This window comes from Choristoneura fumiferana, chromosome 16 (genome assembly GCF_025370935.1).
Source record: "Choristoneura fumiferana chromosome 16, NRCan_CFum_1, whole genome shotgun sequence".
NCBI classification, from domain to species: Eukaryota; Metazoa; Arthropoda; class Insecta; order Lepidoptera; family Tortricidae; genus Choristoneura; species Choristoneura fumiferana.
This window is the reverse complement of record NC_133487.1, coordinates 8,055,448-8,122,181: the sequence shown is the minus strand read 5'-3', so window position 1 is coordinate 8,122,181 and position 66,734 is coordinate 8,055,448. Positions and strand designations below refer to the sequence as shown.

The window sequence follows — 66,734 nt, the reverse complement described above, 5'->3', positions numbered from 1 at the left end:
GAGAGTGAGAAGGATGTTTTAGCAGACAGGTATGGCTTCAGATACATGATTGTAGTGATCACTTACAATCAGGTCACCTGCTCGTGCTCATTCACCGCTATTTTGTCATAAAAAATTCAGCCATACCTGTAAATATAAAACTTACGCTATGTCTGAATGTAGGCTATGAGCTATGAAATATAGTCTTCTATGAAAATATATATCCACCAGAGTATAAAAACAGCTTTTATCGCTTTATGGAGCAAACCCGTAAATCTTGCCGATGTTTTTTAGCACAACATTTTCTCTTATACTTAATTCTCTTTCGGCCAAGTTTGGCTCTTTTTGCGTCATTTAATGATCTATATCCTCATTCTGAAAGCTTAGTACTACTGTGTATGTTAGAAACCGGAAGGCGATATTTTCTTAAACTTTTATTTAATTACAGTTTGTGTATAATAATATGAACATAAAACTACCGTGAGACTCTCTCATATTAAATGATATTGTAAGGATAACTAAATAACTTTTAAAATCGAGTTTAGCTCGACATGTTTCAGGCTATTTCGTAGCCCTTCTTCATAGGAGAACGCGACTCGGCGGCTGCCGCAACACCCGCACCACCACTCTGCTCGCGCGACTGCTCGACGAAACTAACCCGGCGCACAACTACCCCCATTATTATCGTCATTTTTATTGTCACTGTCAAATGTAGGGTTGCACACAACACTAACAACATAGACTTATAATACACTACGTTACACAGGTTACTCTTTTTACGACTAACAAAATCGCTCCGTAAAGGCACGTTCACACCAACGACAAGTTGCAGTATGAGGAAAACAGGATGACAGGGGTCTGCTGTGGCGAGCACTCAATGGACTCGGATTCGACGCATTGTCAGATTTGATAAGGTGTTTGTACTTGCGAGGGAAAAGTTTTTCATTCCGCGGAAAGTGCGTGAAGCCATTGAGATTAGTCGTTAATCTGAATTTAACCGGGAATGGTGGTGTGACCTCCAAGATGGAAAACAGTATTAAATAATAATATACTTATGCTGCGTCATCGGAAGTCCAGAATAATAAACACGATACCTTTTATCCTGAAAACAAAAATAGCTATTCCCAAGGATAATCAAAAGTTTGGTTGTTTGCTATTAACATCTACTTTGCCGTTTTACATCAAATTTTTGCTACAGTCGATACATATCTAAACATGACGACCGTATGTTTTTCACAATGGCTCAAAAAGGATGTGTATCTGTGTGTGCTGTTGCGTTGACGTCTTTTGGTTGTTTTCTGCGCATATGACGTATCTTTACTTATAAAATAATTGTTTTCAGTCCAGCAGCAGAGAAATAGATTTCAACTAGTACAATTGATCGACTCTACATTACCTCCGTTTCAATTTCACAGAATCTCTACACAATCATTTTCACCTTTGTAGAAATAAGGGTAGAGCCCAGGCCAAAAGGCTAGACAATATGTTTCACTTAATGTAACGTTATTTTTTATCAAAGTGACAATTGAAATCTTCGCACTACATCAATGGGATTAGGTCGGGTTTCTTCACTTCCAAAATAAGACAGTTTGTTATTTATTACGGAAACTTTAGAAGCTACTCAATAAAACAGTTTTACTTACATATTGACATTTGTTTTCTTGCTTAGAATAACGAAGCATTCTGTTCATTTATGTCACCCTATTTACGTCCCATTGCTGGGCACAGGCCTCCTCTCAGAATAAGAGTTTTGGGCTGTAGTTCCCACGTGAGCCCAGCGAGGATTGGGAACTTCACACACAACATTCTTTCTTCACAGGTGTGTGCAGATTCCTTACGATGTTTTCCTTCTCATACGTGGTAAATTTCAAATATAATTTCCCACATACGAGAAATTCAAAGGTGCGAATAATATAATCCTCACCTCGTGGGAATATTTAAATAAAAAGCAGCCAATTTGAAAAATATTCCAGATAATCTCCATCTAATCGCTGATATCAGTAGGATTTACCGCCACACTTAGTTTACTTATTATTATTTTTTATTCTTTTATCCTCTGCAAGGAGCAAAACTTGTTCACCAAATAAGTTAACATGCACTTGTGTCAAAAAAATTGGTTTATAACCAAGCTGATAACTTAACGATGTCCTCAAGTATATGAGAGAGAGAGAGAGAGAGAGAGAGAGAGAGGAGAGATATTTGTAACTTAAACACCATTTTTTATCTCTTCAGTTTGAAACTCACGGCGACGTACCTATTTAAAAACGCTAACTCTATTTTAAAACTTCTAACCCGCTATCGGACTTCTGGAAGTGCTATCGGTAAGCCATTCCTGTTGAATTAAGCAAGTTGAAGCACCAGGTCTCGTATTTGCTCGTTGCAGGGTCGTATCGGATTAGAACGGACGTGACAACTCGGGCAAGGACTTCTTCGAACGTCATTGTGAATCGGTGGCACAGAATATGTAGCAGAATTGCCAATAGTGGTTTATCACGTGGTTTTATCACGTAGACATATTTTGACACTTCAAGTTACCTTCTTAAAAGCAGGGTCTTGAATATAATTAGTATTCTTTTTTACATAAATCTGAGCGTTGCCGTGTCCATGCACACGGCAATTTTCTCACCTGATAAAAAAATGCAGTTGAGGCTGAAGGCGTATCTCTCTGGTTCAGTAACAGCCTATTCATTCCCTAGCCTTTAAAATAAATGTATTTCTTCTAAAGCGTTTCTAATATTATTTTGTAATTGTACTCCTAATGTAGCTCTGACCATTAATCATCTATTCTAGCTTTTTTAATACCACGTTTGGCATAGATACGCATTGCATGTAACTTTCATTTCTACATTTTTTCTGAAACTGCTTTGAAAACGATCTCTTAGGCCCTGTCCGCATTGCGAATTTAAACCGCGCGGTTTTTTTCTCTCAATTCTGTAACACATTGAATCTTATAGTAGTATTCGCACTGGCGGTGAAAAATTCGCAAAGAAATTGTATATAAAGCACAGAATATAATTCGAGCGAATAAATATCGCGCGGTGAAAATTCGCAGTGCGGACAGGCCTTATCTTTATCGGAGAGACCGTTTTGTTCCAAAATCAAAAGCAGTTTCTTTTAACACTGCCATTCTAGTAGCGAAACGAGGAGATCCGACACAGAACTAAAGTCATCGACATAGCTCACCGGATAAGCAAACTGAAGTGGCAGTGGGCGGCCATATCAGTCGAAGAACTAATAACCGCTGGGCAAAAGAGTTCTTGAGTGGAGACCGCGAATTGGCAAGCGTGGCGCAGGACGCCCTCAAACTAGGTGGAGCGATGATCTTCGCAGGTTAGCTGGCAAGAGCTGGATGAGACTGGCCGAGGATCGTGCTCAGTGGCGTGCAACTGGAGAGGCCTATGTCCAGCAGTGGACTAAGGTAGGCCGATGATGATGATGATGATGATTCTAGTAGCGATACCACAGAGTAAATTTTCTCGAACGAACAAATAAACGATTCTAGTCTAAAACTAGGACCAGGACCACATTTAAACGTTTCATAAAAAAAAACTTTTTTTGAAGCAAACGTTTTCAATATTTTAAGAGCTACATCCATGTACAACAACGAAGTTTTCGATTTCTTTGAAATGAAAACAAGCCTTAGCGAACGAAGTGCTTTTCAAGTAACTGATTTTCCAAATGGTTAACTAGATACTTGTCGATAAGAAACGGTTCAATGAAAACGCGTAACGACCCAGCTCTAATGTCAAGCACGTTGCGTTTATGTTAGCAAGATTTATTTATACACTTATCTTTATTCGTTGCTTGCCCTGACTGGCAAGAATAACGGGTTACTTTCCATGCAAGATTCCATACAATGTCACCTTTTGCCTCAAGGTTACCGTGGAAACCTATCCGTCCGCTGTTACTATTACATTTTCAATAGGTAGACTTCTCAAAAATGTCCGTAAAAGTTGACATTATTTTTTACATATCAGAAGGTGAAGTGCATAGTTTATGGTCAGCGAAAAATTAAAAAGTTAAAAAGATTGCAGGCGCGCTAGCTCGACAATAATGAATTAGCGCGCCTGCAATCAGTCACATTTTTTTTTTAGTTAAAAAGGCCAGAGAAATGTTGGCACAAGTCGTATACAGCCAAGTCTAATGGCCGGTATCAGATATTTTGTTGGAACTCCAGACTTTTTCTATTGGGTCTGAAATAGCTTGTGGTGTTCTCGGTGCAAAAATACACCTGCAGTTTATTTTTAATGAAAAAAGGCGGGAAAGCATAAGAAAAATATTGGAATAAAAATAAATTTTATAATATATTTTGAGAAAAAGTTTATTCTATTTCAGAATTATTCACCATTTTTGAGAAAAGCTTTATATTAGTCTCGGCTGGAATAGCAATTGCTGGCTTCGTATTAGTTAAACGGACTCGCAAGCTCGTCCGTTTAATACTCATACTCAGCCAGCAATTGCCTACTTCCAGGCCACGACAATAATCAACTATTAAAGGTGAGGTCATAAGTGACGATTAAGTTGATAAAAATTTTGTGGTATTTTGTTGGAGAAAAATAAAGTGGGTACTTGGGGATTTACAGTGATAAATTTAAATGTTTTGGTTCGTTAGTCTAGTCTAGTCTAGTAACATCTGGTAGCGTAGGAACGGCTGTTTTGCCCTGAGGATGAATTCTGGTTGAGTTCGAAACGCGTCAGTGTTGTGTGGTGGTAGCGAAAGTTGGGTTTGTATGATTTGTGTGTGTTCTTACAAGGTAAAGGTGGAAGAGCTGCATGAACAAACATTTGTGCTTAGATTAATGATTCATCTAAGGATTTGTGCCAAAGTAGGTGGTGGGCAAAGTGATTTAATTGTAGTTCATTGTTAAAATATTCTGGTATCAACTTATTTTCGGGCTCTGCCTTCTTAAGTGTTATAACTGCAAGAAGCTCGTAGGAGAATTAAATACTGAGCTCGTAATAACTTTACTGTGAAATACTCGTGACCTAAAAACCTTTTAATCTTCTGACGCTTTTGCCTACAAGGTCCATCATAGGCGTTTAGCTGTTGATAGTATTTTGGTCCCTCGGGGATATTTGCATGTGGCGTAAACCGCTTTATGGAGATTCGGGACATCGGCAGTTCACACTTGGCCCATAAGAATCAACCGAAATGTAGGTAGGTACGTACAACGTTAGGTCAATCGGTTTGTTAAATTTTGACGTCTGCATTAAGTAATAAATGGAAAAATTTAATTCAAAAAATTATAAAGTCATGATTTTTTCATGTATTTTTTGCATATAGTCGATATGTGCACTGGCATAACAATTTTGATGGTCATTTTTACTTTAAAGATCTCTACCCTCTACACTGTATCATACTTATATTCTTTGTATGAGACTACGCCCACTAGCACGTTTGTTAACCAACCGTCGCCGTCGCGTGCCACGGGGAGCGTCAAAAACGGTGCCGATACGCTTCTTATGACCCTGTCTAGACGGAGCGTTTTGCGCGCGAGGGCACTCGCGCGTAGACACGTGCGTTCCCGAGGTACTAGACTCTATAGTAACTAGAGCTACATACACTCCGCCCATAGCGAGAGCATCTGGACGGGGTGTAGGTATCTAGCTCCGTCTGGACAGGGTCTATGGGTATGACACGCCGTTGACATGTTGTAGTCCGTGTCGCGTTACATTCCGTGCCTGATACTTATTTCTTATACGGTCATGGTACGATACGACAGTATATTGGGTAGGACCTTACTGAGTATGTACTTAACCATTTTTTGCGACCAATGCAAATGCGCGCTAGACAGTGAATCAGCATTTTATCAAATGATATTTAAAAATTTGTAAAGGTTTATTGTTAAATTGAGAGTTATTGTTTGTCAAAAGATAAAACACCCAGAAAATGTCACAAATTTAACCCTTTTCCAGGCATAGTGCATAAAGAGACACATAAATGCACACAAATATTCGACCTGCTAAATTTACAATATGCTACAAAATCAATTATTTTAAGTCTTTAAAAATATTATTCGTTTTTAAATTTATCCCTCAAAGGTAAACAATATAATATAATGATTAATTTTGTAGTACCGTATCTGAAGGCCGCCTTACACATGCTCGTTATTAGCATGCTAATAAGAATGTGTATAAGCATGCTAGTCCTGAAGTACCTGTATGTCACTAAATAAGCATGCTTAATAGTAGCACGTGTCCTATACACACATGCTAGTAGGTAACATTTGCTCAATAGTAGCATGCTTTCGTGCTAGTAACTAGCAAGTCTAACAGTAGCTTAAATTTGCGAAGCCTGGAAAAGGGCTAGGTTAGGTAAATAGATAGTTAAAAATAAATTTCTCTGAAGACAACATCTCGCAGATCCATTTTTTAGACTATTCAAATAAAATAATTCCCCGTTGTGGAGAAAATTAACCTAATTATTAAACTAACGAGAACTTTGGAAGTTTTTCATAATTTATTTATTAACATTTAGATCAAAGATTTTTCTGTAGGTATTCTTGCATCAATAACCAATTTGTAAAGTTTTGTTTAAGTAACCAAGAAAAAAAAAGAAACAACGTCAAGTCTTGAGCAAGCCACGAAACTAATTCAGAAGAAAAAATCCTGGAAGAACAACGTCAACGAAAAAGCCTTCGGGCGTTCACGGCCAATATTTTTAATCAAAGTTACGAAAGCAAACGGAAAATAATAAATGAGACATCAAAATCTGTCGCAGACTTTAAAATTTCTGCTCTTAAAATTTTCACTTATCTTTTGTTGATTGAATTAAAATTGAGGGATATAATTACAACGGCATCAACTTTTATTATTAACATTTAATTTAAAACAAGAAAGGTATATTATATTAATTACAACTTCTTTTATGTTCAGAAGGCGCTCAACACTTTAAATGCGATTTATTTAATTTAGGTAAGTAGTAGGCAGTCGTTACAATATGCATTATACTAAATAGTAAAAGAACACATATGAAAAAGCATTTTAAAGAATTAAGTTTTAATGTCAAAATATACACACATTGGATCTTTTGCTTTTATACCTATCTGTTTTTATTTTTTATTAAATATGATAATGTTACCTCACCATGTATCCAACTTTGAAAATTTAGAAACACCGAATACAACTGCGACATTTCATTAAAAGCCGTTGAGTTCGTTTCAGTGCAAAAATACCCGTCCATTTGCAGACATAACACCTATTCCATCATGGTTACAGCCCATCATAGTAGTTTTAGCTTTATCATTATCACCCGTGAGTATCTCACACGTATCCCCAGCTCCCTTATCTCGTTAATTCAAGTGTGTAGTTACACCAAACTTGTGCTATCATCGACTATTCAGGCAGCTAGAATCCTGTGGGGGGCCGGGGTCCTATATTGGGTATCGTCGCTAGCTGGCCGCAGGAACTTAGCTCATGTCTTAATGAATTTGGTCAGAATAACGGAATTGGGGCTGACATTAGAGCGGCTTCCGGCGGAGAACCGATATGTCCGAAACATAGGCCATATGGCCCATATGGGCGTCATTGCTCTTGTTTTGTTTTGTTTTAATATTTAATGTTTATTTGGGTACAAACGGTACAATATGGCTGATTACAAATGAAAACTTAGATAATACACCAACCAGTAAAGTTACCACAGGTTATTATTACATATTACTAACCTTAGGAATAAAGTAATAACTAATAAAGTAAAGTAATAATTTAAAAATAAATCTTAAATCTTTGCAAATAAAATGTACGAATGTTTGAATATCGGATCCATTATATTTAACATCTGATACCTATCGATATCAGACCGAATGACGTCGAAAGCACTTTTTTTTTCTACAATAAACCAGGATCGAAAATAAAAATTGAAAGATTTTTGTGACGGACTAAACAATACTTGTGGTGCACTCTGACCGCATTATAAACTCTCGTCAAATTTTTGCTCACCCAACATCATAATTTCTATCTTCCGACGCAAAAAGAGGGGTGTTAATAATTTGACGCCAATGTCTGTTTGTCTGTCTGTGGCATTGTAGCTTTAAAACAGATGGACCGATTTCAATCCAGTTTTTTCACATGAAAGCAAATTTCCTTGTGGTGGTCCTTAGCTATGTTAAATAAAAATCGGTTTTGTCATTTTTGAGATATTGAACTTTGTAACCTAACCAACAAAAAGTCGGAAAACCCTCGACTTTGTCAAAGTTTAATATCTCAAAAACAGTTAAACCGATTGTAATGAAACATATCTATGTATGCTTGAAAACTTGCTTTCAAATAAAAAACCGCATTCAAATCGGTCCACCCGTTTAAGAGCTACGGTGCCACAGACAGACACACAGCGGTCAAACTTATAACACCCCTTTTTTGCGTTGGGGACTAAAAATGACAATGTTGAGAGGTTTCAACTTTTCTACATAAGTTGATTATTTGTCATTGTTTGTATCTTTGCAATTTGTTTTGTTTGCATTTGAAATTGATAAAACTTTTTTTAATAATTTTGTAACTTTTATTAATCAGTGTGTATACTCTTGTACCCAATCAACAAGTTACGACTTAGGTATGTTACAAATTTGAAATAGAGGTTATTGCTTTCTGCTTCTCAAATACCTTTCCTTGTTACATACGGATTACAAATGCTATATTTTTAATTGCATTGTACGAATTACGCAAATTTTAAGAAACGGACCGTATTATTTTAAAAACCCCCGACTTTGTTACTTCATAATTCAATATCTCAAAAACAGTTGAACCGATTTTGATAAAACATGTCTAAGAACCATCGCTACAGAACCAGCTTTCAAATTAAAAACCGCATTCAAATCGATCCACCCGTTTAAGAGCTACGGTGCCACAGACAGAAGACAGACACACAGACATAGCGGTCAAACTTATAACACCCCTCTTTTTGCGTCGGGGGTTAAAAAAACCGAGATGAAATGAACTGATTTGTTGCTTACCATATTATTATTAGGTATTCACCACTTTCTACTACCATCTTATTTCACTTGAGAAAATTGCGCAAAAGCCATATATCGAGCTTTCCTTTCCATTAAGGAAGTTATATTTAATGAAAATTGGTTATTACAAAACCATGTAGGTAGTCAAAAGCGGCTCACATCCATTCTAAGAAGAAGGAAAACGACGTTTAAATGATGCTGCCGCATAAAACTTGTACCTGTTTACTTGTATTGCTTCAATTATAAGTCTTTTACTAACAGTAGGCAAAATATTAGGTAAAAAATCGGCAAAGTACAAGTCAAAATTTGTGCACCTACGGTTCTACGTTTAAAAAATTCAATCCCCTGCATCGATGTCGGTACGTCTGGTTGATTTTCAAACTATATATATGCTAGCGATCTTATAAATAAAAGCGAATAATGAATAAAAGGAAGTGGATAAAATAAAGAAAGTCTACAATCAGAAGTACTTATGTCTCATTTTTTACCTCCCTTTCCCCAAAACTACATCCGCACTAAGCCGGTGCGCACTAAGCTATAAGCATTAAGGTCACAGCTCATTAGATCCACCCGGCACCCGATCAGCACCGCCTCGCCGCGAGCGGTTAGTATTCGTGATATGGATTTGTATGGGCATGCGCTCAATTGCGCTCATTACATCGACTCCGTAGCGTCACCGGATTGCCTCGCTCGCGAGGTGTCCACGCGCGGACGGCGAGTAGACCACTCGGTGATAGCTCGCTGCTCGTACGCTTGCCTCGCGTGAACCGCGCGCGGTCGGCACGGCGCTCCCCACCCTCATTTCATAATAGGCTACTCGGAAAATCGTAGACCACGCGACGTCCACTCGTTGATCACGCGACGTTCACTCGTTGACTACGCGAGGTCCACTCGTTGTTAACGCGGCGTCCACCCGTGGACCACCTGTCGACAACGAGTGGACGCCGAAAGTCGAGGCGGTGCTGGTCGGGTGCTGGGTGGCTCTAATGAGCTGTGACCTTTAAATAGTTATATTTTCTTTCGAGAAAAATCATCTAACTGATAGTGAAAACCACATTACAAGTAAAATATGTTGCGTAGCTTAAAATATAGCTTATCTACATCATCATCCATCATCAACGGTGAAAAATCGATCAAAAAGAAGTTTTTCGCATTTATCTCTAAAAAGTGACAATTAGCATTTACGTCAGTATTGTATTAGTGGTGCAACATACATACAGACAAACAGACAGACAGACAGACAATGGTAAGTGACTTTATTTTATATAATATTAATTTGATATTATGATATGATTTGATAATAATTATACACAGGGAAGTTTGACGTGAATCGAAGTTTGACGTGCTTCTCCTAAGTAAACTATTTCGATTATTCACTATATTGGAACACAAAAGGTATTGACACGTGGCAAGTGACTTGAGTCAAGATTCTGTCACGACCGAGTCGTCGAGCTCTGTGCCGACGTGACCTTACAGCTTATTCAAGAGGATACCAAATTAATTATGAACAAGGTTGCTTCCACTGAATAATCTGGAACTAAGACAGTTGGAGCCAAGAAATAAAGTTTTTGGTTGGTGTATTACGAATTCTTATTCAAAACAAATTTCGTCAACACTGGTACAGGACTAATACAGAATAAAAATATGGAAACTATATTTTCTGTCACTTAAATTTAGATATGTCACTAAACTGCGATATTCTAATTATTATATCTATCCCTAAGAAATGTATTGGTCATCAAATTAATCAAATCTGTCTCTAAGTATGAGTCATCAGATTAATGTAAACCTGTATCCTAAATTATAGTTTGATCATCAAAATTCGATCACCAAAATAATAGATCTGTCACCTAATAAATACATCAGTTCCTTAATTCGATGCTTCTACCTATTCTACTAAGGCAGGTCTGGTTAGGTACGACGACGAGCGAAGCGAGGAGGAGTGTTAGGTAGAACTGCGACCCTCAGTGCGCGAGCAAAACGAGCGTGCCGAGGCAGCGGCCGGCGAAGTGCCAGAACCGAACATTTTTTTGCTAATACTTGTAGGTATGATGAATATAAATGCTTGTAGTAGGTACTTGAGTCTTGGATGTTTGTATGTATTTAAGTATATAATATGTATGTATGTCTACCCGTTGTTTAGCACCCATAGAACAAACTTTGCTTAGTTTGGGGCTGGGTCAATTAGTGTAATTTGTGAGAAGATATTATTATTATTATTTCATTCATTGTATATCATTATCGTCAAATTTCAGTTCAATTATTTGATGATCAATATTATTTTCCAGTGATTATAATTAATTTTTAGGAAGCCATTTCTATATTGTTTGGTGGTAAAGTTTTAGTGACTCATCTTTTATTTTGGAATCCAATATCAATATAATTATATTGATGATCAATATTATTTCCGAGTAATTTTTAATAGTTATTTGTGCAACAAGAGAGCAAAGTCGTTTTTTGGTGCGAGTGTTGATTTTGAATCCCGATTAAGCGAAGGATTCTACAATTGAATCACGAGCGACAGCGAGTGATTCCAGGTTTGAATCCTGAGGTCAGCGAGGGATTTAAACACACGAGATGCAAAAAAACTGGTCTCGTATGACACATACGACTTTTCACCTGAGCAGCGAGAACATTGAAATTAAAGGTTAAAATAAGGATACATAAACATAATTATATAGATAAATACATATTTAAATCCCATATTAATCATCCAGGACCCGAGAACTAACATTCGTATTATTCATATAAATATCTGCCCCGGCTGGGAATCGAACCTGGATCTCAAGCTTCGTATTCGGGTTCTCTAACCACTTGGACATATTATATACTTAGAATAGATGAAATAATAGTAATAAAAGAGATTTTTTTGATACGTTACGCTCGTTGTCAGCACGTTCAGCACTATCTCTCGTCTGGGTGAGCAGTTAGATGCGAAAGAATGTGACGTCTGTCGACGAAACATAGATGTCGCTAGTGCTGCTGCTTAAGTAGAAATAAGCAACCTGAGGTATGCATAGAAAAAAATCGTGTCTAGATTCCTGTCCAGCAGTGGTGTAGTGGTTATAGCACGCAGCACGGATTGCTGAGGACCTGGGTTCGATTCCCAGTGCTGGTTTCTTTTTCTGGTTTTTCTGTGCATCCATGTCTCAGTTTGTATTTTCGAGCAAACTATGACCTCCAGACGGCTATTAGGCATTTGTCCTCTTTGTTTACAATTCATTTTGTTCGTTCGTTGGCGATTAATTGGTTTTCTTGGATTCGTTATTGGTTTGCTAGATTATTTTAAATGTCGCTTGATTTCGTTTCATTGATTCGAATTATTAAAAAAACGCCAGTAAAAGTCTTTATGTTCTGTTGTAGACTTCATAGAAAAAGTGCAGAACCAAGTCCAAAGTATCTAAGTACCTACTTTAGCGATATAAATGATAAATTGCTCATAGATATATCCAACAATGGATGTATAGATAGGTACGACAGCATTACGGCTAAAAAAATGTACCTACTTATTTTTTTTGACATTAAGATTTTGTGAACAATTTTTAAAGGCAGAGTCAATATAATATTTGTGTCAATACAATTTATTTAAACCTCTCTTAAATCCAAGATATTCGTTAAAATTAAAAACATACTTTTGTCATAGTGAAAAAAGGTCAGTGCAGAAGAGAATCAATGAAGCGACTAAATTCCTTTCGCTGCGACATTTTTCATCATTTGTTGAATAAAATTGTTTGGTGTGAGTGTGACTAGCGTGCGGCTGCGGCTTTTTTTTAAGACTAAAAAAAATGCTACCTAAAAATTACGTTTTTTTTTTTTGAGTAGGTATCTTTATTTCTCCCTTTTTAGTGATTCGCAGCCAAATTACATCTCACAACGATTCCATTAAGCCTAAACACGGCTTAGTTACGTTGTTTTATAACAAAATTCCGTTGCCTACCTTCCGGCTTCAGCGTCAGATCAGTTCGAAAGAATCATTAACTTAAAGCTTCTTCTTAGTCGCTTATCTAGGTATATTAATCATGATCGTTTATAGACGAGCGAGCATTACTTAGCTTTGATGAGTTCCATTGGTGGTCATCTACGGTCTTCTTCATCAGGTCCAGTTAACAAATGATACTTTCTGAATGTAAATGTTTATCTTAATGCAAAAAATGCCAAAATCCCCATAGGTAAGCATAAAATTTGAGGTTTGCCCTCGATTTCCCTAGGATCCCATCATCAGATCTTGACTTGGTGACAATGGGACCACCTTTTTTTTATGGTATAGGGGGCAAACGAGCAGGCGGATCGCCTGATGGTAAGCGATTACCGTCGCCCATGGACACCTGCAACACCAGAAGAGTCACAAGTGCGTTGCCGGCCTTTAAGGTAGGAATACCACCTCAGAAGAGTTCTCTTTCGAATAAAAAAGACTGAGTAATCGGTGAACATACATAAAAAAAATACAAACATCGGAACCCTTCTTTCCTCCTCCTCCTCCTCCACCCACCCACCACCTCCTTTTTTTGAAGTCGGTTAAAAATAACAAAAGATGGAACCGACTACAAAACCCTTGAAAATATTTTTCTACGTCCCTACTAGCTCGAAGTTTGCGACTCAGCACGACCCAGCAGGAGGGATTGAAACCCATAGTACGTAGGTAAGGTTGACGACTATTGTTCCACTCCTGCTGGCTCGTGGAGAGTCACCGACTTCGAGCTAGTAAGTATCTAGAAAAATATTTTCAAGAACTTTAAGTCGGTTCCATTTTTTGTTATTTTTTTATTTTTTCGAGTCGGTTTTAATTTTTTGTTATATATTAATTTATAATGTAGTACAGTATTGTATCAGTTGCTATTTGTTCTTTTTCATCACACTTGCTTGTAAACAGTGTCATAACATGCAGGCTACCTTGGTTGCAAACCCCCAAATAAAACCTTGTCATGAAATCTGTGGTCGGTAAATGAGTCATTGCGCGTACACATTTTCTTGTCATGAAGCCCAAGGTCGGTCGCATCGCATGAGTCAGGGCTCGTACTGATGGCGCGTGCGTGCGCTCCTGCTGCAGGACTACATGGTCTACATGCACACGCACGTTGCGGCGCATGCTGCGGGAGGGGGAGGGGGAAAACGGCGCTACCAAGAGCGCAGCCTAGGTATCGCCAATATTTGGAACAATTATATTTTTTCTTTTAGAAATATAAAATTTTACTCGCAAATGTGATGAAAAACATTGTATGTCGCACGGGCGGTACTAGAATTACGAACATCGACTCATTAAAGCCCTCAGTCTTCGAGTTCGGGCTTCTAATAGACTCTCGTTCGTAATTCCTTATTTAGCGCCCTTAAGACACAATGTACTTACTATTGTATACCAATTAAAATAATAATATTAATTGGAAAATAAGAATTGTAAAATACCTGAAGAATCAAACTTCAAAGTTACTTGATGAGACAACTTTGTGTAAGGTACAATAATAAAATATGTATTTAACAGGTACGAGTAAAAGTTCAGTTTGAATATGGTACGCTACAAATTTAGGTCCGTACTGTGATCGTAGGAAGCTTGAAAGCTTTTTTACAACTCCTTTTAAAATGCCGTCTTTTTCTTAAGACATGTTCACCCAGGCGTGTTTTATCTTCGCTATTTGAAAAAGAGTTTTATATCTAGAAATCTAGATATTCAGAAAAAAATATGTTTTAACCGTGACTTAATATGTTTTTCATGTTAAAGGAAACAAAATATTAACATTTCTAAGTACTCCACCCTCTGTTTGGAATTACCTATGTTCTAACAGTATATCAATTATAGATAACACAATTTACATTTCGTTTTCATTGGTTTATTTTTTATTTTAAGTACCTAGCCATGCCCCAAATCAAATCATATCAGGCTTTTATTTAAAATATTTACAGTACTTAACAATTACAATCCTAAATCAACGTATTTTTAGGATCACTATTATGTTGCAGAAAATCGAATGTCATAATTTTGTTACACATAACAACCCTGAGCAGAATCATCATATCACCGAACTACTACTACTACTTTTTGCATATATTTTTTCGCATACTATCGTTTCACATAATATTTCTATGTCCGAATAGTTATTACGCAGAAAGATATACCTATCTCATAGTATTTAGTTTGCATACGGATTAAAAGCAGAATAACATTTTATTAAACTTTACTTGCAGTTAAATGACGGTTATTTTTAGCCTAACCTTTATTGGAAGCAGTAAGATTCTGGCGCTTCGCCGGCCGCTCCAGCGGAACGCTCGCTCCGCTCGCTCGGCTCGCACGCCGTTGTGGCCGCAGTTCTAACCTAACCCAACCTACTTATGAAGCTGCTGTTCTGTTCTGGCGCTACGCTTGCTGCTTTTACAGCACGCTTACTTTTCTGGCCTTAATTTTAACTTAGCCCATTTTTATATGGTAGCTGCTCGTTTTTTAACCATGTTTTTATGCCATGTTAAGGTCAGCACTATTTTAAATTCCGTAAAATTGTATTGTCCAAACTAGTATTTCGCTATGCCATTATGCCATATAAAAATCGGCGATACTATTGTTCTGCTATTTAATATTCTGCAGAAGTATATTCGGCGATAGCAGTGTTCTGCAATTTAATATTCTGAGAAAATGTCTATTATTCGAACTGAGTTATGATTATGTAAAAGTATCATTCGGCTAAAAAAATATGAGATATCGGTTATGCGAAGTGTATTTCGGAGAATCGATATTATGCAAGATAAAGGCAACCCGTCTTTTTAATATGCACAAAATAGTCTGTAAAATAAATATAGGTACTATAATATTATTATAATTTATAGCGTTCACTGAATTGCAATACCGAAAAACTCCATGTTTTAATTAAAATTTTGGGGGCGACCTTAGGTTAAAGCCATTCGTTTTTTAGATTTAGGTATTCTCGTTGCTGTTTACTGCTAATGAGCCTTATACGGTGATGATCTAATAAAAAAACTGGAATATCATTCGCTGAAACTTTCTGATTTTGATTAATTTTTGAAAACTGTTAAGTTGCCTTGTTCGATTGAAAATTATCAACAATATTACCGGACAAACTCTCTAAACACTGCCTTAGAAAGAAATACTATGAACTGTCCGTTGAAGAAGGCACTACTTAATGGAGGGTCCTTTTCATAGCTAATAAAATACAGAATGTTTGCACCTCCTTTACTTCTTAATGTTAAAAAGTAAGTAGGTAGATGAGGTAAAATTGGAGCAACTGCAAAAAACCGACCAAGAGCGTGTCGGACACGCCCAAAATAGGGTTCCGTAGCCATTACGAAAAAAATAAGTAATATTTTTCTAAGGATTTCGTATTTATGAGTAAAACTACTAATAATTTTCAAGCAAACTTAGCCGTTATAGTTTTCCTTAAAAGTTTGATATACTTACTACCATCTTGATTTTTTTCAATTTTTTCCACCCACCGGTGTAGATTTTAGAGGAGGTAAGGGGTCGACGGTCGATTTTAATGAAAATTTGCACTTTAAAGTTGAATATTTCACAAAAAAATCAATGAATCGAAATATCGTCTTAGCGAACCCCTAATGGTTTTATTTTTATTTTAGTGTGTGATATCTCACACTATAGGGGAAAAAAATCACCCCCACTTTACGTCTATGGGACCTCCCATGTGTGTCCGGCGGGGGGTCGGCAGCCCTGACTAAAACTCGTCGCAAATACTGCGCTCGCGCGGCTAACGTTCGGGCGGCTTCGGCCATTTCCGCCACAGCGCTCGCGCAAGGGAACTGCTGTGCTCCTGCTTTCGTCTTCGCGACGGTCGCAGCCAGAGCGTCTGAGAGAGCGTCGGAGCACCGGAGTGCTCGGGATTTTAAGCCGGAGTGTTGGGCGCTCCCCCTAAAACATTTTTTTTTTCAGTTTTTTATTATACTATTTTGTCGGCATGGTTTACATATATATCCGTGCAAAATTACAGCTTTCTAGCATTGAGAGTCCCTGAGCAAAGCCACGGACGGACGGACAGACAGACAGACATGGCGAAAGTATAAGGGTTCCGTTTTTGCCATTTTGGCTCCGGAACCCTAAAAAGGTGTATCCGTTTGTATATCACAAAGATGTGTTTGTGTGACTTTGAAATTCACATCAGAATAAACCGACTGTGGCCTACGAGTAAATAATTAAAACATAGATAGTACTCGTCAAACTGAACAACATTATTTCAGCGACTTAAAAATAATGGAGTCTTAAGATTTTTCCTTTTTCATACAGTTTAAATACAGTTATCAATGTACGACATCCTAGAACCCAACTGACGTCGCCTGTCTCGCTACAAACATCTAACATTTTGCTTTACATTGGTTCCTTGAAAAAACTTTAATGTCAAAATACCACAAACGGGACTGATCACTCTAAAGGTAAACGTCCACTTGTCGGTATCGTACGCATCGGACGCATTGCACGCAACGGATCATAGTATTCTTTGTATAGAAACTCATATAAGTGCGTCCACCTGTCCGCATCGTAAGCATCGCACATGTCTATACAAAGCAACAAATCCGATACCTCCGAAGCGTACGATGCGGATATGTGGACGCCTACCTTAAAACACACGAGTAATATTTACCTCGACGTTTCAACCACATCACAGTGGCCGTGGTCACGAGTAGACTGAAGTGTAGGGTGTCAAGTCTGTCTAGCAGCGCGAGTCCTTGGAACTACTCGCACTTGATCACAAAAAGTACCGACACTCGTATCTCGAACTACCCGCACTTGGTCATTTTTATTTGTCCCCCATCACACCGACACACAACACTAACAATGTTCGACCGTCCCTCCGAACATTCATATCCCGCGCGACGCCGACACTAAACTTATTTATAACAGGATTCCACGAAAACGAAAGCATAATATATGTCGGCGGCCGATCGAAAAATCCGCCAGATCACGAAATTCCTAGGCATATCGTGAAATGCCGCCATTTCATGAATTAGCTAAGGGACATCCGCCATATCGTTCAAAACTCACCGTTTAGCGATTTGCTTAGTGACGTTTAGGCAGATCATGAAATTCCTAGGCATATCATGAAGCGCCGCCATAATTTAAGGCAGATAATACTAAATTCCTCGGCACCTATCATGAAACGCCGCCATATAGTTTCTGGCACTATGCCGCCAACGGCCGCTGCCGCGGCGTGCGTCGATAATTTTTACTAACCACTCCTCGCTTCGCTCGCCGTACCTAAATTTTTCTTCTTATAAGAATAAGAATAGCGACGAATGCGTTGCTCTGATCGATCTGCCGTATTATTTCTCAGGCACATCGTGATATGCCTGGTCAACGTTTAGGCATATCATGAAATGCCGGCGTTTCACGATATGCCTAGGAATTTCGTGATCTGGCGGATTTTACGATCGGCCGCCGACATATACATCGTCCCGGTTGAAATTTTTGTGCTTTTTTATTTTAACCGCTTCACGCACCATTCTTGAGTAGAAATGACGTTCCGTGGAGAGGATCTGTTTGTGGTATTTTGACTATGAATGAAAATCACGAAAGTTTAAAACGTTATAGACTCTAAATGTGTGATAAAAATAAAAAACTAATTATTTTTAAAAGTCGCTAACTAAAGTTGTTCAGTTTGACTAGTACGATCTATTTTTTAATTATTTGCTCATGTTACAGGCTATACACCCGGAATATTGATGTTTTGTATTGAAGTTAATATTATGTTGGTACTTAGAAAAAACCTGATGTTTTAATGAAATTTAATTAGAATCCCAACTAATTAGTAACATGGTAGCTCCAGTCTTAAGTATTATTTTTACTGTGAACACGATATTAAACAGCATGATATTTAAATGTAATCTAGAAAATAAATATAACGCCTGCAAAAGTTTAATATCTCTGCTAATTGAGTCTCGATAGCGATCTACAACTAATTAAGAGCCGGTATCCAGCCAAGAGTATTTTTTTTTCGTTCAATTTAATTTCTTTAGAGGTTTACGTGATTAATTCTAAGAAGATTCACATGATCCCCCAATCACAAATAGGATTTCAAAAGTAGTCCCCTGATATTGTCATTAACAAATAAGCGTTAGTTTTTATGAACTTCTTGTTATTTAGGTATCCCAATTACCATAAAAAAAGTAAGATTTTTAAAACAAATTAAGGTATATAATTAGATAGGCACAATATACTTGCAAGTGTTATAATGTAACTAATACCTGTCATTAACTAAGTATTATTGATTGATACAAATTATGTACAGTCAAGTTCATAAACTTGTGAGCAAAAATTTTATCAAAAATATCTGAACACGACTCTATTGTTAACGGCGTGTTCAGATATTATTGATCAAACATTTGCTCACAAGTTTATGAACTCGACTGTACGAGTTATCTTTAGTTATAACGTATAAAGAAAAACGTTTACCATCTCATTTTATGTTAGTAGGTATCAAAAATATGATGTATGACATATCCGTCTAATATTATAAATGCAAATGCAAAAGTTGGTAAGTCTGTTTGTTTGTTACCTTATCACGTTTAAACCGCCGAAACGATTTAGATGAAATCCGGCATACAGTTAGTTTAAGTCTCAGGATCTTTCCTGAAAGCTATCCTATGTTCTTACATATGATAGTTTTTATCCCAAAAATTGCATAATTCCCGCCACACTTTAAAAAAAGTGGACGTTAAAAAGATATCTTTTAACATCCACTTTTTAGAAGTGTGATTTTGTAAGCTAGCAAAATTTTTCGATATCTTAAAATTTCTTAGAAAAATATTGAAATCCTTTTGAACACTCGTTAAAACAACTCTATTCATTTGAAACAAGCAGTTGAACAGCTTAATGTAGCGTCGCGTCGTTGCAGTACCATAAAGGAGTTTTTCTTAAGAAATGCATCTCAGCGAAAAGATAATGAATAGAGAAACTTGCAACTTGAATTGCATGTTCAAGCTGTATTTATTTAAGACTGTGAGTTAGTTTTGTTGAATTTTACTAAGCTCTCATGTGCGCGTTGGAATGTAGGCAGAGAAAATGATTTATGTTAGAAATGAAATGAAGCCGTAAAGAATTTCAAATGATAAATAGTATGAATACCTAGTACTGGTATTTATAGATCATTAATAGTTATTTGTTATGCAAGGCGTAAAGTTACTGTTTGGCACGAGTGCTTTATTTAAACCGAGCAAGCGAAGGATTGTAGGGTTGAACCACGAGCGAAGCGAGTGGTTCAAAAGAAGAATCCTGAGCCTAGTCGAGGGTTTTAAAGGCACGAGATGCTAAACAACTTTACAGCCGAGTGGAACACACAATTTTTCTCCTCACGACAGCGAGAATAATAGTAGGTAGATGGAAGAAAATAAATTGAACACTTATAAAAGCCATAGTTTAGACGAGTAAAGTCGCGGATAAAGGCTGGTTACTAAGCAATTCTGTAAATATTTTTATCAATTGAATAGTGAAGTTTAATATCTACCCCGAAAGTGTTTTCAATCTTCAGTGGTTTACGGCCTTTTTTGTCTGAAAAGAAAAACGGGAAGCTTTTTGCCACATGCAGGGAGTTAGCAAACCGTCGCCAAGCGGTCAGAGTATAGGATTTATAGCCGCCTAATGCGCCATGATTTACACAGGCCATAATTAAATGCGGCCCTCGGCACTCTCGTTGAAAATTTTGTCGACAGTTATATTATTAAGAAAAATGTAGGTGTCACAATAGATTACTGCATAATAACTGGAGTGCTGGAGAAATCTTGCACAGGATTTGACAGTACCTTTACCAAAGTTATGACGATTGTAAATCTTGTCGTGTAAGTCTTGACAAAATGGGCCCGCGTGGAAACTACCGCCCAAGTCCTCTTATTCTGGAAGGAGGCCTGTGCCCTGCAGTGGGACGTATATAGGCCGACGCGACGACGACGAAATCTTATACGTGTATAAAAAAATATTTTCATTTAAATATTTTTAATTTTCATTTGTTTCCTGAAACTGTGTAGGTAGGTAGGTACATATATTTTGACGAGTTGACCAGATTGCATAGTGGTTATAGAACCTGACAATGAAAGCTTGTGGTGCCGAGTTCGATTCCCAATCGGAGCAGATATGACTGACTTGAATGTCTGAAATAATCCGCTTGTTTTGTCGTGTTGAAAATATCTTGCCTCGACATTACATACCTAAATATGACAAATGGAGTCTACTAGCTAAAATCTAAACATTTTCTTAGAGTTATTCAGAAAATCATAGATTTCTTAAAGAAATTAAGATTTTATTCCTCCTAACAAGAAATTTATGTCTGCGAATTCATTAATTTTAATGAACAAATGATTAGCGCTAATGAGATACTTACGCATACTCAAATTAGTTTCATTAATTAATTTCAATGGAAAATCTATAAACATCTTTTTTTTAATTGCCGACTGTGTGCTGAAGAGAGTAATTTTGGTGTGACGGAGACTTTACGAAATATATTTTTTATTCACAGCTCTTTTCCACAGTCGTAGAAGTTTACAATCGGCTCATAGTCCAATGCGAGGTACTCGTAAACCATAGTGAAAAAAAAGCAATTCTATATATTTTTAAACTGTTCGTTCAAGATTAGAACGAAAGCGTTTTCAATTTGACCCAAAACAATACTGGCCACTTTCATTAGAAGGGTACGATCCAATGGCAATAAAGGTTCCATTTGAGGCTTGTGTGTGCCGTCTTACAACCTCTATATGGCTCTAACTGGCTGCACGGAACTTGGGACAAGTTTGATTGGGGTCTAAAATTAATTCTCTCCGGGGACATCCCGATGTAATTTCGTGAACAGTTATCAAGTGACTTGGAAGTGCTTGGGCGCTACCGAACGTAGACGCATTGTGGTAGAATTAGAGTATTTCCGTATTTCCGAGACCCATTACCCTAACCATAGTTTGCAAAAGGTGGTCTGTGCAAGGCTACATTGATCGTTCACGAAAATTGGTTCTGGCGAGGTTCGAATTTAAGGATACACTTCTATTGACGCAGACAGGAAAAGTGTAGAACTGAAAAATAACATTATTTGGCAATCCGTGTAAAAAAAGGCTGAATAGCCTGATAGGCAATTGGTTTCAGCTGTGCAGTCTAAAGCAGAGAATCATGTAGGTTTGACGCTGGCCTTACACCGCTGAGTTTCACGGAATTTATGTACAACCATGAGCTTTTTGTCGAAGAAAAATGTCACGAGGAAACCTTTGCAGGTTCATATTCAATGGTGTGTAAAGTTCCTGATAAAAATATAGTAAAATTAAAAAAAATAAGGAGAGCCCCGACCAACCCATTTAAAATGATCTAACACTGCGTATGTATATTTAACTTTAAAAGAAGACTGCTATCACTGGATTTCTAGATATATTTTCGTTTATAACGTATATTTTGGCACATTTACAAATTTGTACAGAATCCTTGATAGGTACGCTTATTATGACTGGCACTTAGTCTGTGTTTTAATTAATACTGATGTACACAAAGAATCACATTCAACCTAACTAGACGCTCAAGCTTGCCAGCGCACAACATTGCCAGATGCCATTATTGTCAACGCACTCTGAATAACAATTGTTTTCACCCCTCGAGAGAGAAAGAGATGGTGAATGTGATTGTGAGCGCCTGCGTGTTAGACAACCGTCATGGTCTCAGGTCCTGGCCTTAGAGGTATACTACGAAGTGCAAAATTCGAACTTCGTATCTCGCCGTCCCGCTTACGTTAATATTATTTAATACGAGAGTGAGAGTGACGGTACGAAACGAACTTGGATTTTCGAATTTCGTAGTAGCCCCCCTGAGTTCATCAACGGTTTGTTTTAATTTAATTTAATGTGACGCGGGTCCTGGTCAACAGTGGAATGGAACGCAAACTACTTAAGTACGCTTATTTAGAAGTAATTCTGTGGAAGCCAACTTGCATGGAAATAACTAAGCTTGTTGCAGGAACGGTTTAAATAAGTAAATAAATATCGTGGGATAATTTACCTACTCGCAAATTAAGCAAAGTTATACCGATCAACCCGATCGACATCTTTTGAGCTCTTGTTGAGTGGACATAAAACGTTTTTGATCAGCTAAACCAGATTTCGTGTCGATATTTGTGGGGAGACAGTCACAATGATATTAACTAAATCAACAATCACTTATTTATAGGTACCGATATTGCGTTCGTAAAGCATTATAATACAGAAAAATAAAGAAACATTAGTGACGAAAACATAAGAAAAGAACAATTAAACGCTGTAGGTACACAGAAATATAACACGACAAACATCTATTTTTTTTTGTAATGTTCACGTCGATGACAATTGGTGACAGATGCCTGCTGTAATATGAGAGGTGTATAGAAAAGCTGATCTGTACTCGAGCTAAGGCACTTGTCCCACCGCCGACGATGAGCGAGAAGCGAGTAGAGCGAGTAACTAGAAACGAGTGGGTGAGCAGCGAGAAGCGAGTGTAGTTTTGTCGCTGGCTGTAAGCGAGTGTTCGAGTGCGACGGGCGATTACTCGCTCCACTCGACTCGCTCGTGCAGGGCGGCCGCCAAGCTGACATCGCTGAGCGAGTATCTATAGCTCAGCGAGTTTTATAGCTCTTGTCGCTGCGACAAAAGATGTAAGAGCGAGTTCTCGCCGACAGTGTGAACAGCCAGCGATCAACTATTAATATATGTGTCTCTTTTACTCACACAGGATCTTATATCTTTTGTTCGTTTCTTGAGCGAGAAAATAGTCGATAACCAATCGTTTCCTCGCTGGCGGTGAGACAACTGCCTAAGAGTAAAGGATAAATTACCCGACTGACCGATGGAGGGTAATGTTTTTCTGTTTCTTTGGTCCTCTCTTCAGTATAAACGGCTGGACGGTTTTCAACATTTAAGTATCATTAGATTCGTCAAAACTGTCGCAGTGATATAAGATTTATAATATTTCAATGGCGTCCACGAAAACAAATTATGGAGGGCGATTTTTTTTTTAAATTGTAACTATGTGGGTATCAAACCAAAGCTAACAATTAGCTCATTCTAATTATATTTATGTTGTAACGCTTTAAACACTATTTTTACAGGATCATAAAAAAAGAGGGTGAAATAAAAAAATCAAAAACTAGATTGCCTTAAAAGAAAATAAGTGGTCACGATTTTGAATGGGTCCCGACTGTTGAAATTTTAGTTACTTAACAGAGTTCTAGACTACTAGACTTGTATTTTCCTTTTAGTTTTAATTTTAGCAGGTGGTAGGACCTTGTGCAAGGTCCGCCCAGATTGCTACCACCATCTTGCTCGCTAACCCTGCCGTGAAGCAGCAGTGCTTGCAGTGTTGTGTTTCGGCGTGGAGAGTAAGACAGCCGGTGAAATTACTGGCGCTTGAGGTATTCCATCTTCGGCCTCTAGGTTGGCAACGCATCTGCAATACGCCTGGTGTTGCAGATGTTTATGGGCGGTGGTTATCTCTTACCATCAGGAGACCCACTTGCTCGTTTTCCATCCAGTCGAATAAAAAAAAAAAACGTTTTTTTAAGGTAGTTCGGTTTTGATTTTGTTTTTATTATTTTTCTTTTACTCTTCTAACGTTCTTAACGGTTAATGATTTTGATGTATTTTGCTGTTGTCGTAAGCTCGTACATTTTTTTTCCGATTTAATCAGTAATTTTTAACCCCATCGTAACGTTTTCATGCGTAACTAATTTCATGTGTTTATTATACATGTAACCAATATAAAAAAAAAGTTTTTGTGTTGACTTATAACAAACCAAAAATTGAAAAAAAAAACAAAAAAAATATTTTCAAAAATTCAGCCATCTGAAAACTAAAACTAAAAAAAGAAACCCATAAAATTATGTATTTTTATTTCTGTACTGCCTCAAAGTGCAAAATTAAATAAGGGCCACACTCAGCATGATGCTGCGGCAAGCCACAGCGCAGGTTGTCACTATCAATGGTGACCCTTAAAGTCGGTTAACGTCTAAGGAATGTAAGCCTTTACAGCCATTTGTATGAAAAGCGTCGACTACGCACGCATCCTTTTGAAGCATAATATACTCGTAATAGTCGCAAACACATTGAATAATGTATTGAGAAACCAATCACTTAAACAGGGGTAGTATTTGCTTTCGGAAATTGGAAGATAACCTTGAGATTCTCCTCTTCTTCTTAGTCGTTCACTCTTGACAGAGTGGTCGTGGTCATGCTTTGGTCGATCGATTCCTGTGCCACTGCTGTTGTCGCGACGCGTCGCCAAATAGCCAGATGTCTGGCAGAGTGGGAACCTTGAGATTACACGTGGCATTTAGTATATTGTGTAATTAGTTCACATGACACTTTAACAGGAAGAAATCTTTAGTTGTATCTTGTGTCTTGTCATTGGCAATTTGTAGTGATTAAATGTTAATGAGCCGTGGTGGCCGAGTGGTTTGACCTATGGCCTCTCAAGCAGAGGATCGTGGGTTCAAACCCCGGCTTGCACCTCTGAGTTTTTCGAAATTCATGTGCGGAATTACATTTTAAATTTACCACGAGCTTTACGGTGAAGGAAAACATCGTGAGGAAACCTGCACAACAAACCTGCGAAGCAATTCAACGGCGTGGGAACTACTGCCCAAGCTCTCTCATTCCGAGAGGAGGGCTGTGCCCTACAGTGGGACGTATGTAGTCTGGGATGATGATGATGATGATGATTAATGTTAATAACGTTAGTGTTAGCGTTGCTATGTTTTGTTGCGTAGAGTTACATTGTGGTACTCTACTGCTGATCACAACCTTTCTTCTTCAACGGTTTCCACGTCGATCGCTATTGTGTTAACCGTCCGTCCGTCCGTGTTGGTGTTGCAGGTGGGCGGCGGTACTCGTTTACCATCAGGCGATCCGTTTGCTCGTTTACCCCCAATTCAGTAAAAAAAAACCCGCAGCCAATCGTACTAACCGCAGTAATCATTACCCTGTAGTCCGTCCACATTGCAGGAGGCCACCGAATTCGCTTCCTGATACGCGGTCGCGTCACTTATGATATACTGGCACCAACAACCGCCATCAGGTCTTTGAACATATTCATTATCATCATCATCATCATCAAAACATCAGTCGTAAGATGTCCATTGTTGGATATAGGCCTCCCCCATACATAGGCCATATTTGACCATAATTACCTACTATCAAACCAATTGAATAAATCCGTGATCCACTGTGGAATATTTTTGCAGAAAATGACTTCCTGACAAAGAGTTCTGCGAACGTACTGCGATGGGTCAGAGACCAAAATAGTTCTTTTGCGCATTTCCTAATTTTGCAGGAAAACCATTTGAGTAGGTAACCTTGAGCCTTTTGTGACGCTCGCTGTAAAGGATTACTTTTTGCTACCATGTTATCCTGATAATTCACAGGTACAGTCAAGTGCAAAGATATCGACACGGCCAAAGTTACAAAAATACGTATACACGACCTTAATGTTAAGTGCATAAAGTCGTGACATATTTTTGTCACTTTGGCCGTGTCGATACCTTTGCACTTGACTGTAATGTCATTAAAATTGAGACTTTAAGGGGCTGTTTCACCATCTATTGATTAGTGTTAACTGGCGGTTAGTAGTGGCGGTAGGTGTGATGCCGTCTCTATTTGTTTTGTTCCAATAGACGGAGACGGCATCACATTTAACCGTCGGTTAACGCTAATCAATGGATGGTGAAACAGCCCCTAAGTATACAATTTACTTATCTTATACCTTTAAACGAGCAATTGTTGTATATATGTATTGGGGATCTCGGAAGCGGCTCCAACGATTTCGATGAAATTTGGTACATAGGGGTTTTCGGGGATGAGACATAGATCTAGCTAGGTCTTATCTCGGGGGAAACGCTTGTTAACGAGTTTTAGCGAGGTAACACACGATCTTCTGTTTCTCTTTTTACTTGAATATAATAGATCACTGAGTTTAATATCAGGATAGTAGTGTTCACTTACTTAAGTAACTATATCGGTTATCCGTTTGCTTAAAGATTTGACTTTATTGGCACTAAGTAAAACTCAGTCAGTATACGATTGACAAAGGGCTATCGTATTTCATTCCGTCCTCTGAAGGGAGACTCATTCTATCCCAGCTAAGGATTCGATCCATTCGTCTCATACGAAGGGTCTTGATTGAGTGCCTGCCGCAAAAACACTGTCTACTAAACCTAATAGAAAACGTGACCGCGATTAATACAGTCTATCGAACGTCTCTAAATTGTTAGTTTAATTTGTATAGTCGAGAACATCTTTCAACTTGAGTGATGGATCATTATCATCGTCTCTAACTTATAGATGTCGCACTCTTGGGCGCAAGCTTCCTCTCAGGAATGCTCGGACTGTGGTTCCTATTAACAATCAATCAATTTCACACACATTCCACACGATATTTGCTTTAACAAAAGGATAGTCGTAAAATATAATTTTGCACATAAATGTCAAAAAACTAAATGACCTGGAGCTTGAACTCACAATCCTTAGTTGGAGAGCTCATTGGTGAAACTGTGTTTACTAATAGCAGACTAAAACTTTTTTTTTCTGAGAAAAGGATGGTTTTTTCCTTTATGATAAGTAGTTTACTTACTGTCACAGGAATCATCATGAACATATAATATATTATTATTACTATTATTATAAAATGACTCTACCACAGTAACTGTCATTTATTACAGTGCCTATAAATTTTACTATGTATCTGTATCTTTTGCCACTGATTTTGTAACGACCTAAACAAACAATGGCTACCCATTTGTAACGTGATCAAGCTCACTTAAAAATAGATTAGACGATTAAGATAATTTTTGTTCGGTAAAATAAAACCATATTATACGCCACTATGTTATAGTTATGTATTGCGCACACACTCTTATCATCATTTTGATCACGTTTAGTATATTTGCATAGGTTACTCCAAATGACATGGTGCTGTTTGCTATCCACTTTAACTAGAGCCAGTTTTTTCTGTCAATATGGAATTTCCTTGCTTGCTGTGTTGGTTCGTAGTTATGCAATTTGTCTTAATTTGTTATGGAACCTATCAGGCTACATTAGTAAGTATAACACAGTGTGAAAATCCTGAACCACCTTACGAAAAAAACAGAAAATTTGTCGCAAATCTTACTACTCATACTAAAGACAACGTTACAGTAATCAAAGGCAAAATAGACATAAAAGAAAATTTAATCGGATATCTATGGAGACTCAAAACTGGAGTCATAAAACATGATGTACCAAAATACAACGTTGACAGTAAAGGAATGACGTGTAACAATATTTTAGCACGCGTCGTTATCATTTCAACAAAAATTAAAGCGGATCTGAAATCATGTACGTTATACAAGGGTGTTACAGTTTTTGATAATTTTGATGTGAAGAAGATTGACAGAGCAGTGAATTTTATACCAATGAGAGAAATGGGCATGAACAGTTGGATACTGTCTTTATACGGTCCTCAAGGAACGTGCTTATGCTTTGAGGTACGAATGTTATTAAAGTACCTCAAGTAGCAAAAAGTTTCAGATTTTTTTTCACTTTTTTTATTATATATATTACTACTTTTTGGCTATGATTAAAGGATATGAAAAAATGCTTATGCGTTTATTTTCTACCTTCTGCGTCACCTTACGTTTATTAGAACTCACATAAGAATTAATTAAAAAGCAACTTCACTGCATTCGTATGAAATTAATTAAAACGCAAACCCTCCTTAGTAGGAAAGCCTAATTAGTCTAAGAATGACCTAAATAACTGTAGGAGATGAGGCGAATGAGTAAGGAAAATAATTCAAATTGCCAATTAGGAGAGAAAAATGTTCTTTAGGTCGTTAGCTCTGTTCCAGAGCAGTTTCTTACTACATTTAGTACAATTTTGGTATTATAAACTTACTAGTTTTACAATTAATTCATAATCTACTAGGATTAATTTTTTTAACGATTCACAGTTAATTCAGTTAGGCATATGTACACCCCTCAGCAAATAAATGTTTATAAATATATTTTATAGAATATAGCTGAATGATTCTTAAACAAAAAACTAAAAATTAAAGTATAAAAAAAAAATATTCAGGTATTTTAAACTACGTTATTATTTAAATATCTACCTATTTACATGGTAACTATAATATCGCAGCCTCTAAAGAGGCTTATATCTACGTATATTAAGAATTAACATCAGAAATATCTATTCTGATCCCTTTTCTGTTTTTTCCGTATTTTTGGGAGCTTCCACAAACACTTGCTTGGTGGCCCTTCTTCGTGCATGAGGTCCTAGCCGGAACTTCGTTGGTTCTTCAACGCCATCTGCTGACACCTATAATATAACAAATGTGTACTTAGAACCCTTTTACAATTCATCATCATCATCATCATAATCATCATCATCATCATAATCAACCTTAGGACGTCTACTGCTGGACATATGCTTCCTATAGAGCTCAAGTTGCTTCGGTTGGAAGAGGCCTGCATCCACCATAAACTTGAAGCTTTTACCAGGTCATCCGTCCATCTCTTTGGTAGACGTCCTACGTTGCCCTTCCGATCCGCAGTCTTCATTCGAGAACTTTTTGGCTCCAACGGCCATCTGTCTTTTACAATCAGTCTCAAATAAAATGAATAAAAGTCTATGGATGAATGGTCCAAAGATGGCAACTTAACCTCCTGTTAGCTACTAGTTATACCATAGTCTGCTAATGATCAATCTTCACATTATGGGACTAATAAACAGAGCTTAAAAATAAATTAGTTTAAGTATTTTGGTGGGCCTTAGTGTTTAAAGTTAAACACAGCTAATTACTTAAGTGAAAAATTATCAGCTTTGGTACAAAGGATACTTTTTTTAGATAAATTTAGCCTTAAAAGTCGACGCTACCATTATACAATACAATACAATGACTCTTTATTGTACACCAGAAATAGTAAGCGATACAGATAACAGGTAAACGGAGAGAAAATTAGTACAAGGTAAGCAATAGGCGCAATTTTTTTTTACTTAAAGTAAAATAAGTTAAGTTTTAGGATTCAGTAAGAATGTGTTGTTTTTAAAAACCCAGGCCTAGTAAAATGAATTAAGGAACTTGTTCGCATTTATTATCTTCGAATTAAGTATCGATTAACTAACTTACGAGTAAACCTTACCTGTACTTTTTTTCTTGCTGAAACATTGTTTTCCAAGAACTTGTTCACAGCTCCAAGCGTATTAATTGGTATCTAAAAATATTCAAATAAATCTAATATTATTATACATTTTTTGTAGTACACTTACTTTCTTTGTATAACGTTACTTGAATGAAACTTACCTGCTGTTAAAATCTTGACAATAATTAACTGATATTAAGTCAGAATAAAAAACATAGGTACATGAGACAGCATTACGACGGTTAAGAATCAATAACACCGAACTATCATGCTAAAAGATGGTGGATAGACGGTATTGGTTCTTAACCGTCGATTACAATTTCTTAAATGTAAAAAAATTATGCTTATATTTTCATACTACTTACCTACCGAACACCATTGCACCCATCCTTAGCAAAAATGCCCGCAACTATCAATACCAAATATTCCAACAAATAGGTATTTATCATAATCAAACGATCACTCGCACAAAATGATGTCCATCTTAGTTTAACTTACCCAGAACCATTAGCACCCGACCCGCATCTACTATTACTGTCACCCAATACTTCATTAGAATAACACACTGACAGAACCATCACTCTACTTACGTTTTTTAGCTTACCGAGAACCATAGTACCATTTTGCTACCTGAAATTTCCTTTATACCAGAACCTCAATACATCGGCAAATATTTATTTTTCACATACGTTCACTCATATTGATAAACCGTTTGTTATGCCTACCTACATTGTTTCTTGTAAATCCATAAAAAGCGGTTGTGTAATTGTTAGTTCAAAACAAGTTTTCATTTAGAAAATGGTTTTGAGAGCATATTCTCTGCCTCAGTAAACAAATAATACTTTTAGGTATACTATGAAGCTTTAAAATGTGTAGGAAACTAATAATATTATGTGTTAGTATATCTACAATCTTTATAGATGTTAAATATAAAAAAAAACAAGGAATCAAACTTATGACTTACAAGAACAAGCAATACAATATCATTACATACATAATTTATAAATATGTAAATATGAAACCACAATGGAAAACGTAATGAGTGAAAATATGTTTATGATGAATATTAATACGTTTTACCTACCTACTTTATGTTTTTTATAATTCTGACTAAAACGTTAATGAACTATGTGATACCAGATGAATTAGAACATTGTCTTATTAGAAATTGTTACATTATAAGCTTTTGTTGTTAATGCCAATATTCTTCATGACTGTGAATATTCGAAGTTGTTTCTTGGGCATTTCAAACGACAGACGTTTCTAGATTTATTTTCCTGCATTTTAGTAGGAATAATTTATCGGATGTTCCTGAAAGTATAAGCACAAGTTCTATGTAAAGAAAATAAGGTATTGTGATTGTCATGCCATCTTTTTTAATACTTGAAAATTCAACTTAATTACTCCATAATTGGTGTACTAATTTTCCAACACCAATCATGGTAAGCTAAAGACCGGACCTTGGATCTGACACTGGACATAAGCTTCTGCACAGACCTGTTCCCCACTACTTTGGAGGCTTTCAACCAGTTTCTTTAAAAGGTCTCAGTGGAATCGACTGCCTAGGTGTTTTTCTATGGCAAGTGCTCAAAAAATTTCAATGGGCCTGGCTTCAGGGTAGTTCGGAAAATTCATATCATTAGGTACGCTCGACTCTGTTAACTTTATACCAAGCCAACGTGGCCTTCGAGTAGTGCATACATAGATGCCAAATCTGGCCAAAATAGAACAGGTCCATCATGCTCGCGGATCATAGGCAGTAGGCGAGGACTAAAGCCCGTGATATCGGCCTTCAATGTTTGGTGACAAATGGCTTGGTTAACTTGGCACACTCGGAAAAAGCTTGCCAAACCTAATTGAATCATATTATACTGAATTTTTCCGTCAAAATTAATTGTTTGACTATCCTGGCCTTCTTGTAAGGTATAAAATTGATCACCCGGGAGCATTTTGAAATCAAACTTTATGTACGTCTCGTAGTCCATAATAATACATGCTGATTTTCGGCACAACAGTTTGTCATTCATTTTTCAAGCTCTTGGTTTAACACGTGCGGCCTGTTTATGGCTTCGGTTTAGTTTTTTTCTGTTTTTTTTTTTTATATTTTAATACCAATTCTTGCTTTGGCTCGGTGGACATTACTGGCTGGTGTTCGTAGTTTTTTGGCAACATCCCTGACAGGCAGGTCGGGTTTTCTGCTAAACGCCTGAGCGACTTTGCGGTCTAAGTTTCGGTCCGGTCTACAGGTCCCATTTTTCGGCTGCTTTTTGATGCATCATACATAAAAGGTGTATTCCTCACCATACTTGCGAATAGTTTTACATAAGGCTCCGATACTGACTCCTACCATTTTCGCCAACTCTTTTAGCTTCAAGTCAGGAATTGTACACCATTTGTGCACAATCAGTTTTCGTTTTTCTGGAGAAATGCCTCGTATTTTACATACATTGCAGAAATACAATTCAAACAATAATGAAATTTGTTGGTAAACATAAAAAGATAACGCCTACATTTATCTACTTATCTTTTTTTTTTTAATTAGCCTGTTAAAGTGTCCCAAATGCTGGGTAAAGGCCTCCCCTTCTTTCTGTCATTCTTATCATTTTCATCATTTCATCCCTGCCTATATACGTCCCACTGCTGAGCACAGGCCTCCTCTCAGAACAAGAAGGCTTGGGCCATAGATCCCACGCGAGCCCAGTGCAGATTGGAACTTTGCACGCACCATTGAATCGCTTCGCAGGTTTGTGCAGGTTTCCTCGCGATGTTTTCGTTCACCGCAAAGCTCGTGGTAAATTTCAAATGTACTTCCGCATTCTTATCATTATTATAAAAAAAATAGCAGCACTGTAAACGTGCTTATACTTTCAGGAACACCCGATGGTATAAAATTATAGTCTACGAGTATAATTATATTATACTTGTTTTCTAAGAAAATGTTGAAATACCAATTCTACACAAACTATTTCACCATTAAATTCCACAAAGCTTATGCAAACAATTATAATCATTTTTCACAAATTAGCGTAAACTCAACAAAAAAGGGGAAAGCAAAAAGCAGAAGCATAAACTAAAATACGAAAAAACAGACATGCACGTGGGGTTAGTGACAAATGAGTCATACACATAATCTAATGCAATGTTTTCTTTATTATTCCTCTTCTGATTTTAATTATCTGTATTCATTTTATTTTAAATAAATATCATTTCAAAAACGACCAAGCCCAATTCGTGATGTTTCAACGATAAGGGGACATGTACATGATTATGCGTAGACCCAAATATGATTATATAACTTTATGATAATGAACTTACAGCAAATATATCGTCAATTAATTTTGTAGCATCAGGTGTCCGTACAGAAACATGGGCTTGTGATGATGATGGTGAACCATGCTCTGGTGATAAGGAGTCCGAGTCTGAGGATTTTTATATTAATGTTAAACAATATAATGAAGAAGAAAATGTGGATATGATTTGGATAGAATTAGAACAAGAATATCATTCCAAGAGAATACTAATAATGTCAAGATTTAGTACAAGGATGAATGGAAAATGGCATCAAGTTTAAAACTACAGATACCATATTATTCCGCATAGCTACTTTTTGAATTGAGGCTGTGCAATTTATGACGATGGTTGCCACGTTTAAGTTATTGTTTTATTTTTACTACCAAAATTCTGAATCTGATCGACAACGGACGTAAAGGCTCCTTTTAAAATACAAAGGACGTATTTTTTCTCATAAAAAATAACTGCCTGCATCTGACGTAACAGCCATCACTAATATAAGAATTCTTCAGTAAGTGCAAATGTACTCTCTGATATTAAAAGAATGTCATTTATCATCTCAACAAGTCAGTTGGGCACGCCTGCTTCCGTCTTAGGACCTGCTCGTAAAAAATAAAACGCAATAAAAGCTGGAAGATAAAAATATTATCAAAATTACGAGAGTAAAAGCGCCGCCAGGCCTCGTTGCTCTGAAGCCGCTTATAGCTTTATCTCATATAAAAAATATTGCTATAAATTACTTTTCCTTTAAAATTAAAAACATTTTACTTTGCTTTTTAAAAACGTAGTCTCATCAATTTCCTTTATCTGCTGCTAACGAAACATCGTAAAGCCGTAAATTTTATGGATCCTCCAATAACATAACCATATCATTGTGTATAATTTATTATATAGAGTACTTCATTACCTTCACTTTTGTATAAAAAATTATAAAATTAATATAAAAATTGATAAAAATTAATAGAAAGCCGCCGCACCTGCTGCACCAGCCTGTACCGAGGCAGATTTTTGAACAGAAACGCTCGTGCTGCCGGCAGCGTTGCCCAGGAAACTTCCGACGGCTTTTAACGTGGAAATTGGAATCTGTAAGCGCAAACAATCATTAAAGTTTATGTTGAGTACGTACATAATATTCGATACGATAAGTTAATTACTTATACTTACGTTGAAAATATCAGCAAAGAATTGAGGATTCCTTTGGAAGTTCACTTGTTTTGTGTATGTAACCTGGCTAGCACCCCCGTTAGCGACAGCGCCCGCGTTAGCGTATGCTCCAGCGTTGGCTGAAGATTCAACTCCTACGTCTACTCTTTTTTCAATGGCAGGAGGAGGAGGTAAATCACCGGCACCGCCGATGTAGCCGTGGACGTGGAATTTATTACGATAATGGTGAGGCCTTTTGTGGTGGATGTGCTTCTCGATAACCACGGGCTGTGGATGAATAATGTGCTTCTCAATTATAACTGGTTGTGGTTCAATGAAATGTTTTTCTACTATCACGGGTGGTGGCGCTTCAGCGTATACCTGAAAACAACTCTAAATAAGATTATGACTGGATTTTTAAACGTTGTAATATGAAAGTGCCTTTTAAAAAGAGTTTTTGTGGAATTTAACTATATTTGAGACCCAACTTACTTGACTGAAAGTCAAGCGATTGCGTTAGATTTTTGTTAGCACAATAATTTGTGATGATGTTAAATTTAAGATTGTTTTTTTGGAATCTTTTTGTATTTGTTATTTCGATTCCAAATTTTTATTGTTGTTGTGTTGTATTTTCGATGTTAAATTTGTCGAAATTGAGTCCCGCCTTAAGGTTCATTGATGAAGTCAGTAATGAGTGTACACATATGATGATATTGTGCTGTAGTTACGACATAGAAAGTGTCCTGAAGCTTCTTGTGCATAATCTTTATGAATAAAAAACGAACCTTTTCTGATTGCTTAAAGACAAACGGTTGAGAAAAATGCGACTTTTTTTGTCTGATCGCTTCTGAAATCTTAAACAGAGAGCTAAGTATTCCTTCAAATATAGTAGATTTATGATTACTATGAAAGCCTTGATTCTTGGCTTTACTCACTTCTTTGACTACAACGGCTGGTTTGGTCTTGGTTTCAACAATGACTTCAGTCTGATGGTGTACATTAGTGTTGGTTAGCGGTACCGCGTTAACTTCATTTGCACCATCAAAATTAAATTCGGTATGTACTTTCTTGTGAACTGGTTTAACAGCTTCAACTGCTCCACCGGATACACCAAAAGATTTGCTGCTTGAGTATGTGAATCCTGATGATCCAGCAACACCAGCTTCACCACCCTATGAACAATAATACCTTTTGACACATAAATATATAATTAATTTCTTTGCCCTGTACTGAGTTCGTTTAGATATGACACGAACAAGAATTAGTATTCTCAATGTGATTTTTATCTAAAAATACTCTAAAAATTCAATAGTCAATAACCCCATTTAAGTTAAATCATAATATAATGTTCTCATATTTCTAGCTTTTCTTATGGCATAATTATGATTAGGTACTTATATAGATGCAGTTTAGTATTAAGCGACGCAGCGACAGATAAACCGTGTTCGGTTTTTGTTCGCTTTCTAAGCTACTCTTATTATGAACTTTTATTTTTTATTAAGGGGCTGTTTCACCGTCCATTGATAAGTGTTAACTGACGGTTAAATATGATGCCGTCTCTATTTGTTTTGTTCGAATAGACGGAGACGGCATCACATTTAACCGTCACTTAACACTAATCAATGGATGGGGAAACAGCCCCTAAATAATTTAAAAAAGTTACGGGCCATAGAAATCATTAACGTTGAAAAATTTACCACCAATCCGATAAACAATTCAACCAGGTATTACTGAGCTCAGATGTAAAACCATAACTGTAATGTTTAACAGTAGGTATTCAACATAATTGCTACACAGTGTACGGAACTTAGATATGAAGAATGATCTCTCATGCATTAAATTTTTCTTGTTATTTACCAATCCAGCAGAAGCGTGGTGGTTGCCAGCAGAAGACGCAGCATACCCGACACCAGCGGATCTTTCTGCATCTACACCACCTGCGAGGCCAGCCGCGGCGCCCACGTTTCCTCCAGCCGTAGCACCAGCGTATAGACCACCTGTTACACGACAGTCATCATAATCATCATTTCTACCTATCCTATATACTCTCTATGGGCTCCAATCCGCAACTCAGAGAGAGGCAATAGGTCAAGCCAGTAGGCTACTACTTACTGACTTACAAGTATGAACTTGAAACTTGGTTATAATTATTTATTATTAAGTACGTATTTTATCAAGAAATAAATCAAATATTTTCTTTGAAATTCCCTCATAGTTGCAGATGCGTTACCTGCCCAGAGCGAGATATTCGCTAGAACACCTTTTGTGTCCATTGTCATACATATTTAGATGAAATTGGTTTAGATGACATTCGTGTGCCAGCTACCTACTAGCACTAATACTCGTAGTTGCAGGCTATAGACAGACATGTGTAACACAACTCTATGTCTCCAATGCACGTGCAAGGGGCGTCTATTTCTGCTGTTTTATCATTTGCTAGACTTCACCCGCGGCTTTTGCACGTGTAATCATTATATGCGGCAGTTGAACTGAAATTACGGGATTTTACTAAATTTCTAAGGGAATTTTTAAAAAATTACATCTAAGCTTTCATCTACATTGCATTAAAAACAACCGTGCGAGATTTTCTGCCAATCCCGTAAGAATATTGAGATAATATTAGGTAGCCTAGCCTATGTGTTATTCCAGACGTTCGGTTATCAACATACCAAATTTCATCTAAATTCGTCCAGCCGTTTTAGCGTAAAGGAGTAACAAATATACTCTCTCTCACATCGAAAATACAAACTGAAACATAGATGCACAGAAAAATCAGAAAAATAGACCAGCACTGGGAATCGAACCCAGGTCCTCGGCATTCCGTGCCACGTGCTATACCGCTACACCACCTCTGGACAGGGGTACAGACACGAATTTCTCCCACACCCTACCTACTTACAAACTTTTGCATTTATAATATTAGAATTATGTACATAGATGTTGTATTTGTCAAGTACTCAATTTTGTATTGCTTAGAAGTAGACGTTGCGACCTCTTCACTTGCCGAGGTATCATTATCTAGTAATTGCGACTATTGTGTTGCTTAGTGTCTAGGTCGAATATATTACGACTGTTTAATTATTATTCTCATCATTCGGTGGAATATTGTCACTTAAAATGAGCATGCAGCAGGTTTAGTAAAAAAAACTTAATAGTTTGTATGACATTATTATTTACAAAACATGTCTCATTTTTAATAAAAAAATGTTGCCATTTTCTGAAAAATAAATTATAACGATTTAGTGGAAAGTTCACTTTAATAATGTCTTAGACCTATAGTCAACTAAAGACATCTCGCAGAAAAAAAAGAAGTCGTCAGATTTGGTTTAAGCTCCATAGTTCTACAGGTTTCGCGACTATTAAAATAAGCTTAATACAAAATCGAAATAATTTATTTTGCAGCAAGATAAGAAGCTAAATTAATGATTGCAATAAAGACTGACAAATTTTGTAGCAGGTTTAGGTTGAGAAATATGAATGTTCATTAATTAATCTAAGTTATTTAATCTAAACGTAGTGTCGTGTTCATTCAATTTGCAATTATTTACCTCCCGTTTTGGTAGAAATCCTGCTGTTTTCGCAAGATTACGTGATACAGGAAAAAAAACTGCAATCACAAGCCTACAAGTACAATAAATTATTATTATGTTTGTATGTGTAATAATTACATTGTGTAATAGTAGGTAAAATAATGGTAATAATATCTACCACCCATAAAGCTAAATTAAATCTAGAATTAACTTAGTCTTAACCAACTACTTAGTTTTTATTTTATTTTTAAAACAATCTTTAAGATTACTTAATGTACATTGTTGTGATTTTTTATGCGGCTCTTAAACTAGAAGAGCGTGTAATTTTCCATAATATTAATCGTTTCTGGATTGTTAACTCTACATTACGAAGCGCGGAATAAATCAGCGATGGAGACCTCAGCGTCGGAAAAGCTAGATTCTGAGTAATTTAATTGTGGGGCTACTAAGAAATTCTAAAATCGAAGTTCATATCATACCTTCCCTCTCACTCTCGTATTGAATAATATTGGCGTCAGCGGGACGGCAAGATACCTACGAAGTTTGAATTTTGCACTTCGTACTATAGGGCCTGAACTTCTATCTCTGTAGTAATTCTACGACGTTATTACATATTATTCAAATACATTTCCACAGATTGAAGCTGAAGTGTGAAGTACGAATCCAATAGCTTTTTGTAAAAAGAAAATGCAGCTTCCTTGTCATACGAAAATTAAAATGCCATCGTAGGCGACACCCTTTGGGTACGCAATGTGCAGCGAGAATCGATGTGGCAGTTCACTGGGCTGCGTATAGTGAGGGTGTATATCACCCCCATCCATCCATCCATAGCAGCCCTTAATTCGTCCGTCTTCGGACATAGGTCTCCTCTCCATTTCTCCACGCCTGGCGATCGACAGCCATATATGCATCCATCCTCCACCCGCCTGTCGGCAGATATCGTCCTTCCACCTCATCGGTGGTCTCCCTCTACTGCGAGTGTTTTCACGAGGTCTCCACTCCAGTGTTCGTCTCGTCCAACGATCGTGGTTCATCCTGGCAATAACCTGGTATCACACCTATATAGATTCCTAAAGCCTCGTCGTGATAATTTGTGTGAATATCTACATAGCGGGGCTGCGGTATTGTCTACTTATATGAGGACAGACAAATGCGGCAATGTAAAGCAACGCTGGATATTGCTCGCGTCGCGTAAATAAATAAGATGAGAAATGTGTTCACATTATTAATATAAACACTGTACAATACAAACAAGCGCATCATCTACACGACTCAAAGCAATATTAAAGTAAAAACGATCTCAGTTCAATCTTTAGGATCTTGTAAATATTAATAAACTGAACGTATCACTCAGTATCATATTTGACGTTGCGTCTGTATTCAATGAATCAAACATCAAAATGATACTGAATATTGACTACAGGTTAATAAATGCGAGCCTTAAAATCCCGATGCATTACGGCGACATGTTTTCTATGTAAATTGTTATTTTATGATAATTTTAAAGATTTTTTAATGCTATTAAAACTGCACATACGATCATTTGTAAGCGTTTCTGTTTGTGTTAGTGTTTGTTACTATTGTGTGAATAAAATTTGGTTCTAGAAGCTGGACCTTTAAAATAACACGTACACTACTGTTATCCTAATATTCCTACAAGATAGGGATAAACATACAGGGATAAATCTCAATCGTAAGCAATAGTAAATGTGTCGAATGTAGAATTCTAAAATCTTAACCGCTAAGCTTAGAGACATGAAATATTACACAGATGTTTTAAAACAATGTAAATGAACAACTGAAGGAAAAATTCTGGTAATTTTTATTATAATGTATTAAAAATCCCGGAATTTATTGTTCCTACATGCTTCAAGCACGCGTGGGAAGCTACGGATAAACGTGTAGTCAAGTGCAAAGATAGCGACACGGCCAAAGTTACAAAAATATGTATACACGACTTTATGCACTTAACATTAAGGTTGTGTATACATATTTTTGTAACTTTGGCCGTGTCGATATCTTTGCACTTGATACTTTGTACACTCCGTACGAATATTAAGGGGATGGGGAGTGGACTGACAACCATAGTGCTAAGCAAAGCAAGCTTGAGCTTCCACGCGCAGCGACCCTCGCCTTTTGTTTTTACTGTTAGGTTTAGTGTACGTTTTTAACTGTTTTTTTTTGTGACTTTTTTCTATAAATTAACTCTAGTTTTAGCCATAATTACCTGCGCTGCCGCCACCGCCGCTCGTTGCGCCTCCTAAGCCAGCTCTAGCGGCCTGACCATGCGGAGTGCCCGCCTCCGCGAATAAGCCACCTCCGGCTCCTCCGGCTCCACCTTAAAATATCAATGCAATAAAAAAATGCGGCTAAGTATGCGTCAAGCTGGCTTACCTAACAAATAAGTGTGTACTTTATACCTACTTAAATAGTAGGTATTTTTAAAAGGAAATACATAGAAGAACAAGGGTCACCGACATAGCCAAGTGAATTAGCTCGTTGAAGTGGCAATGGGGAGGCAATATAGCACTGAGAACAGATGGCCGTTGGGGCCCAAAAGGCTATCAAGTTGAGACCGTGGATCGGCAAATGCAGCGTAGGACTTCACCAACGAGATGGACGGATTTTTGGTTAAAGTGGCGCGTTCACGGTGCATGCAAGCCGCTTCCAATTCCAAACGAGGCAACTTTAGGTTTATGGGGGAGGCTATAATTTACAACAGTGGACGTCCTACGGCGCTGGTATGATGATGTTGATGATTTTCATGAAAAACGTTTAACTTTACGTACAGCCTGCGGCACGTAAGTGTGCCGTTAATTAGTAACGTCGATGTGTTATTCGGTAATGTTCTCTTCTAAATCTTCATTCAGCCACAGTCGTAACAAAATTAATAACAAATGAGGATACAAAATGATTAAGTACACCATAATTGGGTATTTGCTTATAAATTTACGCAAATATTACCGGATTTACGCACCTACTTACTGTTGTATAGCAGTGTAAATAGGTACCTACTTACTTTAGTTCATAATTGATAAAAGCCGGGCAGCCTAATGGGTTTGCCCTTCGAGCAAATAGTAGTTTGAAAATTCGAGCAAATTTAGGTTCACATCCCTGAGCTTTTCTAAATTCATGTGTGAAATTATATTTGAAATTTGCTACGATCTTTATGGTGTATAGAAGTCCCAATCCCTTGTGGTCGAAGAAAAGCAAAGACCATATTGTCTAACGTCCTCGGAATTACAATTGCTTTCATCACTACTATATCTGTCAAACAGTACAGGATGAGGGTAGTAAGAGATGATGCATATTTTCGTTAGCGCCGAAATTTTTAGACAATACGGTCTGATTTCGGCAAGTTTATTTTTAAAAATAATGAATTACTTACTCAATAGTCCTCCTAAGCCTGCTGCTGCATGGTAGCCGCCGAAGTTGACGCCCACGTTACCATCTTTTAATGATATTAATTGCGGGGCCTGAAACAACGAAAGTGTTAATTTTATAATATAAGTAAATACTGTCCACGATAAAATCTAGGCATGCATGATTTGGTGTATGTTTGTAATGGATGCTAATTTTCAAGAAACTACATAGTAAAAATATAATCATAATAAAAAGTTAGAGCGTCTGTGAGTTTTAGCTATAGGTATACATATATTAGACTGTGCCAAAAATATTTTGTACAGCGTCTTCTGACGGCCTTTACTAGGTTTTTACAATCCACTTTATAGCTTATTAGTTTATTACGTTGTCTTTCCACAACAGCTAACATTTTTCAATTATGTATGTATGTATGTAAACTCTTTATTGCACATAAAAATAAAAATACAAATACACACAGAGGAGAACAAAGGCAATTATGTAGGAATTTAAAAATTTTAATTTTTTGAATTGACTTCAGATTGAGGTAGGCAGTTTGGAAGTGTTTTAACTTTGGTGAATTTGAATTTTTGAGAGAAAAATGCCTCCCTTACGCGTAAATAATTACTAAGTACTTTTGATGCTTAGATTTTCAAAGTTTTCCCGACCCAAAGTAGAAAACAGTTAGGTACATCATGATTTTTGTTGGAAAGATGATATCCTAATGAGCGTAAAACAGCTTGTGAAAATATAAATATGAATGATATGGCTTTGAAGGTAGAAACAAGTGAAGATTATCAAAAAACGCTGTACAAAATAATTTAGGCACAGTAAAATACATAAATAAATAAACTAAAACTCACAGACACTAACTTTTCATTATGATTATATTTTTATTATGAAGTTTCATAACCACTAATTACTTTAAAAAAGTGCTGCTTGCAAGTTAGCATTCATTACAAAGATGCTCCACACACACACACACACACACACGAATTTGTGATGTTATATGGAAAAGTTACTTTTATGTTAATGTTACTAAATGACTATTTGACTGTACGAACTCACGAATATATGTCAAAACTTGCTAAGATAATACAGAACACATCAAGAGCTTATTATGATAGCGCTGTGCTGTGGGGCATTACAACCATTACATAACTTCTTGTTGGCATCATATTCAGATATATCAATAACTTCATCAATATGACAATAAACTTGATAAAACATAGGTAATTCTCACTTTTTTATCTTACCTACAGAGATAACATGTTGAAAATAAAACATTATTGCTGACAAAAAAATTGATTTTTTATTAACCTCCGACGCTAAAATAGGGGTTATGTTATATGTTTGCATGTCATAAAACAATAATACTACTAGACGTAACTGTCAACTTGAAAGTTCGACTTTAGCGACATATTCATTTGATAGGAACTTGTTTAAAAATTGATAGACTACTTATTTGGCTGATGGTACCTCCCATAGACGTAAAGTGGGGGTGATTTTTTTTTCTCGACTAACCCTATAGTGTGGGATAGCGTTGGATAGCTCTTTTAAAACCATTGGGGGTTGTCAAGACAATTTTTTGATTTAGTAACCTGTTTGTGAAATGTTCAACTTTAAAGTGATTTTTTCTATTAAAATGGAACGTCTCTCCCCCTAAGATCTAAACTGTCGGGTTTAACTTTTCTATGTTGGTTACGTTATATTGATTACTAGCTGTTGCCCGCGACTTCGTTCGCTTAGAATTCTTTTATCACTATCCCGTGGGAACTATGCAATTATCAGGGATATAAATTTTAATACAGTCTACTTATCTCCACTATTACTTATCTCACTATCACTATCTCCTTCTCCGGGACTCAAAATAGGTACCGAATTTCATCTAAATCGGTTTAGCGGCTTAGATAAGGTAACAAACAAACAAAATATAAACAAAAAGGCAAACTTTCTCATTCGTTATTAGTAGTTATTAGTAGGATACTTAAATTCTTGCCTTTAATAATCATAATCCAAAATATTCATAATCACTACATTTAACCCGCGACCCCGTATGTGTGCACGAATTGATAGTTCCAGTAAAGGATTAACTCGCTGTTAGATACGTCGATTAACATACTAATGGACTATCAAAACGTGCCATCATGAAATACGGCAGAAGTACCGTCAGCGTCACATCCGTTACTAAATCTTTGTCGCGCATATCGGTTTCGAGAAAATGATCCAAGACAATTATATTATGTTCCCGCGGAAGCTTTTTAAAACTCCGGCTTTATAAAGTATATCCTCTGTCGCCCCGGGGCATATGTCTATACCTAGGTACGTTAAATTTCATCCAAATCGATGCACCTTGCTTAAGGGCACCCACGACACAGGATCATACAATAACCGTAATAGGAACGTGCCAGGCAAAAATATATTTTTTGCATTAATAATAATAAAATAATAATAAAATTTATTTATTCAGATAACTAGGATCCATCAGTTGTTAGTATTACTTATAAATATGTTAGGTACATGGTGTTAGTTAAATGTACGATGCTTACCGTAGTGTTAGTGAAACAAACAAAAATAAAGAAAAATCAAATAAAGAAAATAAAATAGTTCAGCACTTTTACTAGTACATAGGCTTGTTTGTCAGTACATGAATCATATGACAATGATTTAGATACTGACAATCAAACCTATCTGCGAATGCCCTCAGGATGCCGTTGGCGCTCCCCTCCACCCTCCGCACTAGGGATGTGCACCGCTTGCGCATGATTGTGTAAAAGCAGTCCACTCTTGCTGCAGCAAACATCCCCGATGCACTGCAGAACCGTGGAAGCCCCATCAACACCCTGAAAGCATTGTTGTACTGAACACGTAGGGCGCTGTATTGCCTTTGCGCACACGCGATCCACAGACTGCTCGTATAAAAATTGGTACAAAAGGCTCTAAAAAGAGTCAGTTTTACCCCTGGTGAGCAACGAGCAAATCTGCGGGCCATCATGTTCCAGCATTGAAAAGTATAAGAATATTCCCCACTAGCACGTTTCTTAACAAACAGTCGTCGTCGCGTGCCATGCACTGAGCGTCAAAAACGGTGCCAACTGCCGATACACTTCTTATGGGTATGACACGCCGTTGACATGTTTTAGTCCGTGCGGCGTTACATTCCTTGCCTAGTAAAATTCTATTCCCATAAATTTACGACCAAGCTTACAAAATCTTAAATATAAATAAGCTTTGACTGAATCTATCACTTTGACATTTCGCCTTTTTTATTACTTTACAAACATGCAAATTGATGTTAATTTTATTACTATTAGTCTTAAAATAATCTCAGTTCTTGAACATTCTAGCTATAACTACTTAACTAAGAACCAGAATGACGCAAACGAATGTGACGATTAATTATTCGACTAACTTGAACTATGATCTCCCATTATAAGTATGTTGTAAACATATTCTGACGCTTGAATATTTTATAAATCTCTAGAGGCAGGCGATATGTATAGAGACAGATCAATCTATGTTGGAGCGTAAGAGCGTTTAGTAATAAACTAAAGAAAACAGGGCGTTCTCGCTTCGTCAGAATTCATTTTTTGCTGTATAATACTATTTCTAATTAATTGAGTTTATTCCCCTAAACTCAAATTATCTATTTACCGAATTTCAACTAGATCGGGTCAGCGGTTAAGACGTGAAGAGGTGAGAAACAAACAGACTTACAAACTTTCGCATTTATAATATTAGTGGTTAGATTTTATACAAAAGTAAATAAACTAGAAAAATCCTCTTTAAATCAAATCTAGAAATGTCTTCTATGGCATCGTGCCCTCAAGTCTAACAGCGTTTCCACGCTGAAAAGCGATTACTAATTCTTTGAAACAGTTAGCTTTCAGCCATTAAGTCTCTAGTTGTGTAGACTAGTTTGTTTCAGAAATCTTTGATAAGGAAACGCAGGGTATCAAAGCTGATAGGAATAAATTGTACGTCGAACTGAGACCTCGATATTTCGAAAATACAAACTGAAACATAGATGCACAGATAATCCAGAAAAAGAGACCAGCGCTGGAAATCGAACCCATGCAGGTCCTCAGCATTCCGTGCTGCGTGCCATACCCTTACACTATCACTGAATTTTTCCTATGCACCACATATCTCAGCTTGTTTTTTTCTTATTTAGTCACTTAAGCAGCGACACTAGCGACATCTATGTTTTTAGCCCTCATCGAGAAACTTTAAACATTTTTACGATTTTACGGGATGACCGTAAAAGTAACAAAATTTGGAGTTGAAATAAAAAATACCAAAAGACTCCAAAAACCAATCTTACCTCGATATTTGGTAAATTTTTAATTTTTTGCCGCTTCCACAGCGTGCCACAGCTACGTCCTTTTCTTGTGGTTCGCTGAAGCTGTGACGGAGCTAGGGATGTCAAGGTTGATCGCATCCTAGACGGCCCATACTCCAGATAATCAAAGACATACCTACCGTCTGACGTCTTGACATCGTCTCGTGTAATGCTGCTGGGCTCTAATATTGCCGGAAAATTCGCAGTGGCCAGAGACCGACGGATAATATGTCATTGAGCGCAGCAAGACGGGAAAAAAGACCCGCTCTTTTGGTCAGAAAACTTCATGATGTTTCGTTTCATCGCCACTGGTACAGTAGAGTTCATAAACTTGTGAGCCGTTGACAATAGAGTCGTGTTCAGATATTTTTGATCAAAATTTGGCTTACAAGTTTATGAACTCGACTGTACCAAGGATGCAAAAGGCAAAGGTGTGGGTCTGGTGAACATAACGCAACATCCAGCTTTAGCCCAACTACTAAACTCAAGGTTTCCGGCTCAAGGAAGATTCCAGTATTGACTGTTGGATAGGCATCTAGTCTATCAACCAGAATCTTTTGTATCTGTTTGATTAAGTAGGCACCATTTTTTTTAGGCTAACAGGCTGGTTATTAGCCTACTGTTAAAACTTTTCAATTTAACTTAACAATATTGGCAATATTAACCCTTCCCTAATTTCACTTACTGAAATAAAACCGCAAGAAAAATTACTAAAACGTTGCTATTTATCGGCATTAACAACAGCCATACACTGTACTTAATTAGCTGTAATACTAAAGGCGATTACAAATACTATTGCATTATGTTCATATTCATAAACAAGCCATTGTCTGTCATTCATTTCATTATCATTAGCTTTGTTCAAGTACCTATAGCAATAGGAGTAAAAAATATACGCTTATGACAAAAACACTTGAAAACCTAAATGAACATTAGTGTTGCATAAGACATTGCGCCATTTCAACGGCGTGTGAGCATAAAACCTACTGATGAAGACATTTAGAATGGCAACTGTAATTAGGACATGAAACATTATTGCCAAAGTGAACCGACATGATACTGCCAGCCCATATAGCCGTGCATGATATATGATGTCATATGCTAGACTCTAGCAGCTAGAGTATCGGGTGTGCTGCCCAGAAGCGACCATGTGGAGAACGTGTTGGCCGCGCAATGAATAGCGAAAACGATTGTAGTCGCGCGTAGTCTATGCCAAACAGATCAGAGTGCTAGCCGTAGCTGTCTTGGATCCACTGTTTAGTCAAACCCTAAAAGTTAAATAGGTACAATGACAATTGACGCACAATGAGTCACTGGAAAAATCGGTGGGTGAATCAGATAATGAATTATTTAGCCCGGATTTTTTTTTGTCAAATAAACAGAATACACTTTTAAATAAATTATCTGCCAAACTGCATGACAGTTTGTTGGCAGAAAAAATTAGCTCTCTAACACTCTTTTCTTAATCTAAATTCATAGAACTATATAATACCATGTAAGGGGGCGCCCATGATGGAATTGAATAACTACCTACAGCACGTGTAAATATGTAGCATAGTTCAGTGCCTTGGATTTCACTTGGCCCTTTATCGAGAGTGAAATAAGAGACAACATAATATGAAGTTTATTTTGATTTCACCTACTATCATGTCCAGTCATTTTTTTGACGCTGGCCATAAAATAATGAATGAATCAATTACTAGGTTCATTGGGCATTCGCAGAGCCTAAATATATAAAATAAATTTGACTCATAAAATTAAATGTTATTGACCTTGTTAGGGATTATTCAGAGAGAACTTTAGTCTTAATTATAGAACGTTAATGTGGTAGGTAACTATTCTTGTCGGTCATTATCTCTAACATCCACGTTCGACCAGCGCTTGGTTTTGAGAGTTTATCGTGTTTTACAAACGAACCTAAAGATTGAATTAAGTTTTCTTTCGTTTTCAAATACGAGTATATAAAAGTTTCCTTGTTTTCTCGTACAACCGTTATAAATCTCCTCAAAAGTATTCCTTTTATGATTTTTGTTTTCATTGTTTTAGTACGTAGGTTGGTATGGTCCAATTTATGAAAAGAAAAAAGTATTAAAGAAATAGAAATTTAGAGATGTGAAAACCTAGAACCTAGTACAAAATCAGTAATCTGTTCAGTAAACCAATTAATTTATTAATCAAACAGATCAAAGTATTTTTACCCGACTGCCCGAAGGAGGGTTATGTTTTTCGAGCGTATGTATGTTTGTATATTTTATTATTTACAATACCTGTTTCAATTCAAAAGACTGTTTATTCAATTATAATAGCAGTATCTATTTTTTAATTTTAACGTAAGTACATAAAAAACGCTTTTTAAATCGAGCACACTAGTCTATGCTACTACAGATTATACCCATGTTTTAACTCAAGGACTAACGTCAGAATTTGACGAAGATTTGTCAAATGAAAATATTGAAATCAAGTGAATTTTGGTGCAAAAAGTGATTATACATCTAGTTAAAAGACACAAATTATAGATGAATGTTTTATTGATGCAATTCACTGGGTGTTTAGTTTATACAAGAATTTTGATAAAATTGGTTTGTTTATACTTTATATAAAATAAATTGGATTGGATAAACCATATGTGTACCTACGACTAACACGATTATTCAGTGTGACATTGAAACTCTTTGATGCATGAATTTAATAATTGGGTATAAGTACAAAATTACAAGTGAACATTTCACAATGGGATGTTACCTACCGGTGTGTTTATGCTGTAGGAATTAAGTGCGCAATCGGATATCCGAACTGTTTATTAGTAATTACTTAACCGATTACGTATCGCCATGATTTGAACCAACGTCTAAGAGCTAGTGATCAAGAGTTTCTAATCGAGGAATCTAATACAGGAATGTCAGAGGCAGCTAGTGCATCCGATCAATTATCCTATTAACAGCTGTTCAATAGCAAGCATATCGATAGTAATATGGGTAGTGTCGATACTGTTGATAGCACGGAACAAGACAATACCACTGACAGAGTACAACACTATCGATAGTACCTACTTACAATATTGCTGCACATAAGGGCCTTTGCACACCGCGGTTTTTGTGCGGCCGTCGGCGCACGTTTGTATCGATACATACGCATGCTATATGGCTGGTCTAAGGAAAGAAAAACGTGCTTAAAGCCCCGGGTTTGATCCCCGGTCGGGGCAGGTATTTGTATGAAGAATACGAATACTCATGATCGCGTCTTGGATGTTTATTATAGGTATAAGAATGGTTATCCGGTGCCTCGTTAGTACCCATACTAAGTTAGCCACAGTTGTACTCGTAACAGCTTTACTTAGTTTGGGACTGGGCCAATAATTCGTGTCCATTATCAAATGTTTTATTTTTATTTAAAACTAGTGTGTACCCGCCGCTCCGCACACGTAAATCATTAGATCAAGCAGCTGAATTGAAATTTAGAATTTTTAAAAATTCCCGTGGGAATTCCCGAAAATTTAATCGTGGTTTTCATTGACGTCACATTAAAAAATATCATGACAAATATCATGAATTGCCCAGCGGTTGTTTGTTATCCCTATCCCGTGGGAATATCGGAATAAAAAGTAGCCTATTTTTTATTCCAGATGTCCAGCTATCTACATGACAAACTTCATCCAAATCCGTTCAGCCGTTTCAGCGTGAAGGAGTAACAAACATACTCACTCACTCACAGACTTTCGCATTTATAATATTAGTAGGAGTAGGATAAGTTTGTAGTTATTTTTTTATTTAACTACTAATCTGCAAAAATAATATTAAAATTAAGTTTCTAAAATGATACTTAATTATTTTGTACATTCTCACTGCAAACATCAACATTGATGTCGATTGAATTAATGTATTTAATTGCCGGGCATTTCCATGACGCATTTCCTACTCTAGAATAACAAATTAAACTGGTTGCGTTGTGCCCTACGCACATAAAAATATCTACTATGTTTATTTTTTCCTTGCTACTATATTATATTTCATTAAATTTTAATCTGTGTGTGTATTTTGAAGTCTAATGCTAGATACAAAAAACTGGACCAGTGCGAATTGAACTCGCGTGGAATGTTTTCCGTAGGTATGATACACCATCAGCGTAACATTCCAAGCCGCCTGTCAAGCGTAGAGATTATGGCAAACTCAAAGAAAACTCAATAAAATGAAAGATACAAATCGGCCGCGACCCGCAGTCCCCGGCAGCTCCTTTATCCCTGGCCTTGGTAGCGGGTCAGGTAATGGCGGAGCAGGGGGTGCGAAGAATCTCCGGGTGACTGATCCCCACTGGACATCGTGAGAGTTGCGGGAAACCGGTGAATGCAAGGGGCGAGTTAACGTTCATTGTGGCGTTTTAAGGGGAGGCCTTTGTTTAGCAGTGGACGTCTTCCGGCTGATGATGATGATATCTTTTTAATTGTGCCCCCATATCTTAAATATATATTTCGTATAGGTTTCTCTACAGTATATTTCGGCTATAGAAGATTATATAGCGTAAAATACAGTGACTGCTTTTTTAACTAACTTCAACATCATTAATCATTAAATTATAAAAAGAACAAAATGAGCTTCTCCATTTGGTATGCCACCCGTTATAGTATACAAAACTTTTTTTTTACTTATTTACTTACTCTCTAAAAGTAGCCTCCATGTTTAATATTCATTATTTACGTTACAAGTCCTTTTCGAGTCATCGATGTGTGTGTTTACTGAATTTGGTCCAATATTTTCGGAGTTAATTGGCTGTGATAGATAGACGAATGATCCTACAAGGGCTCCGATTTCTTTTTCCTTTTGAGCTTTAGAACCCTTAAAACGACTATCTTGTTAATAAAAATCCGTCTTCAAATTACACAGAGATTCTAACCTTTAAAGCTAATTGAACATGAAGCCTTCGCAAACGTTTCCTTGTTTTCTAGTACAACCATAATAAATCTTCTTTTTCCTGAAACCCGAACTAAGTAGGTGTTCTCTTTAAGTATAACAGATATTTATATATTCATGTTTTTTTTTGTTTTTTACGGGAAGAAAAGTTTATCAATTACGATGAAATCCTTTAAAATGACGACGGAAAAATTAATCTGAATCGAATATTTTCCCCTTCAATGGATGCTTTTTCCGATATTTTATTAGGTAGTAGCTTAGCTCTTTAAATTATTTCCTTCTTCAGGTTGGCGTTAAATAAAGAAGCTAAAAGTAGATAAGATACAGGTAGGTACAATAAACTAAGATAAGTAGTATTGCTACGAGTATAAATAAGATGTATTGCTATATAGACAAGTTCGCCTTTGTATAACGTCTCAACGTTTGTCAATTTTGTGTTTATTTACTTTTTACAATTGAGCTTACATAGATACGTGTAAGATCTCTCTTAAAATGCTGCGCCCTTCCGGGTTTCATAATGTTAGTGCTATATTGTACTTTTGTCATGTGAATTGCATTTAATAAATAAATAAATATGTTATATACTATATTTTGCCCGCGGCTTCGCCCGCGTGGAATTCGGTTATCGCGCGCTGTTCCCTCGGTAACTGTGCATTTTTCCGGGATAAAAAATAGCCTATGTCACTCTCTGGTCCATAAACTGCCAAAAAATCAGATCCGTCGCTCCACTTCGACGTGAAAAATGGTCAAACATACAAACACACAAACACACAGACATTCTCATTTATAATATTATTATTAGTATGGATAATAGTCTTTCACGCCAATTTTGATCTCAGAAGTTCAGAACAGCTGATAATTAACATCCTAACGCCCAAGACAATTTTTTGATTTATGAACATCAAGCTTAATGTCATTTATGATAGAGTTTGATTTAAAATTACAATAAGTCCTTTATCAAGGACTCTGGGCGTTAAAAGGCTTAGCCAAATCTCAGGTATAACGATATGCGTGAGAAACAATACGGCAGATGATTAGAGCAACGAATTTGTCGATATTCCTAGCTTTATACCGGGCACATATCGAAAAAAGGAAAAATTTTGGTACGACGAGCGAAGCAAGCGTGCCGCGGCAGCGGCCGGCACTGCCAGAACCAATATGGTGGCGTTTCATGATCTGCCTGAACTGGCCAATTCATGAAATGGCGCCATTTTACGATAGGCCTAGGAATTTCGTTATCTGGCGGATTTCACGGTCGGCCGCCGACACAAATTTTGAAGTTTCATTCGTTTGTACCCTAATAAATATTGACGGTGGAAGGTGTTTGACTAAACGATAATAAGTACTTAAGTTTGTAACAATAAACACTTTGTTCTTTGGGCAGTCGTATAAAAGAAGTTTTAGTTGGTGCCCTGCAATTGCTCAGCTGCACAGCGAGCTACAATTGAATTTCAATATTACATGTATGCTAATATATTTATAAAGTTTCATTTTACATTAACAGGAAATTGCCAATAAAAAACAAATCAAGAAGTTTCACGGGACACCCGCGATCTAAATTAAGTTTCTTTCCGAATGACAATTTGGTTACGGTTCCTAATGTTTAGGAACATTATTAGGAACCGTAACCAACCGTTTTAAAATAGGTAATTTTTCTCTGTATCAATAGATTTTGCATAAACAAAAACTAATCAAAATTTGTTATTGAAAGCTTACCACAAGCACAATTCTACTTGGAATAAATGGTACACAGTATATTACCTACCTGTATATTACCTATCTGTATATTACCTACCCAACACCTGCGCACCTTTCCTTTCTACTGTAGATTTCTCGCGCCCGGTGCTCTAGCGCTAGAAAGCTTCTCTCGTATGCAATCATGTACTTCTTTGAACATGAGTTATAGCTCACTAACTTGAAAAATATTACACAATATTCGACACCGACGCCTGCAGTGAATGCAATCCTCCATTTCCCCGGTCACAGCCCCGGTATTAATATTCGAGAGACTTTGTAAAAGGATTTTCGAAAACGGCGTCTTCAGTTTAAACGACATATTTGCGTTCAAACTTGGTGTAGAATGAACTAGAAATTACGCGGTATAAAGCGACGAGCTAAGTAAAATTGTCGTTGGTAAATCATTGATAGGGATCTCGGCAAAGAAACGCATTGTTCAATCAATTATTGATATTGAACGTAGCCGTTTAAGAAGTGTCATTCGTGTCATTGCCCTTTTCTAGAAATCATAACCTGTTGGGAAAAGTAAGATCCCTGGAGTAACACGTAGGCTACTTTTGTTACTATATTCAAAACTTTAATCGTTACGTTAAAAGACATTTTTCACGGGTGTTTTTTATGCAACGTTATGATAGTTATATAACTTTTGGGAATTTACATTTCAATTTCTTCGAAAATTAGTTTAATAACGTTCTATAGCGATTATCAGAGGTTGTGAAATTGAAAGAGTAAATCAATGTTTACGAATTATTAAATAAATAAATATATTACAGTTGTTACTTACAGCGAAAACTTGTGTAGCTATTGTAAGCAGTAAAAACGATGCGCTCGAGTACTCCATCGTGTCTGAAACAGAACAAAAGCTGATTACTTTTCAAATTTCTAAGTAAAATGCGACGGGCAGATTCTTAGAAATCTAGTTGCAGTGTGTGAAGAAGAGAATTCATTAACCTTTTCTTTTAAAATTGACTTCTGATCCGTCAGGATACGGACCGTATGCTCGCTTATTCGTTACTTAGTGGGCTGGAAGAGTAAGTAGTGGGTTAATTACTTTTTTTATTAAACAACGACGCAAAAAGAAAGGGGTTATAAGTTTGACGCCAATATCTGTTTGCCTGTTTTTCTGTCTGTCGGTGGCATCGTAGCTCTAAACGGATGCACCGATTTTGATGCGGATTTTTAAGTTAAAGCGAATTTCCTTGCGGTGGTTTATAGCTACGTTTCATTAAACTCCATTTAGTGTTTTTTGAGATATTTAAATTTGAAATAATAATATTTGGGGTTTTTCAACTGTTCTAAGTTGGTTTGATAGTTATCAAACACCATTTTTGATGGCGGTACAAGTATCGCCACATCACATACCAAGTGGTTAGCTACAGGGCATAGGCCTTTACATACCAGGTACATATACATACCATATGATGTATATTATAAAAATGTAATAAAACAAATCCTTAAAAGTGAGTACAATACAATACAATGACTCTTTTATTGTACACCAGAAATAGTAAGCGATACAGAAAACAATACAACACCAAAAAAAGTTTAGTTAAAGTATTGCGCGCTAAAATATTGGCTTAAAGGTTTTATTTAATTTATTAATAAGTTAAATACAGTGAAAGTTAATGAAAAAGACACTGAGCGACAAACGTGAACCAGAGCGCTTATTTACTCGAACAATAAACTGTTTCGTTTAATCCTAACACAGACCTTTACATTATATTTGATTACAGAAGATTAAGTGCTACAATAGCAGCAGTTGAGCTATTATGACATATAACAACTTATCTCAGTTGCGGCTCACTGTAATTTGGTTATTCTTGATTACATCAATGCCCGCGCGGCGACACGATTACTTTCACTCCTCTTGATTGCATCACTTTATTATCTGTGCCATAATGTTACGAGTGATGCCGGTAGGATTAATATTGTACATTTTATACAGTATATATTAGTAGTACTTTATAGATCGCGTTCTCCTGTGCACTTGACGTGTTATAATAGCTTGTGTAACTAGTTTACCGTCAATAACGCACACAAAGGTTTAGAAATTAGTGCGTCAAAACCACAAAAATATCTGGTCCGATAGCTTTTGATTAGGTAGAGATACAAAACGTATATTGTCTGGTATCAGGTAAAAAAAAATCGTTTGTCCTTTTCACGGCCAATTAGTCATAAGACTAGGTACCTATTACTTTTATTAAATTGACTACGAGTATTATATGAAACTGACTACAAAGTCTCGGTTTTGATTTGGTTGGACAGATATATTATATGTATGTAAGAAAGTAAAAATGTTTACTCAAGTCTTGAACGACGTTAATAAGTATTTATCTATGTAAGTAAATTTGTCAATTGCTTAGTACCGCCGGTTCAGTACAAGTTTCGTTTTGTTTGCGACTAGTTTAATTGGTGTCAATTAGTCCTACAATGTCTATTTATATTAATAAGAGACATGAATTCAAAATGAGATAACGCATTATATTAAATATAATTTTACCAGATTAAAAACCGATGATGAAGCCAACGTTCTGTTTCTAATAACAAAGAACAGAACTTTTTGTTGACTGTATTTGCATTGTGATCAACTAATACATAATGTACACCAAATTTGAATTCAATGCGAATACTATATGCGTACCGAAATAAACTTGCAAGATTAAAAACAAACGAGGTGAAGTTAAAAAAAAATTACAAAGACATTTTCTTTTATGATATTGACAAGGAATACGAGATGGATTGGTTAGATTTTAAATAAAACTCCCTCACGTCACGCGCTATTTTTCTACAAAAATCTTTGCCAAATTAAAAATTTAAACTGTTCCCTGCTGTTTTTTTTGTGTAAGGGAAACTTATAATAGAAAACGCAGCCGTTACTTAATCTACAATATGATGTAAATTTCACGCTAAAAATATTGCAAAAAAATATATGAAGTCTCGTTAAATGTGTATTTCTTAACAATCTCTGTGAAAGGAATGCGCCAGCATTAAACGCACGTTATCTAGAGCTGAAATTATCTTCAACCATAGACAATTAGCAATCTAGAATAATATAAGTATTAAAAATGTAAACTATATTTTAAGTATAATTTTAAAAATCATAATATGATTATAATAATAATATACGGATAATAATAATATGCGGATATAATATATATAATTAAGCTATATTTGTGAATGTGAATAGTCTTCTTTTTTTCTATATAGTAAGTATAATTTAAAGAATTATTTTACTAATAAAAAGCTACATTATTCTAGATTACCATAACTTATTTTTCATTCCGGCTAATCGGGTATAAAGTTTTCAAGAGATGCAGGTAAAGTTGCAAGCAACAGCTAGTATTAAAACTTTTTCCTTAAAGTCCACTAACGGGCGTAAGTCGGAGCGGTGGTGATTGCTATTCACCATAGTAGGTATACCTATCTAACATAAAAAATGTACTTTTTACTGTGAACTCTAATTTCCAAATATAACCTCACCTACTGTTGACCCTGCATGTTTTTAACTGACTGTTTAAAGTTCTCACAGCACTCATAATATTTTTTCTTGTCTGGCAATGCGATGTCACTGTGATATTTTCTGCGAAGAGGTTACATAGCGGGTTACGATTCAGTTGGTTTAATACTAGCATCTATTTCCTATGTCTTGGAAACTAACAGAGTTCAAGCCAAGCTTTACAACCCATTTTCCCCAATGATCGTTAATCGATAAAATGCCGTGCGTGCTTCACTTTAATTACGTGGGGGAATAACCTTTTCTTCTACTTACAATATTAAGTATATTGTATTAAGTGCCAACGAAATGCTCTATTAGTAATTAATACGCTTTTTTTACTGTATTGCAGAAAAAAAAATCTCCCGTGGCTTCGTTCGCATGGAAAAACGCGCTATTCCGTGGGAATTTTATAAAAATCGCTCAAATTCTTTTCTTAAATCATAAAGATAATCTTTATGCAAAGATCAAGATCATTATTAATCATTATAAATAAAATTGTAAGATTAAACAACATTGTAAATCAGTTTAAATTAATATATTGGTACCTCGATACACAGAGGTTTTTCCGAACCGGTGGTAGTTTTTTTTTGACATTGAATCATAAGTGCTTGTTATAGCCTTAATTGAATAAAGATATTTTGACTTTGACTTTGATCTATAATTTAGATTTAGATTCTAAATAAAGGTTTGGGTTATAAACCTGGTTTTTTTTGCTACGTAAAATATCACAAAATGAATCAAGAATATTACGTCAAACCGTTGATGGAGTCCAAATGAAAACTTTTAATTAATAATAAGTATCATGGGACACTTGCCACCAATTGACCTAGTCCCAAACTAAGCAAAGCTTGTACTATGGATACTAGGCAACAGATAAACATACTTATAAGGTAAATACATACTTAAATATATATTAAACATCCAAGACCCGAGAAGAAATTATTCATAAAAATATCTGCCCCGGCCGGGAATCGAACCCAGGACCTCAAGCTTCGTAGTCAGGTTCTCTAACCACTTGACCATCCGTTCGTTTCGTAAAGGAATTTTCACCAGAGTTTTTTCTTTAGTATTTAATCAACGTCTGTCAAAATCGGGTTAATAGGTATGGAGAAAACATTTTCAACCTCAAAAAAAACAAAAAAAATGAAAATTTTAACACATATAAATCCAGTAGAAATTAACACCATGATTTTTAATCGGTGATCAGATCAAATACTTACCCATTTTTTTTATTGAGTAATTAATAGCGGTCGCGTTTAAGTCACAGTTAAATGCACCACTTTTTTTTGTTTTTACTTTAATAATTTTAATTTCGTAAATATTATAACTTTGATTTGAAAATATTTTTACCGTACTAATGGTTTACTCGTAGTTTATGAGCGTACTAACCACTTTCAAAAGCTTTATATGTACCTACTCATGTTTAAAAAGTTATCATTGGCACAAATGCACAAAGCCCTAAGTACTGACGTAAGTAACTTCTAAGACTTATGGGAATTTCCAATTAATTAAGTAATAAATGTATAATGACCATGTATCTAGTGGTTATTTGTTTTAACAACATCATTAGTTGTAATTAACTAAACAGTGAGCTAATTGCGCTTCGATCAAAAATTAGTACTAAGTTTTGATCGAAGTAATTGCGCGAAAATCTCACCTATTGAACCCAATTTTAGCTGATTATTAATAGTTTTCAAATCCTGACCACCGATTAAAAATCATCGGTAATTATCACCAACGCAAAAATCAATTTTGATGCGGATGGTTTTGATGCGGTTTTTTTAATCGAAAGCTAGAAAAATCGAAGTTAGAAAATCGGTTCAGCTGTTTATGAGATATTAGCTGTTGCCCGCCACCACATCCGCGTAGAATTTGTTTATCTCTACCCCGCGGGATCTATGTCATTTTCCGTATGTAAACTATGTATGTAAACTATCCCTATGTCCTTCCCCGGGACCAAACTATCTGTATACCAAATTTCATCTAAATCAGTTAAGTGGTTTAGAAGTAAAAAAGGTAACAAAACAAAAGAACAGACTTACAAACTTTCGCATTTATATCAGTGGGATTGAACTTTTAAATTCAGTGGCGGAGGTGTTTCAAAAGTTGTTTTATGTAAATTCATATCCGTCAAAAATAATGTCGTAAAAATTGTTTCAATGTCAACGTTTTTACTATGTTCTTCCTGTTTATTTGCACTGCATAATATCCCCAGTGACATTTGCTAGGTTTGCTCAGAAGTACTTATTAAAGAACCGGTCAAACACGACCAAAGTCTTGCGTAGGTATATAAAAACTTTACGTTTAACTAAGATGACTCGAGGTTGGAACTTTCCATGGACTTCCACTTGAGTAGCGAATTTTTATCTCTATTTTTTCCACGTTATAGGAAACAAGTATAAAACCCAAACGGTCTGAGGGTGGTTTTATCCCGCAAATTCCCATGCAAATCCCATCAAAACAGAGATTGGTCGCAAACTGGGGTAAACTGCGGAGTGCGTATTAAATTCCGTTGCAAAATACCTTTTTGGCTTAGCGCATTTAAATATTAATACATTGATTGAAATATGGAAACGTTAAAATTGTAAACAAATTAACCTTGTAAACATTTATTTTAGTGAAAAATAAATTCGCGCACTAAAATGTTCTTTAGTAATTTAAAAGCAAATAAAAACTAAGTTTGTATTTTATATTACAATAATATTTTCAACGAATCTGTGATATTCGGACTTTTGAATTCAATTCTGTGTGAGATCTGAAATATTTCTAAAATATAGGACCCTTCATTTTTTTAAATAAACATAATATTAGATAATTATAGTCACCATTTCGGCCTATACAATACATATTTACACGAAACGTGTAACATAGATTTTTGTAAAAGATTGTATCTTGTACTGAAAATTATTCAATAAATTATTATTACTTATTACTATAACGAATACGCCCCACTGCAGTCCCACTCGAACCCACATCCCTTTGCTTGAGAAGCCATAGACGATCATTATAATACTAACAAAGATTATGCAAAGACGAGTCGTAAATAACTAAATTATTAAAAAAACTTCATCCACCTCTCTTACCTACACACTATCATTGCCTGTTTTATAATACGTCAGCGGAAGGAATCTATTGCATTGAATGTTGTAATAAATGCTCCAATTATGATTTAATCACTAGGTTTATTTCCACATAAACTACTGTTGAACCTTGTTTATAACATTCATGATTAGCTATTGCCTGCGACTTTGTCAGCAAAGAATTATTAAATTTTCGAGATCCTTCCCAGGATCTTAAACTATCTCCATATTTATCAAATTATATCTAAGTCGGTACAGCGGTTTAAACGTAAATAAGTTACAGACAGAGCTATTTTCGTATTTGAAATATTATTAGTAATTCTTAAAGTTACAATTAAACTTAAAGTTTTTATTTTATTTACTTACTATCTATTACACTGTAATATTTAGATAGAGAAAGTCGCGATATAACATACCTTCGTACGTACCTACTTTATTCAACTATTATAAATATTTTGATTATTTTTTAAACTAAAGGAGCGGCTCCAAAATATTAACGTCAAGTAAGTATGTGGTAGTCATTATCCTTACTAATATTATAAACGCGAAAGTAACTGTCAGTTTGTCTATCTGTCTATTTGTCGCAGAACCTTGGTCGAAGTTCCTAAAAATACCGTGAAAGATTAGCTTTTGCCCGCGACTTCGTCTACCAAAAATTCCTTCATAACTTTCCAGTGGGACCTTAGCAACTTTTTGGGATAAAAGTACCCTTTTCGGAATTTCAAACTATCTCTATTTTAAATTTTAATTTTCATCCACAGCTGCTCAGATGTTTAAGCGTGAAGAGGTAACACACGTCTGTCTGAAAATTAAAATAGAGATAGTTTGAGATTCCAAAAAGGGTAGTTTTATCCCAAAAAGTTGCTTAGGTCCCACTGGAAAGTTATAAAGGAATTCTTGGTAGACGAAGTCGCGGGCAAAAGCTAATCTTCCACGTATCCGTATTTTTAGCAACTTCGACCAAGGCTCTGCGGAAGGCATTAAGTATAAGCTCCATGACACTACAAATTACCTATTTAAAATTACCCGTACACATCTCTGTTTGTCATGAATATAATATGGGCGCATTTGCATCATGTATATTACCAATGCAGGAATTCCTGCTATAGTATTCATAAACTCACAAAGCTAATCAGATCCAGAGTGCGCGGGATTGTTTTGAATATAAATGATCTGAAATATTATCTAAAAATAACACTACAGATATCTTGCACTATTTTTGTTATTGTATAATTCAAATGCATTTGTTTGCAGATTCAAATAAGCTTCTGTATAAAAATATAAGTTTTCTTTGCTGGTTGTAGTTTTGTTAAACTGTCTGTACTTGAATGTCTTACAATTTTCACATGTAGAGGTATACCAAATTTCAAGTCGATCCGGCCACTAGAAGTGGACCAAAATGAATTTGCAAGATTTGACACGACAAAAACAAACAAGACAAGTTAAATAAAAGCTTGTTAAAAGTTCGAGCTACATCCCTTACTTTAATCTATAACACTTTTTAAAGACCACACGCTAACACTGGCGTATGCTAGCGATTAAATTTACGTGAAAGTTGGTCGGGAGCCTGTTACCTATTTGGTAGGACATTTTCCTTATTTCTCGTAGTACCACCAAGTTGTTCCATCAATGGGTCGAGAAGAAATTGTCTTTCCTCGTGGTACCACTGAATAATAGGCACGTATAGCCGGGAAGGGGGAGATCCTTATTGATTCGAATCTAAGCACCCACCTGATGTTTTTCGTTTTTAAAACCTAGAAAAGAGTAACATGAGCATCTGACTGTCAAATAACGCACAGTCTAAACATCCAGAGCTAGAGAATTTTTATTTGGAAGACATTTCTTGAAACTCGTAGAAGGGCCACTAAGGGGAATTTTCCGAAAATGTCACGGGTAGAGAATCAATCAATTGTAAGCAATGCTTCCGCAAGAACCATGGGATCTAAGATCACAAAAATTATTCCATAGATATTTCTAAGCGGGTATCATAACTTAGTTATAAGAGCTTGGAGACTGATTAATTAAGAAAAATAATCAATTTTTCTATAGAAAATGAGTTTGATGAGTCGGTTACGTCAGAAATACAAAAATGCTTTATTTATTCTTTCCGTTTTCTTTACAATTTAATTTAAGAGGCAGTAGTTTAAAGGTCTAAATAATAAACAAAGGAGTTCATGAAAATAATAATTTATCCTGCCTTTGAGTTTAAAAAACAAAGACAAGGGTCAAAACAGACTTTAGATTATATTTATGAGCTGCTCTATTTAATATTCATATATTTAAACCGTCAAAATTGTTAACTGCAACACCAATACTCATAAAATTAAAAAAATAAATAAATACTGTATAATCAACTATGTACGTAAAGTTTTCCAATGATACAGCTTCGCTAAAAGTAAAAGTGAAATATCTAGAAAAATAAACATCTCTATAAAAACTCACTATAAAATCGCTGATGTCAATGTACTTAATAAGAAAAAGTAAAACAGTATTAAGTACCATCAAGGTTAAAATTAAAAAAAAATCTTCGATTAATTTTTTTCTCACACACGCTGCTATTTTTAACGTATAAAACAAAGAGCTTTTAACCATGAAAAAGATGGAACATAATAATATAATTAACATAAAAACGTCTTTACCTTAACAAATAAATCAATAAAATCCAGTAAACATTTACACTTTAACACACAATTGATTTACTGTTTTCAAAAACTTTAATCGCTTCGATTCGCACGGAGTCGCGTGCGCCGCCCAAGGCTTTATGGAAAAAACTACTTTGAAATGTACGGCCAGCGCCGTTCACTAGCCGTATTGTTCGTCATAACGAAGACCGGTTACTTTGAAGTTTCAATCAGACCGACATTCGGGGAAGAACGTTAACAATTTACCTAGCGAATGGAGAGTTCTAGATACAGTCGAACGAACTGATTCATGTGGAACATTTTCATAATAAATTTTACTATGATTTCCTTGACAAAAGTACGGTATGCCAACATGGCATTAGTAGCACAAAGGTACCACTCTGGTGCATGATTCAGTTCGTTCGACTGAACTTACGAGAAACGTCAGTTGCTAAGAAAATTGAGTTTATTCGAGAAACCAGGCAATATCTTTAATGGGCGTTGTATATATGTATGGGTTCCGTACCTCAAAAGGAAAAAACGGAACCCTTAGAGGATCACTTTTTGTCCGTCTGTCTGTCTGTCTGTCTGTCGGTCAATGTCTGGTATCAAGCTGAAATTTATATCAAATACTGAGGTCAAGGTACTGTCCCTTGGAGCTGTGAAAAAATCAAACTCCTAAGCCAACGCAATCAAAAGATGCAGCCGTTTATGCTGCAAATTTCCGCAAATTTTCGAAACTCGCAAGGGAATCAAAACCTACAGGGTACTTCCCGTGAACTCAGAATCTTGAAATTTGGTATAAAGGTAGCTATTATAACACAACCAACTAGAAAAGTCTGAAAATCTTGATTTTTTATGTCTGTCTGTAAATATCAATGACCAATATAATCTGACCCCACACTGAATACATTTTGCTTAAGAGTAGGGCTCTGCATACACTGCACTGCTCACAGCATACAGTTCCCGTTTACTTACATACCTATAAATGTGTACGGAACCCTAGGTGCGCGAGTTCGACTCGCACTTGTCCGGTTTTTTTTCTCAAATTTTATACTTTAGTTAAATGACTTTCTGCCAATTTTGTTGCGGCGCATTCTTCTTGGCAATGATGGCCTTTGACGTGTATAAGTGCCCATTGCGGTCTATTTATCGAATAAATGATTTGAATTTGAATTTGAACAAAAAGTGTGTGTGTGTTCCAGAGGACGAAACATACCTAATTTCATTCTTTCAAATCATTCCAGCCGTTCAATTCGTGAAGGAGTTACAGACGCACGCACGCACATATTCAAAAACTTTCGCAATTTTAATATTAGTAAGTTTTGTACTATGTTCCATTGCGGTCGCATTGGTTTTCATAACCACCGTTAATGATTAGCCCAGTGAAACAAATTAAAATTCATATGTTATCATTTTATAATGCCCACCACATAACGGCCGACATTGATAATTATGTTAAATTTTAATGTTACATAATGATTGCAATTTCCACCGGGACGTCAACGCTGTTGTAATTTTTATTTGGGTACCTACCTTAATTAGGTTGTATTTTTCTGTAAAACTATAATAATACTTAATTGTTTCCGTTTGGTTTACTCATTAAATATTCTCATTAAATATAACGATTTGTTGGCCCAACCGGTAGACTTGATTAAGTAATAGTAATTTAAGTAATAAACGATTATAATCAAAATAATTAATAATGTCGTTTGTGACTAGTGCAAGAACTAACGGATTATGCACCTAATGAACTATCAAACAATATCCAAGATGTTCTTAGACTTGAGCGTAACTCGAAATCTAGAAAAACTAGCTAAGTAAATGTCAACAAAGTACCGACTTGTTTTCTGGCAACTTCAATAGAGAACTTTATTTGAACTAGCGGCAACTTTTTTATGACTTTAACGTAATAGTACATTACTGCCGCGGCCGGGAAAAAGCAATTCGTGGATGAGTAGAGTTTGACGGACGAAGCGTAGCTGAGACCGTCAATAAATACGAATCCACGAATTGCATTTTCCGCTGAGGCATGTATACTTAGTGCTTTTCTCCAATATTTAATGCGAGGAAATAAAGCATAATTGTTAAAATATTAAATTAAATGCTTCAAAAAGTTGCCCTTATACTTCCCGCGATAAGTACTTGTTTATTTTTTATGTTTTAAAGTACACGGCACGACTCTTAGTACCATTTAATCCATATAAATCGTAAAATGTGTTGCTTAGCATTATTTGTCAGGAGGTTTAAATGAAAGAAAATTTAGAAAAATTACAACCGGGGCAAAGCCGCGGGCAACAGCCTGTTAGAAATAATTATTTAATTTTATAAAAATTGTATTATATAAATAAAAAATATAAAGTTAAATGCAAATGAAGCTTTGTATCACTAAATTACGGTTTAAAGTGCTACTACTGGAAGCTTTTTAGTTAATTCAATCATTTTATTTTGTTACCAGTTTTTCGGTTTCATTGTGCTTGAATTCAAAATATTAAAAAATACAGTGACACTGTTTGAGACCTTTTTAAAGACGCTGTTTCTTCCTAAATTAAATCTTAGACTAGGACTTAAAAAGAAAAAAGGTAGAGGGAATTTGATCGTCAGGCTGTTTAGATTGACTTACAAACCGTGATTTTATTTTTTTTAATTTGTGGCAAATTTGCGACAGTTAGCCGGGACATTTCCAACAATATTGGAGAAAAATACATTCACGTACAGTCAAGGTCAGAAATTTATGTATTTACGCCATCGACTGTACATACGTAGGCCCCTATTCTTAAAGTGACGTAAAGTAGGTACCTAATCTTTATTTACGGAAAACATGGTAATAGTAAACAAATGTCAAGCTTGTATGTTTAGGTATCCATTTTTAACCAAATTTTTAAATAAATCATAAACTTTTTAAATCAACGTATTTCTGCTTTGACCTCGTCTTAATAAACACAACAAAGCAATGGCTGGACTTCAATCCATGGAAAATTTAACATAGCTGCTTCGATCACGAACGTATCAAAATTCTGCTCATGCGCAGAGTAACTGTGTGAGAGGACGTTCGGAATTTAAATATATTTAGAATTATTCATTTACGTAATTATGTGCATAACAACGTTCTGGGATTTCCAGAAATCAATCACTACCATGAGATTGTTTGCAACATTATTAGTAGAAATTAAATTTCTTCGGTGGTTTGAGGAAAACAGCCATCAGTTTCCTTATCAAAGCACTAAAAAAATTGTTATCTTGCAAAATAAAACATTTAATAATGAATTTATGGGGTGTGTTTTCAAAATGAAATAGTCAAATACACATAACACCATAAAGTATATTTACACAAAGAGAAGTACAGAATAAATTAATAACATATATACAAAACGAAGGGAAAACACAATTAACTAAATAGAATTTTCTATCTAGAACAATATCCGTAAGAAGACAGTTGGTCGGAAAAAGCCAACGTCAATATCCGCACATGCGCATAATCAACGATCAAAGCGGAAGCGGAAATACAGTCGCCACAAATTAAATGGATATATTTTTAATGTATAAGTAAATAATGTTTCTGGTAAAAATTTCATTTCGTTTTTTTTTCTGATTGTACTTTTTGTTGACTGTACTTGCATTGTCACCCAAATTACATTTGCACCAAATTTCAAGTCGATGCCATTAACCGTTGAAGTGTTCCGTCCTGTGGAGACGATCCTGGCCGGACTATTTACTAGGATGTCACTACTAGATATTGTATTGTCACGCAATTTACATACGTATACCAAATTTCAAGTCAATCCAACTACTGGAAGTTGGTCGAATTTAACTTGCAAGATTTGATTACAGACAGACAGAAAGACAGTCAGGCAACGGGACAGGTGAAACTAAATAAAAGCTTGTAACATAGACATAACACAGTTAAAAATTGGGAGTTATGATTTATTTTGGGTGCCCATGAGACCCAATTTCAAAGGCTTTTCCTGGCAATTTCCTGGGACTGTATCTTATGAACCGCAATAGACATTTTACATTAAAATTTACAGAATACTAAGACTGCTATGACAATAAATATGTAATAAAAATACATAAAATTAAGTACGTCTTTTATTTCTTTTTTATTTCGATCTTTTTAGGCATAATATAAGGGATCTTGCAACTGTTCCGCAACTAGCAGTTGACTAGTATTTTCAAATCAAGTATTGATCATAGCTAATTCGCTGTCATTAAATCAAATGACAAACGAACAAACGACAAAAAAAATTAAAACTAACAACAACAAAAACAGAAGAGAAAGTCCCTTATTATGCCTACAGTAAAATTATTGTAATAAATAAATTAAGCTTAGAATCTAATATTCAGTTGTGAATTATTAGTATCTAATATGCGGTTATTTGGAACTAGCTGTTGCCCGCGACTTCATCTGCAAGGAATTCTTTTATCGCGTTCCCTTGAGAACAATAACTTTTTCGGGATAAATAGTTCTGTTCTATTTTTTATTTCGTATTGCAATTTTGTCGGAAATTGATTCAGTAGTAAAAGCGTGAAAGGGGAACGAACAAAAACACAAACACACTTTCACATTTATAATATTACAGTAAGTCATCATCATCATCATCAGCTGGAAGACGTCCACTGCTGAACAAAGGCCTCCCACTTAGAACGCCGTAATGAACGACAACCTCGCCACTTGCATTCACCGGTTTCCAGAAACTCTCACGATGCCGTCACTGCACCTGGTGGGAGGCCTGCCAACGCTTCGTCTTCCAGTTCGTGGTCACCACTCGAGGACACAATAGGAGAAAGAGGAGGATTACAGTAAGTATTAGTATAGTATTAGTACGGATTTCCCTGAGACAGCGTTAATCTTCAGCGAAAATTAATTAGGTCTGTGTACTTGACTATTTTCTGCTTGAATTTAAGAATCTCCCAAAGATAATAAAGACAATACCCTTAGAAGACATCATCCGGCAAATTTCAACTATAGAAAGGAACCTATAAACGTGGGAGTTCAACTTCAACCGAGCACAATGTCACAAAATCAAATCACCATATACCTATTTGGACGAAGCGGAAATCAAGATATATTCACAAATAAGGTAAGTAAACTTTCGAATGTAGAAATACAGGCTCGAAATAGATCAGTGCGAGTATATAAACCCTCATAATTGGCGCGAGCGACGGTCGATGGCCCTTGTCCTTAGAGCCACT

General features: G+C 36.1%; 1 protein-coding gene across 2 annotated transcripts; it reads right to left on the bottom strand.

Annotated features, from left to right (window-relative positions):
* Positions 1–28,067: 28,067 nt before the first annotated feature.
* LOC141436652 (uncharacterized) lies at positions 28,068–61,700 on the bottom strand. 2 transcript variants are annotated; one of them, XM_074099666.1, is made up of 11 exons: positions 61,560–61,700; positions 53,129–53,190; positions 41,390–41,477; positions 40,229–40,339; positions 36,329–36,468; positions 35,407–35,643; positions 34,493–34,852; positions 34,306–34,411; positions 33,353–33,456; positions 30,038–30,109; positions 28,068–29,213 (listed from the first exon to the last, which is right to left on the bottom strand). In XM_074099666.1, the coding sequence occupies exons 2-11, from the start codon at positions 53,183–53,185 to the stop codon at positions 29,085–29,087; spliced, it is 1,404 nt and encodes a 467-aa protein (XP_073955767.1). In that variant the 5' UTR covers positions 53,186–53,190; positions 61,560–61,700; the 3' UTR covers positions 28,068–29,084. The 2 variants fall into 2 exon arrangements, with proteins under 2 accessions (XP_073955767.1, XP_073955768.1); XM_074099667.1 differs by having other exon boundaries at positions 34,493–34,759.
* Between the last annotated feature and the right edge of the window lie 5,034 nt (positions 61,701–66,734).

Excerpts from the sequence above, each read along its gene's own strand:
- LOC141436652 (XM_074099666.1), bottom strand. The coding sequence starts at position 53,185 with ATGGAGTACTCGAGCGCATCGTTTTTACTGCTTACAATAGCTACACAA. Across the intron at positions 34,853-35,406 it reads CAGCCGTTGTAGTCAAAGAA|GTATACGCTGAAGCGCCACC; the intron begins GTGAGTAAAGCC and ends AGTTGTTTTCAG. Across the intron at positions 29,214-30,037 it reads CAGCAAGAAAAAAAGTACAG|GTGTCAGCAGATGGCGTTGA; the intron begins GTAAGGTTTACT and ends GTTATATTATAG.